The sequence below is a fragment of the Ricinus communis genome, chromosome 5 (genome assembly GCF_019578655.1).
Source record: "Ricinus communis isolate WT05 ecotype wild-type chromosome 5, ASM1957865v1, whole genome shotgun sequence".
In the NCBI taxonomy this organism is placed as follows: Eukaryota; Viridiplantae; Streptophyta; class Magnoliopsida; order Malpighiales; family Euphorbiaceae; genus Ricinus; species Ricinus communis.
The window spans coordinates 14,549,045-14,621,133 of NC_063260.1; the positions used below are offsets into that span (position 1 = coordinate 14,549,045).

General features: G+C 31.6%; 4 protein-coding genes and 1 long non-coding RNA gene across 6 annotated transcripts; 3 read left to right on the top strand and 2 right to left on the bottom strand.

The window, feature by feature from the left end:
* The first annotated feature begins 3,510 nt into the window (after nt 1-3,510).
* Nucleotides 3,511-5,737, top strand: LOC125370058. Its single transcript, XR_007215737.1, has 3 exons — nt 3,511-3,952; nt 4,184-4,400; nt 5,264-5,737. It is a non-coding gene; the product is annotated as an uncharacterized LOC125370058 (long non-coding RNA).
* A 6,194-nt stretch (nt 5,738-11,931) lies between these two features.
* Nucleotides 11,932-12,219, top strand: LOC8268676 (putative lipid-binding protein AIR1B). The gene has a single exon (XM_002532645.2). It carries the CDS (start codon nt 11,932-11,934, stop codon nt 12,217-12,219), a length of 288 nt encoding a protein of 95 aa, XP_002532691.2.
* Nucleotides 12,220-45,258: 33,039 nt separating this feature from the next.
* LOC8268677 (FHA domain-containing protein At4g14490) lies at nt 45,259-47,985 on the top strand. The gene is made up of 2 exons (XM_002532644.4): nt 45,259-46,895; nt 47,440-47,985. Exon 1 carries the CDS (start codon nt 45,502-45,504, stop codon nt 46,867-46,869), a length of 1,368 nt encoding a protein of 455 aa, XP_002532690.2. The 5' UTR covers nt 45,259-45,501; the 3' UTR covers nt 46,870-46,895; nt 47,440-47,985.
* A 412-nt stretch (nt 47,986-48,397) lies between these two features.
* On the bottom strand, nt 48,398-50,345 carry LOC8268682 (V-type proton ATPase subunit D). Of its 2 annotated transcripts, none has more exons than XM_002532643.4 (2): nt 50,133-50,345; nt 48,398-49,397 (listed from the first exon to the last, which is right to left on the bottom strand). In XM_002532643.4, the coding sequence occupies exon 2, from the start codon at nt 49,383-49,385 to the stop codon at nt 48,600-48,602; it is 786 nt and encodes a 261-aa protein (XP_002532689.1). In that variant the 5' UTR covers nt 49,386-49,397; nt 50,133-50,345; the 3' UTR covers nt 48,398-48,599. The 2 variants fall into 2 exon arrangements, with proteins under 2 accessions (XP_002532689.1, XP_015583032.1); XM_015727546.3 differs by lacking the exon at nt 50,133-50,345 and adding an exon at nt 49,858-50,029.
* Nucleotides 50,346-59,116: 8,771 nt separating this feature from the next.
* On the bottom strand, nt 59,117-66,160 carry LOC8268683 (citrate synthase, glyoxysomal). The gene is made up of 13 exons (XM_048374253.1): nt 65,798-66,160; nt 65,534-65,717; nt 64,878-64,963; nt 63,423-63,527; nt 63,029-63,091; nt 62,749-62,858; nt 62,307-62,426; nt 62,159-62,234; nt 61,906-61,979; nt 61,654-61,774; nt 60,380-60,477; nt 60,152-60,275; nt 59,117-59,512 (listed from the first exon to the last, which is right to left on the bottom strand). The coding sequence occupies exons 1-13, from the start codon at nt 66,038-66,040 to the stop codon at nt 59,381-59,383; spliced, it is 1,536 nt and encodes a 511-aa protein (XP_048230210.1). The 5' UTR covers nt 66,041-66,160; the 3' UTR covers nt 59,117-59,380.
* Between the last annotated feature and the right edge of the window lie 5,929 nt (nt 66,161-72,089).

Below are 72,089 nucleotides of genomic sequence, written 5' to 3' on the forward strand. Positions count from 1 at the left end.
TCACCACCAAAGTGTCCTCTACCTCTACTAAGATTTTGGTATCTCCTAGCTCCTCTACCCAGGCCTCTACCAACCCCACCATAGGCTGCATTATCATACTACTCAAAACTCTCATCAAAGTCATCCTCATTCACCCCAATTGGCTGCCCATGATTACCTTGCACATTCCCCCTTCATTAAGCCTATTTCCCAGACCTCGGGCAAGTGCATTAATTTGGTCCATAATGGCTTGTTGATTGGTTGCCATTTCCCTTCGTTGGGCTGCCATGTCAAGTTGCAACCTCTCCATTTGCTCATTCATATTTCTTATGCTTCATTGCACCCTCTCATTTTTATGCATTTGTGCCGCGGGTATGCCGGTAGTTGGCACATTATTACCACCACTAGAACCACTTGACATGCTGCAATAGAAGTTAGTATGCAATAAAAAAAATAAATTGAAAGAAATTAAGGACCTCACCAACAGTCCCTCACGTGTTTACTCTCAATTAATGGGGATGGTCACTCGTGTTTCGCACAATTAAGAATGATCACACAAGGCTGAAAACTCACACCACTCAGCTTGTTTTCAAGGATTCTTATGTGAATCAATAACCACACATCAAGTTATTTCACTATGCTTGCAATGCACCAAGAATAATGATCTAAAAAGCTTAGTTAAGGCAAAATGCAAAAGTCAAGAAAATTAAACAAATAGTCACGCTTTCAATAAAATTAGGACTACAAACAAGCAAAAACTTCAAACATATGTAAATGACATATGAAGAAACAATCTAGATGTAAGAAACAAGAAAGATGCAATTCAACTTGAAATAGGAAAAGAAGGAACAGTAACAAAAACAAGTGTTTAATGAATCAAGGACAATGAAAAACTCAAAAAGAAGCAATGGGCATGTAAAAGGAACGAAAATAAGGTGAAAGAAATAAGAAATTAAGTTCAAGAACCAAGCAATTAAGTTTCAATCCGAATGGAAAATTTCTAACCAAACAGCATTGGAAACAAGATTTTAAAGCTCAAGAACGAATTAAGACTTCAATTTGATGTATAAGACATGTAAGGAACAAATTTAGGAAGCAAAAATCACAAAGAAGGTTGATCAAGAAAGAAGGTCACCTCTTTATGCTTTAAATGTGTCAAATCTGCCCAAACTCAAAAGACACACAAAGAAGGGAATAAATGAAGGACAAAAACGAATTTAGAGCTGAATTAATTCAAATAAGATGGTATGTATAGGGCTCAGGTCATTGGAATTTAATGTCCCTTTGAATCTTCCCAAACAGCCACCTAATCCTTATTTGTGTAGGATTGTGAAAATCTCACTAATTTCCTCTTAATTTTAGGAAACTTTTAAGACTAGCTGTAATAGGAACCTTTTAACAACCCTAATATCTATATAATCACCCTAAGAACAATGATTTCAACACCAAACACGTTTTTCCACTAACGAAGACAATCAAACCAATCAAACCTATTCTTTTTTTTTTTTTGCTAATTCAGATCTGATTTTTTTTTTGAATCAGAATCAAAACTACAAGAACTAAACAATGTAGATTTCAAGAATACCAAGAATACTTCAAGAACAATATCAAGAACTCAAGGAAAACAAACAATAACTTAAAGAAAAGGGATAAATAACCTGATTTAAGAGCCAAAGCTCTGATACCAAATGTTAAGAACCTCCAAGGATTATAACCACGAACCCTAATGATTATGAACCCGTGAATTACTATCTTAGAAACCCAAGAACAAATTGAGTTTCAAAACCCAAGAACCGCTTAAATCAGATTGCAAGGTATGGTTGATCAAGATCAGAACCTAAAGAAAACTAAGTTCTTTAAACCCTAACCCTTAACACAAGGATAGATCAATTCCTTGATAAGTGGTTTATGCATTCAACAAGAATTCAAGAATTCAAGCAAATATGCAAAGGAAACAACTACTATAATTTAATCAAAATTCGAATCCCCTCAAAACACACCTTAAGGGGCGTTGTTATAGCCACCTAACATAAGAAACCCTAGTAAGACTATTAACCCTAGCCGCCACATAAGAAAAATAGGCAATAACATTGTTCTGAACTTAAATAAGAGATTTCAGCCCAAATATTAGCCCACATTAGTCTTCATGTATTTGGACTTGCAAAACATTAAATAAAGCCCATTCATATGTATCTTTACTTGGGCCTATCCTAGCATGACCAATTGAGCTTTCTTGACTAGCCCAATCTTGCATATAGCCAATTAAGGCTTCTTGTAGCTTCTTGGACCTTGACCTTGTAATTGGGCCTTGTAGCATGCTCAATGGATCCTTAGCTTTATCTTTGGTTTTCTTGTTGTCCTCTCCATCAAGTCCATCTTTAAGCTTGGCCATGTCCATATCAGAAAATGTTTTCATAAAACTTTATATCTCTTAAAACAAGAATTTTGTGATTTTCCAAATCATAGACCTTAAAAGCTTTTTATCCTGAATTGTAGCCAATAAAAACACACTTAAAAGCTCGTTCTTCAAACTTATCTTTTTGTGGTAAGGTGTTTGTCACATAGCATAGACATCCAAACGTTCTCAAATCATCGTAATTAGGGGGTTTCAAGAAAAGCTTTTCAAAGGGTGATTTCCAGCTCAAAATATTTGAAGGCAGTCTTGTTTATGATATATGTGGCCATTAGAATTGAACAACCCTAGAATTTCTTTCGAAGTTTGGACTAGAACTGTAATACCCGGAATTTTCCTTTAGTAATGATTATATTAATAATGATTAATAAATGAGTTTTTATTTAAATTAATTTTATTTTATTTTTATGTGGTTTAATTGGAATGAATTAAGTGAAATTTTAATATTAGACAATTAAAGGAGTTATTTTTCTATACCCAATTAGTTGGATCTTTAAGAAATTAATTAAGTAAATTATTTGAGAAATATATTATATTTTAGTTATTCAAATTTTCCCCAAATGTATATATTTATATAAACAAAATTATATATTGAAAAATTATGGAAGAATTTGTAAAAGATGTTTTTATAAAAGAATTTTTGGAGAAATGGGTATTTTAATTAGCTAGTGGTATTAAATTTTAAGTTGGAAAATAGTTAGCAAATTGATTAATTAAATAAATTGTGTGTTAGGACTAAATTAAAAATTTATTTTGGGATGAGGATTAAAAGTATAATTTTATTATTATGCGGATTTAATGAAAATTTGTATTTTTGGTATTTTTGTAAATAAATATGTCAGCAAGGGTATATATGTAATTGTGTATTTTCAATAATTCTAATTTGACCCAAATTAAATAGTTAGGGGCTTAATTGAAAAGCTAGAGAAAATTTTAGGGGTTAATTGGAAATTTTACATGGCAAAATTGTTGTAATTAAAAAAGTTGAGGGATCAAAAGGTAAGAAAGAAAACTTCAGGGACTAAATGACGATATAGAGAAGAAGAAAAGAAGAAAAGAAATCGGGAGACAGGAAAAGGGAAGAAAGGCGGATTTGCAGACGCGGGAAGGCTTGCAAGGCGTCTTCCAACGCCATTTTCCGGTGGCCTTGTCGGCTGATCTCGACGGCGATCGGCTCCCCTCGGTGAGAGCTTCCTTTTGGCAGCAGCGGCGACGCTAATGGTGGCCGAAGATGGAAGATCCGGTGGAGAGAGAAAGTAGGAGGCAGCCAATTTTTTCGGCTTTTCTGACAAGCTCCAGCGGGGGATGAATGATCGGAGGACATATCTGGACTCCCCTCAGCTCAAGCTTCGCAATGGCACCAGTTTCGTAGCGATCGGACTCCGTTTGTAAATTGACGGCCGAGATCGTCCGTAAATCTCTCCGGATGATCGGGGTCGAATTAGAGAATCGGAAGCAGGGATCGTCATCAGCGTGTCATTTCGAGTCCGATAGTATGTTCAGATCATCGATCGGACTCTGGCGGCTGGAGGCGAGTCGGCTGAGCGATCAAGCGTCTCGGTAATTTTTTTCTCTGGCTCGTTGATTTTGGAAATTCTTTGGTATAATTATGTATTTATTGAATTGTTTTGTGTATTAGAAAATATTTGTGTGTTAAAATAATTGTTTGTCGGACTGCCTGCCATAGTCGTGAATTGTACTGTGTGGGGTAGTCGGGAAAAATAGTGAAGTCTTGGGGACCCGACTCCCGTTGTATTAAATTGTTGAATATTTGAAGTGTTTTTTTGGCAGGTGCTGGACCCATTCTACGGGGGGCAAATGTTCGTATTGTGGGGGAGGTTCTGCCGAATTTTCGGTAGAATTTACCCGGGTCGAGATTCTTAGACAGTCAGTCCTAGGAATCTAGACCTAGGGTTAATTGTCAAATTGTTTTCCGTGATTAGATAATTCGTATGTTCGGCTCACTCTAACCGAGGCACCGGAGCAGAGCTAGGAGGTCGCCAAAGCTGTGAGTTAAAGTCATATATCTGTTATGCACGTGTCATGCACAATTTTAAATAGTTATCGTGATTAATTGATTGCAAGTCTAAATTATTCATTTAATTATTATTTATATATATCATGCTTTTTTATTACCATTCATATATATCATGTTCGTCATCACTGAATTTATCGATTTTGTATTGACTCGAGACGGGACGGCAGTAGAACATAGTATTTTGATGAGTGCACCAGTATAAATCCGCGAGTGATGGAAAATGGGTAAAATGGTAAATTTAAAAGGAAAGTTTAGGACTTGTCCTGGTCGAGCATCGCTCTCTAGGTTTAGTAGAGCGTAGTTGCCAGAGTAAAGGTCCCTGGTCGAGCATTGCTCTCTGGGCGCCGACTTATTTAGATACCTAAGTGACCAGACTAGAAGTAAGGTCCCTGGTTGAGCTTCGCTCCCTGGGCGCCAGTCTTATTGGAATAAGAGAGTCGAAAGGCTAAGGCTGCTAGTGAATATTAAGTGACCAGACTGGAGATAAGGACCCTGGTCGAGCTTTGCTCTCTAGGCGCTAGTTCTGTTGGAATGAGATTAGTCGAGATGTTAGAGTTGAGGTTAGTCGAGATGTTAGAGTTGAGGTTAGTCGAGATGTGAGTGTTGAGATTGATCGTGATGTTAGTGTTGGGATTAGGGTTCTACTGAAGTACTCCATCCCGTTGTATGTGAAAATTATATTATTCAAGCATGACATGACACGTTTATTTTTGCATGACTTAGTATTTATTTCAAATTAAATAAATGTATTATTGAAGTGTTTGCAACTGTTTTTAGATATATGATTTTAACTCACTCTCGAGACTGACAGTCTCAATTTTACTGTTTTTTAGATCCGTGACTGTTAGTCTTCCCGCGACTCTTATCTAGTAACCCGACTCCTTCATCATCAGGTGATGTAATTGAGTTGTTATGTTAATTTGTAAAATTTTAGATTCTCCGCAGTAGAAATAGTAGATATATATCAGTTGAAGTTTTCAGTAGTTTCGGTCTCGCCTAATTCTTCTGGCAGACCGAATTAATTATGTAAAATTTAACGGTTAAGATAAATTGTGGTATCAGTAAAAAAAAGATGAGATTAAATTGAGTTAGTGAGTGTCAGGCTTACTACGGGTTTCGGTAGCCTTACGCCTACCCATTCCCTAGTGCCGGTCACGGGCCCACAGATCGGGTAGTGACAGGAGCATGAGGGCTCTTGCTATTTGTAACAAGTTCTTGTGTTTTCTTTCCACCACACCATTTTGTTGGGGTGTGTATGGACAACTTCTTTGATGAATGATTCCTTCATTAGCAATGAGTTTCTGAAATTCTTGGTTTGTAAACTCAGTTCCATTATCACTTCTAATGGCTTTGATGTTTTTTTCATGTTGGGTTTGAGTCATTTTGATGAACTGGGTAAAAATGTTGGTTGTTTGAGTTTTATGTGTCATAAGAAAAGTCCAAGTCGCACTAGAGTAATTATCTACGATAGTGAGAATATATCTAGCCCCTCCGATAGAAACATGTTTGTAAGGACCCCATATATCTAGGTGAAGCAATTGGAAAATTTGAGTAGATGTTGTTTGAGTAATGGCAAAAGGATGTCTCTGCTGTTTAGACTTGTGACAAACATCACAGTTTATAAAATCTTTAAGACATTTTTTTAAAAAACTTTAGCATGCTTCATAACATCAATTGGACAATGTCCTAATCTATTATGCCAGAGTGAAAATTTGAAAAGAGTTTCATTTTCATTGATAGTTGCAATTTGATTACAAGATAAAACTGAATCATTAAGGATAGAAATCAAGCTTCCAGTCAGAACACTATTATATTCAAAATTCTTGAAACAAGTAGCATCCAAAATATATAACCTTCCTAAGGATTTCCTTATGGCTAGAACCTTGTCACTCTGCAGGTCCTGTAAAATGCATTTGTCAAGTGTAAAAGTAAATTTAATTTGAGAAGATTTAACAAGCTTGTAAACTGAAATCAAGTTAAATTTGAAGCTAGGAACATGCAAGGCCTCTTTCAAATGAAGTCTTTGAAACAGTTTAATGTCACCAATACTATTAACATATTTAACAGATCCATCAGGTAGGTAAATAGGTGCAGGGGTCTTTGGGTGTTTTAGGTTTTAAAATGAGACCTTTGAACCAAACATATGATTCGTGGCCCCTGTGTCCACTATCCAAGTTCCAAAATCCAAAAAATTAACAGCATTCATAACCAAATTCAAAGCAAGTTCAGATAATGAGTATTTACTAACAAAGTTAGCGGAGATGCTTTTTGGGCTTACTTTTCCTTTCATGATCCTCATGACCTCTTGCTGCATAAGACTAGCTATTTCCGCATGTCTGTCATCCTTTTCATATGTTATGTCATCAGAATTGAGATCTAGTGGTGAATCAGCCATATTAACCATAGCTTTTCCACCAGTTTTCCTTTGTTGTTCCTTCAATTCTTTGTACCAATCCGGATATCCATGCAGCTTGAAACATTCTTCCTTGGTATGCCCTTTCATGCTACAATGCTCACAAGTTTGTCTTTCCTTTTCCTTCCTCCCGAAGTTGTTTATTCCTGCGCCCTCTTTCTTGAAAGATTTAAAATTACCCTAAGTCTTTGCAAGCAATCCTGTTGCATCAGCATTTTCATTAAAATTCACATGAATTTCCTTTCGTTTTTCTACTCTGAGAAGTATAGAGTAGACTCGATTCACACTTAGCAGTGGATCCACGATTAGGATCTAGTTTTTTTGGTGTTGTCATAGCAGTCATTCAATCCCATAAGAAACTGCATCAGTTTGTTCATTGAGTAAAAATCGGCCACAATCTTTGCAGCTCCACAGGTGCAAGGTAGTAACGGCATAAGACAAGCAAACTCATCCTAAGGTTTCTTCAGTCGAGTATAATATATTGCAACTGAATCATTTCCTTGGGATATTGAAGAAATATCTCTTTGGATTTGGTACAGCAGAGGTCCATTACTTTTCCCAAATCTTTCAGCCAATTCATCCCACAATTCTTTTATTATGGTGGTATATAGAAAACCATCCATAATGTCTTTAAAAATAGAATTTAAGATCCAAGATGTTACCATGTAATTAATCCTGGTCTAGAGCTCAAACTCAGCACTGCCTTCTTTTGGCATAGTGATTCTGCCGTCAATAAAACTCAGCTTCAGTTTAGCACCTAAAGCAATCCTCATCGATCTGCTCCAAGTGAGGTAGTTGTTCCCTATTAGTGGTGCAGTCACCAACATCATCCCAAGACTTTGAAGAAAGTAAGGATCACCATTGTTGTTGTAAGCTATCTCTTTTTCTTTGTTTGCAGACGAAGCTGCTATGGTGGTTGTAGTTTCAGTCTCAACCATGGTGGCTCATAAAATCACAGGCAATAGACCTTGACCTGCTCTGATACCATGAATAAATGGTAAAAGAATTTGAGAGAATAGTAAGTAATACAGGTGAGGCTATATATATATACAATTGTTACTTGCTCCTTACTCTTATACAAGAATATTGCCAGCTCACAGTTGTACCAGCAAAAGCAACAAAATAAAATAACAGAATTTGCAGTACAAATATAGGGAGGTTGTTGTCACATAACAAACTTGCCAGAAGAGAGATGCAAGATGACAGAGAATAAAACAATAATTTTACAGCATATATATATTCCATGTATATCCTAATTCCATTCATTTAATATCCTCTTTCTACAAATTCAAAATGGATTCGACCGCGGAAACGCTCCGATGTGATTAATTTCTCATAAGGATATTGAATAGGTAAACGATAATCAGATTCTAATACAACATATTTATTTTTAATTTAAAAATGAAATAGAATGGAACTATCTGGTTTACTTGTAAGTTTTACTAGGTATGCCTTATATACTGCTTTTGGGCAACCACTCGGCCATCTCTCCTACATAATGATTATGGCCCCGAACCCGAGTGAATCGCGAGAAATAGTGAAATATAAATATTAAGTAATAATAGCATGACAGTTGGAATTCGGGTGGTTTAACAAAACATATTCCAATTACAAAAAACTGCTTTTTTTAGGTAGTTTATGATTGGTTCGAAGAACGTCTCAAGATTCAGGCGATTGCAGAGTTGGTTAGCTACCTCTCATTTTGTTCTAGGGTTCTTCCAACGCATATTGTGTTTTCTGGCTTGTAATTCTTGGCAGCTATTTGGCATTGGCTTTTTTCCTATATCTATATTCATATAGATGGAATTCGTATCATAATTCGGTGTACAATTCAGAAATAGTAACCAATTCCATAAATCTATGCTATGAAATTCACAAAATAATTAATTAATTTATTATTACTGCTTCTATTCAAAGACAAGAAATAAGTCTGAATATTTTGATGATTCAAAAGGATTTAACTCTTATAGCTTCCTTGTTCGTAGACAATGCTGATTCGGAAAAAAAAAAAGCACCTTTTATCTTTAGATTTTCTCTTTAGAAAAAAATATTTTATTATTTAAAATTAATAAATATGTTCTAATTATTTATCAGTTTGATGTATAAATAAGGATATACACCAAATATAAGTAAAAATATTTTGTTATTATTTGACATAGAAAAAAAGATTTTAAATATAATTTCTCTCAAAATCGAGGAAACAAATTACATAACTAAATACTAGGGGTGAGTTCAATATGGACAATTCAAAAATTTAAAAAATTTTAAAATCTTATCAAATGTTAAAAGTTTTAAGATTAAATTTTTAAATTTGTATTGTAACATAAAAGTCTGCGTCCCGTATTGTATTGTAACCTTATTTGCAAGAATTCTTTTATAAACATGATTAATATAATATTAGCATTATATTATTATATGTTATTAATGTTAATCTGTTTAGTATTAACAATAAATATCTTTATTATTTAAATTAAAAAATTTAAGTCCTATATTTTTTAATTATATGAATAATAATGGTGTGAACTTGAAAGTTTGCTAAAAATTGAAATAAAATTAGAGAATAAATAATATTGTAATAAAATATAAACTTAGTATTTTTATTTTAGATTTGGATCAATGAGCTTATTTTTATTGGAATATTAGAATTGTTGAATGTGTATTTGGTCAGATTTTCTATATTTAGTTTTAGGTTTAATTTTAAAATTGAATTTATTATTATAAAAATAATTATATATATATATAAAAGATATTTTTAATTGGTTCTAGTCCAGTTTTTTAATTTGGAATGATACGAAATGAATTAGTATGTTTTTTAATATGAAGAACTGATCAGATTCAGAATCGTATTAAAAAGAAAGTTTTAATATGATATTAATTTGGAAAAAATCAAATAATTAACAGATATTTTTAACTCTAAATAATATATTTTCGATTCTGATTCTAAATAATATATTTTCAATTATGATATTAGGTATGATTCAGAGTATACTGAGTCTCGTTTTCAGTGCTACTAAGTATAACCGCAAGAATAGTGTAACTTTGTTCTTTATTTTAGTAAGCATTGTATCTCTTATGATCATGATCCTCCTTTTAAGGAAAAGAATTAACATGTGGGAGTTTTCCAGAGAATTTATTATAGTTCTTTGAACCCAGTATTTAAAAATTCTAATAATTTCGTTTACTAAAATTTGCTTTGCGGTAATTACAAATTTCCTCTGAAGGTGTTTTTTTGTTCTATCCTTTTGTTATTATTAAAAAAAATATGTTCTATCATTCCTAATTTAAACTGTCTTTTATTAGACTTTGAGTGAAGTATTAAAATGACTAAAAAGAGAAATTAACTTTAATTATATACAATAAGTCCCTGAAAATTTTGTTTATGAGTCTTTAACTTTTTGTTTTTTAAATGAAATTATCTATGATATAAGCACTTTAAATAGACTAACGGAATACTGGTAAAAAGTCAATTATGATGAGCGAGACAAAAAAAAAAAAAAAGGAAAAGAATGCACATTAGAAAAGGAAGAAAAAAGAAGCAACTACTAATAGAATAAACTGTATAATTATCCCTCTACTTTTTAGAACTTACTTTTGAATAAAGCACGGTGTATTGTCTTTAATTCAATTTTAGAAATCAGTCACTTTGTTTTTTAACCAAAAAAATCAGTCGCTTGAAAAATTTAAATAAAGAGAATTAGATAAATATTAGAAAGTGTAATGCTAATTCTTATAAATTTATAATAAATTAATTAGATGATAAATCATTATTTATACTATATGTATATCGTAACAGAAAAAATTAATATATATATATATATATATATATATATATATATATATATATATTTTATATTTTTATATTAGATGGTTGATATATATTTAAAATTATTAAATATATTATATTATTTATTAATTTTATATATAAAAGAATTTACCGATAGATTAAATAATAATTAAACCTAATAGTTGTCATATTTTGACTTATTGAATGAGGTACATAAGCGGCTTCATTGACGAAACAAATATGATAGAAGATAAAGAGAATTAAGCCCCTACATTTCTTCAACTGCAAGTCAATTCATCGGATCTGAAGCCAATTTTTTAGTGAAATCGTGGGTACCAATAATATTAATATATAGCCTCACGAACTATATAGGAGACATTGGATCTGTTAAATAGTAGCATGAAGATCAATATATATCGTTGGGGAGAGATTTTTAGATATATTTAATCCATTACGTTATCTATAGACTAAATTAATTATATAATGATAAACAATTTTATTTATTGATTCTTGTATTTTCATTAGTTAGATCAATCACTGAAAATATAATAATTAATAAATGAAGTCACATGTTATCATGCAATTGATTTAGTCTATAGATGACGCAATAGACTGTAAAAATTTATTTAGTTTCAGAAGCTTAAAGTTCTCGTCATTAATAAGCTTTACTACAGCTAATAGGAGAATAACATGTATGTATAAATGTGTTACACTTTAGTATTAAAGGAAAATTCTTATTTAGCCTTAATGTATTTTTCTACTTGTACACCAAAATGATAGATGATTGACACATGTTCATTAGTTTTAAATGCTTGACACTTATATTTATGTATCACTCTTTTATTTGTTATAGTATATACACCAAATCTAGGTAATAATTTCTTTATTGACACATTTTTCATCATTTAATATTAATAAATATATGTCAATTATCTATGAATTTGGTGTACAAATAAGAAAATACACTAAGACTATCTATTATCTAGGAGTATGAAGCCCTACATCCTAGAATTATATCCAATGCTGCCATTTGTGCTTAGCTAACATTAAAGATATCATATTTAATTAAAAGAGCAACATCTTCACCGGCGCAATGGCAGGCTACGGCGGAGGTGAAGTGCATGTGGCTTAAGTTGGCGGTCTTTCAAGCTCAATCATAATCAATAGAGCAGGGCGTGAGGCTTTCTCCGTTCTATAAATAGCCCATAAACTCTCACTTCATAATTCGCATCAGCAACTAGCTTTTAGAGACATAGAACAAAGCTTTTAGTTCGGCACATATATAAAACCATATTCAAATAGAAATGGCATCCAAAGCTCAAGCAATCACTGCCTTCCTCCTCTGCTTGAACCTCGTTTTCTTTAGCATGGTGAGTGCAACTACCACTTGCTCCATTGATTACACCAAGCTAAAACTCGGAACCAGTTACTGCTCCCTTCTTGCTCCTCTTCTTGACCTTGACGCTGCCATTTGCCTTTGCGCTGCCATCAAAGCTGGTCTGTTGGGCGTTGTTGTCGACGCTGATGTTACGTTGGGCGTTCTGCTCGCTGGCTGTGGAAAGACTAGCCCATCTGGAGTTGTTTGCAAATAGATCATGAATCCATCATAATACTTCTCCTGTTTATATTTGTATGTTTATTGGGATATATATATATGCCAGTAAACATATACGTACAAAATATCAATAATCTGTCTGTGTAGCTTATTTGCATGGACTGAAGGCTAGTTAGATTCTTGCCTTCTTCTATGTCACTATGTTCTACTTAAATAATCAAGCAGGAGAAATGCATTCTACTATATGTTATGTTATTTACATTTGCTTTCATTTTTCCTTTTTAGTGCATTCTTTATCATTGCATAATTTATCAAATGACGATGAGAAGATCTTCTACAACCCTTTAATTTGCATGGAATGGATAGACTTCCGACCATTTATCTATTCTCTTGCTGTCTATACAATAAGGAAATTGAATGTTAAATTTATACTACAACTTAAACTGATTCATTTGGGCAGTGAATTTATATTCTGGGATGGAAATCATTTATATGTTTTCTCACCTCATTCGTTTTATAGTATATTGAAAAGTATATATGCATTTCGATTAGAATATATACTCTGGTTAGAAGATATATTAACGCTCCACTGTACCATGGGGTGGCAATCATTAATATGTCTTTCAATCTTATTTAAATTTAAATTAATTTGAACTTTAGTATGAAAGTTTTTTAGTTTTAGCAATGGTTGTTTTTTTATCTAAAATAATACAGAATATTAAATTAATTTTTGCATATGTTTAAGATTCCTTGGATTGCATCTAGGAATGATTGGAAGAGATTTATGATATGAACAGTTGAAATTTATTAAAGAATTAATTTATTTGAGAAAAAAATAAATATTTTAGTGTTATGAAATATATTTACTTGTTAATATGGAATTCATTAAAGAATTTTACCTTTTTTATAGGAATTTAATTTAGGTATAATCAATTTCACATAAATTTAATTATGTAAACTTTTAAATAATTTTCAGTTTATTTGAAGCATAAACTTAAAATTTACAAATAAAGTATTTCAACCAAACACAATATTAATGTCTTTTGCTATCATGACACATAAAATAGTGCTAAGGGAGGAACAGATTTACGGATAAAATCTTATAAGTTTTTTAATTAATTAGATTAATTTAGTCTTTATCATTGTAACTAAATAATAAAAATACTAATAATTCATTAAATAGAAACCTAATTTTAAAAATGTAATATTATATATATATAATATGATTTAAATATTTATACTAAATTTTTATTTAAAGTATATTAATTTGATTAAATACATAATTAGGTAAATTAGAATTAAAATAAATATATCTTGCCCAAATTGTGAATATATCAATTTATTTTTAAAAAATAAAATAAAATTTAAATAAATATCTTATACTAAAAATTATATCAATTTGTCATATACTTTTATTTTAAATTTAACAGTGCTTTATCTTTATTATATTGGAAAGGATGAGTTAAATTATTATCTGCCAAATAAATACTTGGATATCTAAACTTTGTTAATTTGATTATTTAATATTTTAACTTTTGATATAATTTAATAAACATCTCAATTTATTTTTTTATAATATTTAAATATTTTTTGATATATAGTTTTATTTTAATACGTATATGTACTTATAAATATTTAAATATTATTAAAAAATAAAATTTAAGTATTTTTTGAGTTAAATCAAAAACTAAAATTATGAAATAATTTTAAGTGTTTATATTTTTTTTATATAAAAAGTCACTTATTTAAATAAATATGAAGAATTATCACTTTATTTATTCTAAATTTATTTATTTATATTTAAAATATAATCTAAATAAAAAAATAAAAAAGTCTTTTGTAAATTAAAATTTGTTGAAAATTTTTATAAATGTTTTAGTGAAAATACGAAAATTTTATTTTTTAAAAAATATTAGAAATAAAAATGAATGAAAATTCTCTACTAATATTCCAAATAATGAAATGATCAAATCATATTTTTAGGACTAGGATAGGTACTTAGCAACAAAAAAAAGAATTTGGTAAATATAAATCAATCATCTTTAGGTTACGTGGTACTATCCTTAAGATCTAAAACCGTGAGTCTGGACTAGATTTACTTAATTGTACTCATATTTAGTCTCCACATGTCATTTTATAATAGTCTCGCTTTAAGCTCGGGTAACTTATATCTATCGTTACTTGTATTTTGTAATAAAAATGCATGAAACCTTTGATTTGTAATTAGAATGCTATCGAAATTTTTTTTTAATAACACCGATGAATTTTTCTAATAAGTTTGAAAAAAATAACATGAATGGTCACCAAACTTTATATATTATAATAGAGATATTTTTAATAAGTTAGCACACCATTTTATAATTATCTTTAAAAAAAATTGATATGGATAACCTGTAGCATATTATTGATTTGTTATATACATTCAATCGTATACATCTACTAGGTTCATACATCAAATTATAACTTATAAAAGTTTAACTATTTAATTGTCAAATTTGAACAAGTTTAAATACTATTTTTATAATTATCTCTATTAACCACTAGATAAATTATTCGGGCTGCAGGGCAAATCAAATAATATTATCACAAATATAATTAAACTTACTGTTACAAAGCATTAGTAATTGTATATTAATTTAAAAAATTTATTACAAAATATTGTTTGGGGACTCCAACAATTATTTCAAATCATATTAGATAAAGCCATAAGCAAAAGACATGAAGTACACTAGGTAATTTATTGATCGAGAAAGCTGCAATAAAAAGGAAACAACGAATACATAATTAATATACACATTATAATTAATTATAATTGTTTACAACATATTTTTTAGTACATAAATAATTAATAGGTCTAATTCAAAATTAGGCTTGAATTTTTTGAGAAAAATTCAATTAAAATAAATATCTTAATTATTTAATTAAAGTGATGGATAGCAGTTATTTTATGTAGCAGTTATTTCACATACGCGGGAAAAGAGATTCAAAACCAAAAGTTATTTTAAACTTTTTCTATTGCAGTTTTAGGATTTAGCCTCATAGTATATGTGTTAAATACAAGTTATAGTTGTTGATGAGAGTTATAGAAATACATGAAATAAAATGGAAAAGCATAAGAGAATCAGGAAAAGGACAGATAATTCAGACAATTTCAAACAAACAATTTTCTCTATATTTTTTTAGGCAATCAAGCTTTCTTTGTACTTTGAACTCTCAAGCAATATTATTCCAGTACTTTTTATTCAATTTTATAATTAATTATAACTATTTAGTAGAGCATTCAAACAAATTATGGTTGAAAGGAGTGAAAAACAACAAGACAACTACATTTTTCTTTTCCCTTCATGAGATGAGCCTAGTGCATATTTGAAAACCCACAAACGTTTAAGTAGAAGTTAGAAGTACAAAATCCAAACACGATTCGTGTACCATACACATGTGGCACTCCCCAAATCCAAATCAGAGCCAATATAATTTGGCACGCTTGGTGGGACACCTGTTCTACAATGGCCACGAGAACAAGAAATAATAATGAAAAAGAACCAATGGAGTCTCAAAACACCAGGGTTGCTGCTACTAAAGCAGAATGTGAAGCTGAAGTTTATGTTCCTCACATGGTGGAGCAGTTGGTGAAGAACATGGCGCCTCAAGGCACATCTCAGCACTCTGAGGCGCTACTAATTATTGGAAGAGCCATTGGTGGATCACCTACTATTAATGTGCTTGGAAGTTCAAGTATTGACTTAACTAATCTAGTTATTAATCCATTGTTAGGATTTTTATTACATCCATAAGAAACTCAGAGTATGCACCTTAAGATCCTATAGGAAATTAGTGAGAAATTAACTAGTAGTCACCCTAATACTCCTAAGAGTAAAAATTCAAATGTTACTTCTAAAGAGAAGAATGTCCTAGAGGGACTTGCGAGGCAATTTCCTATAGAAAAAAAAAGGGTTCATGGAAATAGTGTAGAAGTGATTGGTATGATGGAGCCTCAGGCTTTTTTGGCCGAGGAAAGGTATGTACTTCCACATAAGAGAGAGGATGCTAGAGGGAAAACTCCTAACGGCCGCGGTAGCATTGGCAGCCTTACTTACCCTATTGAATTTTTGCTAATACTAATCCTATTAATCAATCTACCATGCATGATGTGGAAGGAGGCCTCGGGGGCAATCCTCTAATAATTAATCAACATAGGAATATTGGGAATCCGCTTTCTCAACCTCACAGACAACCCCCATTAGATGTAGAGGTTATTAGGCATGTGGTACAAGAATTATATGGTCCTGGCCTTAGACAAATACTGGGTCTGATAAAACCCTGATCCAAGAATGTGGCATCTGAGGATGGTACTTCAGATGTTGAGGGAGCATCAGTTGTACACTAAGTTCTCCAAGTGCAAGTCTTGGTTAGAAAGTGTTACTTTTCTTGGACATGTCGTGTCTAGAGAATGTATTCAAGTGGACCCCAAGAAAGTGGAGGCGGTGAGTAATTGGTAGAGACCGACCATAGTGATTGAGGTGCGTAGCTGTTTTAGATTGGCAGGCTACTAACATCGATTCGTGCAATTCTTCTCGAGGATGCAGCGCCTTTAAGTAAGCTGACTCAGAAGAATTTTAGGTTTCACTGGACTGACACGTGCGAAAGAAGTTTTCAGAAGCGAAAAGACTGTTTGGCTTCAGCTCTGGTGTTGACCTTACCCTCTGGGACTAGTGGATTTAATAGTGTGCATCTTATGCATACTAATTATCATATTGTCTTGGATATTATTGAAGTATTTATGCTTAATTATGGATTTTAAATGTGATTTTTGATTTTCATGTTAGAAGGAACGCTTTGATGCAACATGAAGCTGAAAGGAAGATATTTGATGAGTTTTCATAGAGATTAATGCTTTGGAGAATTTTGGATAAAATGGAGAAAAGATGGCAGAAGATCACTTCAGTTAGAGCGTGCCCACGACATATTCCAGAAATTCGAATTTGTGAAAAGAAGCTTAAAGTGATACTATTTGCCATGTGACTTTTTAATTTATTTTTGGGAATGTTTATTTACTAAAAACCCCTCACAACTTAAGGTTATTTTAGGAATTCTTAGGGACCAAGTTTTCCTATAAAAAGAAAAAGATGAAAAAAGACAAGGAGAGTGTTTTTTTAAGGTTTTGGAGAAAAGGGGGCTGCAAACTAGTTTTCTTCCTATCATCCATTGTTTTCCTTCTTTGCTTTATTTTCTCTACAAAAATTATGTGTGGCTGAACTCTTTTCTTTCCAACTCAAGGTTAATTAAGGTTTGAATTCATATGGGTTGTGAGATTTAATTATTCTTCATTATTTTCTCAAATCTATTAATATTCATGTATCTTCTATGTCTATTAGAAATTCTTGTTGATTGTGTAAAAAGGCCTATTACTCAATTATCAAGATAGTCTATGCCAAATTAGAATATTAAATCCGTAATTGTTTAATTATTCTAATGATTAGTGGTAGAATAACATACCCATGTTATGTGGATACATGATTTAGTCTAAATGAATTCATTTTATGTATTTGTTGGCTAGGGTTGGCTTTCTCTAAATTGCATTGCTATTGGTAAATTAAATCTTGGAAGCTTTTCTAGGATTGTTTATTCAATAAGAGAATTAATCAAATGACTTCTATTGATTAACGAAAAATTAAGGAGAAATAGGTTGTTAGAGCTTCTCAACAACTATAACCAATTTATTAATGGATTTGGAAATTATATTTACATCAATGATCAATTCAATGAATTAAAACTGAGATTATACCTTGGGTTTGAGTTTTCTCATATTGACTTATCTTCTCAAATTTTATTATTGCTTCTAATTGATTTCTAGTTTAATTTGTTTTGATTCCAAATTTAAAACCCCCCTAATTTTATTTGAATTTTGTTAAAGAAATAAATCTTACCAATCTCTGTGGATTCGACCTTACTTGTCACTATTTACAAGTTGTTTTTATTTGAAGAGTAGGAACTTATTTTTATTGGATTCGACACCCACCAAATTTTGGCGCCGTTGCCGAGGATTGGTGTCACTTAATTTGATTTATTTCTTTTATGTCTCGTTCTTCTCATACAGAAAAATTTGAATTTGATCTTGAAATTGAGAAAACCGCAAGAAGAATAAGAAAGGAGACTAAAGAACATCGTAAGAATTCCAAATCTTCTTCACCTTCTACACCTCCAGAATTGGAAACAGATTTTGACTTGGTTGATTCTTTAAGTGATTCTGAATTAGAAGAAACCATGAAAAATCAAGGAAGAACTCTAAGGGAATTGGCGGCACCAAATGTAGACCAACAACCGCTTTGCATTCAATATCCTGATTTGGAAGTAGCCTTTGAGCTGAAATCAGGTTTGATACATTTATTACCCACTTTTCGCAGTCTTGAGAATGAAGATCCTCATAAGCACTTAAAAGAATTTCATGTGGTGTGTTCGAGCATGAGACCATAAGGGTATCTGAAGAACAAATCAAAATGCGTGCATTTCCATTTTCATTAACCGATAGAGCTAAGGATTGGCTATTCTATTTGCCATCTGGTTCTATCACCATATGGACGAGATGTGCAGTAATCTTTGCTCTAAAGATCTGGAGGCACTATCTCTATGGTGAGATGTGCGAGATATATACGGACCATAAAAGTTTGAAGTATATTTTTCAACAGAAAGAATTGAATCTGAGACAGAGGAGATGGTTGAAACTTCTGAAAGATTATGATTGTAATATTCTCTACCATCCAGGTAAAGCAAATGTCGTAGCAGATGCCTTGAGCAGGAAGTTAGTAAGTCTTGCTCATATCAGTGCAAAGAGACCTTTGACCAGAAAGTTGCACGAATTGTGCGACCAAGGATTGCAGATGGAGGTATTAGACTCAAGAGTATTGTTAGCACATTTTAGGGTTAAGTCCGTGCTTGTTGACAAAATCAGGTTAGCTCATAATCAGGACCCATAGCTACGAAAAATCTTGGAAGAAGTATAGCAGGGTCCAGCTAATGATTTTATTATAGATGATGATGATAGGTTGTATGTTCCCAATGTAGATAATCTCATAAAGGAGATTTTAGAAGAGGCTCACTGTACAGTTTACAGCGTGCATCCGGGCTCCACAAAGATGTATCATAATTTGAAAGGAAATTATTGGTGGAATGGAATGAAAAGGGATATGGCAAAGTTTGTCTCCGAGTATATGACGTGTCAATAGGTTAAATTGGAGCATCAGAAGTCGTCAAGGTTATTGCAATTGCTTTCCATACCATAGTGGAAATGAAAAAGGATTACTATGGATTTTGTTTCGGGTTTATCCAAGACTTCGGCTGGTTATAATTCTATTTGGGTAATTGTGGACAGATTGACTAAGTCAGCGCACTTCCTTCCGGTGAATACTAATTATTTTGTGGCTAAGTATGCACGAGTAGATCTAGAGAGAATTGTCAGTCTTCACGGTATTTCTATTTTCATAATGTCTGACAGAGGACCACAGTTCACTTTGAGATTTTAGAGAACGTACAAGAAGAGCTTGGTACCGGATTGGACTTCAGCACAACATTTCACCCCTAAATTGACGGATAGAAGGAAAGGACAATTCAGACATTAAAGGATATACTTCGGATGTGCATGATAGATTTTGGTGGTCAGTGGGATTGGTACCTACCGTTGATTGAATTCGCGTATAATAACAGCTACCATGCCAACATCGAGATGGCCCCCTTATGAGGCATTGTACTGCCGGAAGTGCAGATCTCCTGTGTGTTGAGAAGAGGTTGGCGAATGGAAGTTAGCAGGACTAGAGTTAGTTCATATCACTTTAGAAAAGATTCCTATTATCCGAGAGCAACTAAATACAGCTTTCAGTAGGCAGAAAAGTTATGCGGACCCGAAGTAGAAGTACATGGAGTTTAGTATTGGGGAGTATGTGTTCTTGAAGGTGTCCCCTATATATGGTGTGATGCGGTTTGGCAAGAAAGGCAAATTTCCCCCTCTTTATGTGGGACCCTTTGAGATTATAGATAGAATTGGAGAGGTGGTGGCATACAAGTTGGACTTGTCGCCAAATTTCTTGCATGTACATCCAGTATTTCATATATCAATGTTAAGGAATTACATTTCAGACCCTTCACATGTATTGCGGCCTCAATATGTGGAGATAAGTGAAGATTTGACTTATGAGGAACAGCCGGTTAATATCATGGATACTCAAATTCACCAATTGCGCTCTAAGGTTATACCGATGGTTAAGGTATTGTGGCAGAACCATTCATCAGAGGAGTCTACCTGAAAAACCGAGCAGAAAATGAGGAGCCTTTACCCTTATTTGTCCCAATCTTGAGGTAAGCCTCGTTTCTTTTGAAAATTCGAGGACGAATTTTTCTTAAGGGGGGTAGACTGTAATACCCAAGTATAATAAATAAATAAATAATATTAGTATTATATAAAATAAATAAAAAAGAAGTTTTTTTTTCCTTTTTCTTTCCTTTTCCCGCCCTCTTTTTCTCTTTCTTCTTCCTTTCTCTTCGTCGCCTTCCAGCTACCGTCGTCATCGTCCCCTTGCCGCATCCGTTTTCCTCCTTCTTCCCTTTCCCGTTGCTGCCGACGTCCACGATGAAGCCCATGCGCCAAGCCAACGCCGGAAACGAGCTCCTCGTCTTTGAAAACCCTCAGGCTGAGCTTCCCTATCGATTTCTGTCACTAGCAGCCTCGGTGAAGCCTCACCAGAGTAGTGCTTTTTCGGCCTCGATCCGGTGGCTTCCGGCGAGTTTTAGGCCAAAGCTTTTATGTTTTCAGACTCCCCGCAACTCAAGCTTCGCGTAGATGCTTTTGGATTCGAATTCCGGCAGTTGGCATTACCGGCTTTCGGACCCCGGTATTTTTTGGATGCGCAGAATTTTAGATTTCGGCTCGGTATAATTTTATTTGGACCTTAAAAATTATTTTATAATTTTATAAAATATTGTTGGTATTAATTATCAATTATAGATAATTTAATATAATTAGATTTAATTAAGTGGTGACTTAAATATAAATATTACAATTAATTGGTTATTGTGTTGTTTTGTGGCAGATGTGGTTCTGTTGAATTAGTTTAAATGCTAGAAAGATTTTGTGTGGGTAGGTTGTCAAAATGAATATTATGTCGAACCGTCTGTAAGATAATCATATAATCTTTTGGTGTGTTGCGGAATCAAAACAAATAATGTAGTTTTGATTGCCCGACTCCTGTTAATTAATTGCAGAATATTTGAAGTGTTTCTAGCAGGTTCTAGACCCGTTATACGGGGGGTAAACGTCTATATTTTAGAGGAAGTTCTGTCGAATTTTCAGTAGAATTTCCGAGTCTGAATTTTCTTAGGCAGTCTAATTAGGAGTTTAGGCTTAGGAAAAATTAAGAATATCTTAATAACAAAGTATTTTCGTGAATAGATAATCCGTCCATCCATCCAGCTCCACCCGAGGCATAGAAGCAGACTGCAGAGCGTTGCTCTCTGGGCATTGGCTTATTTAGGAATCAAGTGTCCTGGCTCGATTTAAGGACCCTGGTTGAGCTTCACTCTCTGGGCGCCAGACCTATTGGAATAAGAGAACCGAAAGCCTACTAGTATTGGGGTTAGGGTACTGCTGAGGCACTCGTCCCAAAAGTATTCAATTGTATTTTCTTTCTGAATTATGAAATGACACGTGTTTTAATATAATATGACATGTTATTCTGATTTAATAAATATTATATTGAGGAGATTATATTTATAGGATTATATGATTTTAACTCACTCTCGAGGCTGACAGTCCCAAATTTAATTTTTTAGGTAGCATTTAGGTTCTCCGCCATCTTGTATTTGACAGTCCAACTTCCTTTTCCATCGGGCCTATTATAATTAATTTATATTTTTATATTTTAAATAATTTAAAAATTTTACACTCTCTGCAGTAGTAAACCCGATATATTATGTTTGATTTGGTCTATAACAAATTGTGAAATGTTATTAATGTCGAGTTCGAAACTTGTGAATGACATGTTGGACTAGTTTAATAGTATGTTCATATATGCATATCTGAAATGTCGACTAGTCATGCTTACTACGGGTCTTAATGGCCTTAAACCTATCCATTTTCTAATGCCGATCACAGGCCCACAGTTCGGATCCTGAAAAATGGCCTTTAGCCAGGTTATACACATATAAGGGGGCATTTATTTATACTGTATTTTTTAGTCCATAAAAAATTAATTGGCCCAATCCAAAATGAGGTCTAAGTTTTGATAAATATTTAATTAAATAATTATCTTAATTATTTTAATTAGAATGATGAATAACAATTATTTTATGTAGCAGTTGTTTCACACACGCGGAAAAAGAGATTCAAGACTAGAAGTTGAAGTTATTTTACATTCATTCCATGGCAGTTTTCATAGTACATATGTTAAATACAAGTTACATTTCTTGATGGAAGTTATAGAAATATAAAAAATAAAAGGGAAAAGCAGAAGAGAAGTAGGAAAAAGATAGACAATTCAAATAATTTCACAGACAATTTTCTTTAAGCAATCAAGCTTTCTTTGTACTTTAAACTCTCAAACAATATTATTCAGCACTTTTTTTATTTAATTTTATACTTATTTATAGTCATTTAATAGAGCATTCAAATAAATTATGATTGAAAGATGTTTAAAAATCCATAAATATTTGATTAAAAGTTAAAAGTGCAAACTTCAAACACAGTTCGTATACCATATACACATGACACGCTCGCAAATCCAAGACAGAACCAACAATAATATTAAACTATTTTATTACCCGTGAAATTCTATATTAATTGTAATATATGCTTAATCATTGCAATATGACGTGGATGTGCCTTGCGAGAGAAAATGATATTTTAAGCAGAAATAATTAAAATACAAAAATGGATAGATTAATTAAAACTAATAAATTAATGTAAATCAATAAAGAACGAAAATGATTGTGTAATTAATTTAATATTATTGTATGTATTTGGTTTCTTACACAGTGCATCTCTTATTTTGGTTTTACGGTGTTTTGCTTCTATTTTTTTGGGATCTGCTGTGAAGTACTGTTGTAAAAGTAAAAAAATGTTAATGGCCTTGCAATATGACGCCGTTTTCATCCGGTAGTAATGGTAAAGTTTTGGGTTTATATTATTTTGTATTATTTTCTTGAAATGCCAGGTTGCACCTAATTTTGGATTGATTGAAGTGGATGTGAGGGGCATAATGGTAAAACTGGAAGACATGTGAGGAGGGACCCACATGCAGTGAAGTCATTATACCAGGGTAATGTTAAAAGACATTTCCACTCCCACCGTGCTCACCGTTTTGCTCCTTAAATTTCCATTTCCACAGTGGCAAAAGAGTCGTTTATGAGGAATTGACACGTGAATACGGTAAGCGAGTTTGGCGAAAATACCTCATTATGCGACGTCGTTTCCGAAGACTGTTTGCTGGCTAGGAAGGGAAGAGCCGGTCTTTCAATTTGATGAACTCAATTTGAAAACAGTACTCATAGTGTTTCTTTACGGTATAGATTTGTATTCAGTTATGATGCTTTTAGTGTCCATTACTTTCATGTATTAACTAACAGTGCACAAGTTTCATCTACCCAATTCGTTTTAGGTGATTGAATTAATCATAATAATTAGATTATTATTACAAATTCTATATGCAAATCAAAATAATAATAAAAAAAAACATATTCATTTACTAGGTCTAGTCCGGTCGAAAAAGTACTTTCAAAGGTAATCTTTATGTGTTAAATTTTTTTTAATATAAAAGATTATTTATAAAATAAAGTCTTAATGAAATTTTTTATTCACTTCAATATAATTAGTTTGGTTATTATAATTGAATTTAATTCTTTATTTTAATTTTAATAAATGTACAAACTTACATATCTTATTTTTAATTCTACTTTTTCTAGGGTCATAAATTGAAAAAAAAAAAACATAAATTGCAAAGGGGGTAATATAAAGCAAAATTTAAAAAATATATTAAACTTAACTAAATACTATTTATTATAGAGATGATACTGTTTAAACTAAAGAGTATTAGCAGGGCTTCAAAAAGGAAAAAACACATTACATATCTTTTTAATTAAAATCAATCTGACATATTGATTTGACTTTTTTATTTGAAGGATAATTTATATGCATAAAATGAACAATACATAAACTAATATTAATTAACACATATTAATTATGTTTATGTAAACTAATATTAAAATTATAATCGAATTACAAATTTTTAGTATTGAAAATTATCAATTAATTAGGAAAGTAAATCATTTATTAACAAAGTAATTATATACTATTTAACTAGAAAAATAATATATTAGTCAATTTATAAATTAATTATATTATTATTACTACAAATAAACATAAAAATTACTCATCAATATTATGCTTGCATATCAAAAATAAGTACACCTATCAGAAATTTCTTTTATCTCAAGTTATATCATATAAGCATAGGGAGAGGAAGAATTTTAAAACTAAAATACAGATAGAGTTAATCAGTAATGAATTTAGTTCCAATATGATCATAGCATAATTCTAATATGTAGTTATTTTAATCAAGTACAGTCCTAATTCCATTAGAATTAATTAATAATTTATCTAATTCCATCTAATTCTGTATTTTCTCTATATATATATATAGTTCAATACAAAAAGTTAAAGACAAGATATTAGAGAAAAAATATAAAATATTTTTGATTTTGTTCTGTTGATATAATAATTCATATGTTTACCATACATATTTTTTATTATAATACTTTTTTAGTATGATTACTTCAAGTAAAGTACTTTAAATTGACAATATTTTTATATTTTAGACTAATTATTACAATAAAGTATACATATATGAGGTTGAGTCGTATATGGTGCTATAACTTATTATAAATTTGATTTGTAAATTATGTGAATAAAAAGATTTAGAATATTTTAAATTCAATCAAACATAATATATTAAGAAACGAAGAAAAATATTATTTAAATTTTAATATTTATTTACTAGTTATTATTTTATATAATCTCTTATATCTTTTACTATAAAAGTTTAAAATTAATCTCATCTTGCATCCATTTTTTATCAATATTTGTTTTTTCAAAAGCAAGATTTCTATTTCTAATTAATTTTGATTAATTTACTATTATAATCATTATAAAAAATTTTAGGAAAAGATTATTCGAACTTATTTACTTCTAAATTTATTTTTTATCTAAGCTCAGTACTCAAGCCAGGTCCATTAAGAAAGCCCATTTATTTTTTATTCACATCCTAAAGCCAATAAATTCTTTGACTCATTGTGAGACTCTTTATCCAGCCAAAAATTTGTTTAATAATTTTTGAAGATTATTAACATGTGGTAAATGAGGATGTAAAGAGGTGACAAGACAATTACAAAGTTTTCTACAAGATTGCACATGTTTTTTTAAAGTGGAAAAAAAAATACAGGTAGAACAAGGAGAAAGAAATATGGATGTTGAAACATATCCTGTAAAATGAAGCACGTTTCTGTAATGTAGAAAAAAAATTAAGAAAAGTAAGGAATGAAGCATGAAAGTTACATCCTAATTTATATGTGCAAATGTGGAAGTAGTCAACACGTACACACAAAGCGTGGAGTTAATTGAGGACCAAGCCAAAGATAAATAATATATCAGAAGCATTTTTCAAGAATATTTATAAATAGGTAAGGATCTCCTTAGTGAGCAAATCCCAACTAATAAAATACAAAAATAAAACAGACTCATAATTTATAAGCTTTATCCTTAAAGTAGAATATTAAGTCCTTAGTATAACAATTCTTAGTTTTAATTTTTCAATATATTTAAGTTTTCGTTATTCCTCAGGATCAGTTATATATCTATAAGTTATTTATTTTATGCTATCAATTTATGAAACTCTCCAGTTATTGTTTCATCATTACATTTACTGTTTTCAATTTCTAAGCTCATCACATATGTAGCTATTTGCTCATGGTATTTAAAATCCCAGCTCAATCTCTTAAGCTCATTAATTGCATGTTCACATCCCATATTCAATTTCATAACTCAATTTTTAACTTATTATTTAGCTCTATATATTGATTTACTAAAATTGCACAGTTTAGCTAAGAACTCATAATAAGTCTCTTTATTACTCGCATAGTTGTCTAGATGAGAGTTGAAATATCCTACTTTCCATAGTCAAACTATATTGGTTATATTCATTTGAGATAATTTGCTTCTAACAAACTCAGTAATATACATGTGAAAGGGACATAAAAAACACAAACAAAATTGTAATATTGAACTTTGATCATATTCTTTTGTCAGTAAGAAGATTTTATTTTATATTTTAAAAATAATTCTAAATAAATAAAAAGTTATTAAACTTAAAAAGATATATGTTTCATTTTCATAAATAATATGGAATTCTATTAACAACATATAATTAGATATAAAATTTAGTGCTAGCAATGGGTCATTGAAATAAAACAAGAAGTTAAATATTTAATAAACTTAGTTAAATATTTAATAAATTTATAAAATATAATTTTTATACATATTTAAAATCAAGTTAAATTAAGTTTGTAAAGTATATAATACTACATGTACTTTTATTTTATAGAATAAAAAATATAGTTGTTAAACGTCTTTTATAAATATTATGCTATATACTAGTTTATCAAATATTTATATAATATATTTTATGTATTTCTAATTACAAGCAAAACTAGTATATATATATATATATATATATAATCAGAGAAACATAAAATGAGAGAATAGATAAAATTATGATAAATTTTTAGAAATGTAATCTTAAAAAAATAATAACATCTAGACCTCATAAAAGAAATTTAAAGAATTCATTTATAGTAAAATATTATACATATATCTCATTAATGTCCTTTAACTGTAATTTTTTTTTGTAAAAGCTTATGAAATTTGATTTCATGTTATAAAAGCTGTTTTTATTTAATTTTATTCAATATTTATTAAAAATTCATAATATGGACTTTAGGATGTAAAATAACAATATCACTTTAATTATATTGGATTTGTGATAAAATTTAGAATAATTATATATTTAGTGTTTAAATTTGTTAGAATTTGACAATTAAATATTTGTACTTTTAAAAATGATAATTAATTGTGTCAGTCTACAAAAAAAATTAATAAGTTTATTTTGAAGGTCACTAATAGGTTACTTTACATTAGTTTATGACGTAGAAAAAAGAAAACGTTTAACATGCTTAAGTAGAAGAAAGAAAACATTTAGTATGCTTAGTTGGATTTTATAAAAAAAAACTTTTGGAAAAATCATGTTAGATTTTGTGCTTTAATATCAAATCTAACTCCTTCTCTTTCAATCATCTCTTCATCTATTGATTTTTTTTGTTTAAAAACATACCTATAAAAGTAATTGAAAATGGATAGGACTAGTGATTTTTTTTGTTTAAAAACATACCTATAAAAGTAATTGAAAATGGATAGGACTAGTGATTTTTGCTCATGTGCCAAGGGATGAATTGTTAAAACTTAATGGACAAATCCAAATCCAAATAGAAAATTCATGTCATTCGATCTGGTTAAAGCAAATAGAAACTGTGATTATTTCAAATGGATTGGTCCTCCGACATTTGAAGAGCCAGGCAAATCATATCTGGATTGTTGTGGAGGATCAATAACATAAAGGTTGAACTGGAAAATAGTTAGAGAAAGAGAAAAGTGGTTACGGGCATGGCCAATTTTTCTTAGTGTTGGTGATTATCCTCAAATGGTAGTGTTGAATTTGAAAGGCTAATGCTGATGGGAATAGAGAATAAGAAGTACTTTTTGTTGTTAAACTCACTATTAATTTGTCTCTTAATTACAATATAGTGTTTATTTTTTATTTATGTTATGGCTAATTATGTGTCAATGATGGCTTAAATTTTGTATTGTTATTTGATGAATAGAATATGATGAATTTATATATTAAAATATTAAGTTGATATGATTATGTTTATTGATGATCACATGACTAAATGTGGTGTTGTGTTTACTTTGTGTTTTATAAAACGCTTGAAAGAAAGTGTCACGACCCCACCCGTGGGCCCGTGACCGGCACTAGGGAATGGGTAGGCTTAAGGCCACCGAAACCCGTAGTAAGCTTGACACTCACTGATTTAAACAAATCTCATCTCAAATTAATATTATTAAAGCCACAATTTATCTTAACAGCTACATTCTACATAAATACTTCGGTCTGCCAGAAAAACTAGGCGAGACCTGAAACTCAGAAAATTTACAACTGATACATCTACTATTACTACTGCGGAGAATCTAAGATTTACCAATTTACATACCAAATCAAATACATCACCCGATGATGAAGGAGTCGGGTTACTGAATAAGAGTCGCGAGAGGACTAATAGTCACGAATCTGAAAAACAGTAAAAATGAGACTGTCAGTCTCGAGAGTGAGTTAAAATCAAATAATCTAAGGACTATTGCAACCTTCACATGATATGTTAATTATTCAAAACAATATACCAATTTCTGAATATAATTGCAATCATAATATAAAATCATACACCATAATAATAAAATGATAAAAGGAGAGAGTGTAAATAAATAAAGACATTTTTACTTTCACGGGACGTGTGGCTAAGTAGAACCCTAACCCCAAATTCTAACAGCCATTTTGGCTCTCTTAATCCAATAAGACTGGCGCCCCGAGAGCAATGCTCGACCAGGGACCTTACCTCCAGTCTGGTTACTTAAGTATCCAAATAAGAAATCTAGTAGCCATTCGGCTCTCTTAATCCAATAAGATCACACGAGAGCAATGCTCGACCAGGGACCTTACTTCCAGTCTGGTCACTTAAGTATCCAAATAAGAAATCTAGTAGCCATTCGGCTCTCTTAATCCAATAAGACTGGCGCCCCGAGAGCAATGCTCGATCAGGGCAAACCCATAAAAATCTTATTACATGTCCATGATCATTACCGGTGCGCACGCGGTCCTGATGTAACCCATCAGGTGGCATGTTCTACGAAAGCCACGTCCCCAAATCGAAATCATCACATATAATAAATATCATTGTATAATGAAATCATTCAACCATATCAAAATAACAATTAACAATTAAGAGTAAGACATCAGGCAACTCATGTGGAAAACTGATTATATTTGGTATTATTATAACATTACTATATTATCTTCATTAATTAATAATCCAGTAAAATTACTTACATTGCGATACTAATAACCAAATTAAGCATAAACTTCCAAAATAGCATATTAAAATCAAACTTAGCAATAGTGCAATGATTAAATGACTTTAACTCACAGAATTGGGCGACCTCCTAGCTCTGCTCCGGTGCCTCAGTTGGAGCGAGCCGAACAGATAGATCATCTAATCACGGAAAACAATTTATCAAAAGGCTGAAACAATCGATCATTAATCCTAGGTCTAGACTCCTAGGACAGACTGTCTAAGAATCTCGACTCGGGAGAATTCTACCGAAAATCCGGCAGAACCTCCCCTACAACACGAACATTACCCCCCGTAAAAACGGGTCCAGGACCTGCCAGAAAAATACTCCAAATATCCAACAATTTAAACAACGGGAGTCGGGTCCCCAAACTTCACTATTTCCTAACTCCGCCACACAGCACAAAATACGAGGCATGCAAACTGACAGACAATTATTTATGACTCACAAATATCATCAAATACTCAATATAACCCAATAAACACAAATTTAAAATCAAAGGATTTCTAAGATCAACGGCCAGAGAAAATGTAACACCCGGAATTTTTATATATTTAATAATGAGTTTTTATTTAAGTTAATTTTAGCTTCATTATTATTGGGTTTAATTTGAAATGATTTAATAAAAAATTTAATATTAATCAAATAAATGAGTTATTTTCTATACCCAATTAGTTTGAAATTTTAAGAAATTATTCAAGTAAATTATTTGAGAAATGATTATATTTTGGCTATTCAAATTTTCCCAAATGCATATTTATATAAGTAAAATTATATATTGGAAAATTTTGGAAGAAATTATAAAGGATGTTTTTATAAAAGAATTTTGGAAAAATTGGTATTATAATTGATTAGTAGTATTAAATTTTAAGTTGGAAATTGATTATTTAATTTAATTGTGTGTAGGATTTAATTGGAGGATTATTTTGGAATAAGGATTAAAAGTATAATTTTATTTTTATGGGGTTTTAATGGAAATTTGTGAGCTTGGTATTTTTGTAAATAAATATGTCGGTCAGGGGTATTTTTATAATTGTGTATTTTCAATAATTCGGTTTTGGCCCAAATTAAATAGTTAAGGGCTTAATTGAAAGGCTAAAAAGAAGTTTGGGGGTCAAATTGGAATTCTGCGGGATGAAATTGTAAGTAATTAAGAAAGTTGAGGGACCAAATTGCAATAAGGAAAAGTTCGGGGGCCTAATGTCGATATTGAAAGGAATGGAAGTCGGGGAAGAAGAAGGGAGGAAGAGAGATGTCGGGGGAGAGAGAGGAGCGGAGGAAGGCGGCTACGTCGGGCCCGTCTGTCCGGGCCGAATGCAATGGGGGCAGGCTGCGTCGGACACCATGGCGGCAGGGCCTGACACGGAGGAGGAAGATGGCGAAGCTTCCTGCCGTCTTGAGCGTTCCGGCGTCGGTGGTCAGCTGATCTTAGTGCCGATCGACTCCTCTTGGCCTCGGCTTTGTTTTGGCGGCGGTGTATAATGGTGGCCGAAACGGAAGATCCGGTGGAGAGAGAAAATGGTGGCAGCCGGCGTTTTTGGGTTTCTCCGGCGAGATCCGGCGGAGGATGGACGATCGGAGGACGTATCCCGACTCTCCTCAGCTCAAGCTTCGCGATGGCACTGGTTTCGTGGCGATCGGACTTCGTTTGCAAATCGACGGTCGAGATCGTCCGTAAATTTCTCCGGATGATCGGGTGTCAGATCAAAAAATTGGAAGCGGGGATCGTCATCAGCGCGTCGTTGTGAGTCCGATGGTGTGTTCGGATCGTCGATTGGACTCCGGCGGCCGGAGGCGAGTCGACCGAGCGATCGAGCATCTCGGTAATTATCTTTGGCCCGTTAATTTTGGAATTCTTGGTTTAATTATGTCTAATGGTTTATATTGAGTATTTGATGTTATTGTGAGTCAAAAATAATTGTCATCGCGCCTTGTGTTTTGTCTTTGTGTGGCCGGAGTCGGAGATAGTGAAGTTTGGGGACCCGACTCCCGTTGTTTAAATTGTTGGATATTGGAAGTGTTCTTCTAGCAGGTCCTGGAGCTGTTTTTACGGGGGGTAATGTTCGTGTTGTAGAGGAGGTTCTGCCGGATTTTCGGTAGAATTCTCTTGAGTCGAGATTCTTAGACAGTCAGTCCTAGGAGTCTAGACCTAAGATTAAAGATCGATTGTTTCAGCGTTTTGATAAATTGTTTTCCGTGACTAGATTGTCTGTTTGTTCGGCTCGCTCCTAACGAGGCACCGGAGCAGAGCTAGGAGGTCGCCAAACCTATGAGTTAAAGTCATATATCGCTTACGCACGTGTCATGCATAAAATTTGATTTGCTACTGTGAATATTTATTTGCAATTTCAATTTTTCATTTAATTATTATTATTATCATTTGCATGATGCTTTTAATTACTATTTAAATATGTTTTTCCTTTATTACCAATTTTAATATTGCATGATGACTCAGGATGGGACGGCAGTAGAACATAGGAGTTGGATGAGTGTCCCAATATAATCTGAGAAAGATAGGGAAAAGGTAAAGAGGTAAAAATTTTAAGAAAGAAAGATTAGGACTGCCACGGTGAGCATCGCTCTCCGGGCTTAGTAGAGTGTGGTTGCCGGAGTAAGGTCCCTGGTCGAGCATTGCTCTCTGGGGGCCGGCTTATTTGGAAATTTAAGTGACCAGACTGGAGGTAAGGTCCCTGGTCGAGCTATGCTCTCTGGGCGCCAGTCTTATTGGATAAGAGAGCCCGAAAGGCTAAGGCCGAAAGTTAAGTGGCGGTCCCCGGTCGAGCTTTGCTCTGCCGATCTGTTGGAATGAGAGGTTTGAGATGATAGAGTTGAGGTTAGTTGAGACATAAGTGTTGAAATAATCGAGATTTTAGAGTTGGGATTAGAGTTCTACTGAAGTACTCCGTCCCGTTGCATGTGGAATAAATTTTATTTAAGCATGGCATGACACGTATGGTTCGCGTGATTTATTAATTATTTTAAAATTTAATAAGGTGACATTGAGATATTTGAAACTGTTATAAACATATGATTTTAACTCACTCTCGAGACTGACAGTCTTATTTTTACTGTTTTTCAGATTCGTGACTATTAGTTCTCCTGCGACTCTTATTCAGTAACCCGACTCCTTCATCATCGGGTGATGTATTTGATTTGGTATGTTAAGTTGTAAAATCTTAGATTCTCCGCAGTAATAATAGTAGATGTATCAGTTGTAAATTTTCTGTAGTTTCCGGTCTCGCATAATTGTTCCGGCAGACCGATTAAATTATGTAAAATGTAGCATTTAAGATAATTTGTGGCTTTAATAATATTAATTTGAGATGAGATTTGTTTAAATCAGTGAGTGTCAGGCTTACTACGGGTTTCGGTGGCCTTAAGCCTACCCATTCCCTAGTGCGGTCACGGCCACGGGTCGTGATGAAAATTGAGGAGCTCGGTCGACTCGCCTCCGGCCGCCGGAGTCCGATCGACGATCTGGACACACCATCGGACTCACAACAACGAGCTGATGACGATCCCTGCTTCCGATTTTTCGATCTGACAGCCGATCACGGAGAAATTTACGGACGATCACGGCCGTCGATTTACAAATGGAGCCCGATTGCCATGAAACCAGTGCCATCGCGAAGCTTGAGCTGAGGAGAGTCGGGATACGTTCTCCGATCGTCCATCCTCCGCCGAAGCTCACCGGAAAAACCAGAAAACACGGCTGCCACCACTTCACGAACTCTCTCCTCCGGCCACCAAAAGCGAGGAAGCTCTCCAAGGGAGCAGATCGCCACCAAGATTGGCCATAAAGGCCGGAACGGCCGGAATGGCGCCGGAAGCCACTTTGCGCACTGCCTGCCACCGCCTCCATCGCCACCATCGTGCTCGACGTTGGCGTCGTTCCTTAGGCGTCAGCGCCGCCGGCCTCCAGCGTCCATCCTCCATGGACGCCTACGCCCCTCTCTCTCCTCCCTTTCTTCCCTTCCTTCTTTCTTTTCTCTCTCCCCGATTTTCTTTCCTTTCAATATCGACATTAGGCCCCCGAACTTTTTCTTATTACAATTTGGTCCCTCAACTTTCTTAATTACTTACAATTCCATCCAGCAAAATTCCAATTTAACCCCTAAACTTTCCTTTAGCCTTTCAATTAAGCCCGTAACTAATTAATTTGGGCCAAAACCGAATTATTGAAAATACACAATTAAATTAAATAATCCATTTCCAACTCAAAATTTAATACTACTAATCAATTATAATACCAATTTTCCCAAAATTCTTTTATAAAAACATCCTTTATAATTTCTATCATAATTTTTCAATATATAATTTTATTTATATAAATATGCATTTGGAGAAAATTTGAATAACTAAATAAAAATATAAATTATTCCTCAAATAATTTATTTAATTAACTCCTTAAAAGTCAAACTAATTGGACATGGAAAATAACTCATTTGTTTATCTAACATGAACATTCAAAATTTGTATTTAAATCATTCTAATTAAACCGAATAAAAATAAAGCTAAAATTAACTTAAATAAAAACTCATTATTAAATATATAAAAATTCGGGGTATTACAGAAAGTATTTGTCACGATCCGATCTGTGGGACCGTGACCGGCACTATGGAATTAGTAGGCGTAAGACCACTGAATCCCGTAATAAGCCTGACTATTCACTAACTTCACCATCGAATCCCATAATAAGCCTAACCATTCACTAACTTCATCAAATTTCAACCCAATAGCACTGATCTACAATTAACCTTACCCGTCAAGTTTTACATATTTAGAGTTTGGTCTACCAGCATGAATAAGCAAAACCAGAATTTACATGAAATTATAAAATGATAAGTTTAAAATTTCTACTGCGGAAATTCTAGAATTTTAAAAGTCAAACATACCAAAAATCAATTACGCTAAACCCGAAGATGAAGGAATTGGACTGCTAGATGAAAAGAACTGCGGAAAAACTAACTACACTTGAAAAACAGTTAAATTGAGACAGTCAGTCTTGGGAATAAGTTAAAATCATATATCCAAGAATAATTACAAACACTTCAATAACACATTTATTTAATTTAACATAAGATATTAAGTCATGCAAAAATATACGTGTCATGCCATGCTTCTGTAAAATAAATTTCACATACTACGGGACGGAGTATTTCAGTAGAACCCTAAACAGTCTTAGCCTTTCGGCTCTCTCGTTCCAACAGAACTGGCACCCAGAGAGCGAAGCTCGACCAGGGTCCTTAAAATCTAGTATGGTCACTTAAATTTCTAATAAAGTCGACGCCTAGAGAGCGATGCTCGACTAGGGACCTTTACTCTAGCAAACTCACTCTACTTAGCCTAGAGAGTTAAACTCGACCAGGGCAAGTCCTGAATTAACCTTTTCAAAATTTGCCTTTTACTACTTGTCTCAGATTCATAGTGGTGTGCACGCGGTCCTAATGCAACCCATCAGGTGGCATGTTCTACTGTTGTCTCATTCCGAGTTAACATGCATTCACAATAGCATTGATGCAGAAAACGATACATATATGAATAGTAATCAAATAAATAATTAAAATATTAATCATTTAATCAGAGCTATTACATAAAATCTTAGCATGACACACGTAAACAGATATATGACTTTAACTCATAGTTTTGACGACCTCCTAGCTCTGCTCCGATGCCTCGGGTGGAGCGAGCCAAACTGACGAATTTATCTAATCATGGAAACAATTCGATCAGTAAATATAGAACCTTTGGCAATTAACCTTAGGCCTAGAGTCCAAGAATTACTGCCTAAGAATCTCGACTCAGAAGAATTCTACCGAAAATTCGGCGGCAAAACCTCCCCTAAATTACAGACATCTACCCCCCGTATAACGGGTCTAGGACCTGCCAGAAAACACTTCAAATATACAACGATTAGTTAACGGGAGTCATGCCACTAAAACTGCATTAATTTTCTCGACTCCGCAACACAACACAAAATACGATTATTGGTAGACGGTCCGACAATTAATTATTTTAACTAACAATCCCCATAATATTTTTCTAATGCTCAACACAATTAAATAAACACATGATTTTATTAACAATCTTTAAAATCTACGGTCTAGAAAATTATCGGTCGACTCGCCTCCAGCCCCTAGAGTCCGATTGACGATCCGAATGCGCCTACGGACTCGAGACAACGCGCTGATGACGACCTCCTAGCTCTGCTCCGATGCCTCAGGTGGAGCGAGCCAAACTGAAGAATTTATCTAATCATGGAAACAATTCGATCAGTAAATATAGAACCTTTGGCAATTAACCTTAGGCCTAGAGTCCAAGAATTACTGCCTAAAAATTTCGACTCGGAAGAATTCTACCGAAAATTCGGCGGCAGAACCTCCCCTAAATTACAGACATCTACCCCCCGTATAATGGGTCTAGGACCTGCCAGAAAACACTTCAAATATACAATGATTAGTTAACGGGAGTCATGCCACTAAAACCGCATTAATTTTCTCAACTCCGCAACACAACACAAAACACGATTATTGGTAGACGGTCCGAAAATTAATTATTTTAACTAACAATCCCTATAATATTTTTCTAATGCTCAACACAATTAAATAAACACATGATTTTATTAACAATCTCTAAAATCTACAGTCTAGAAAATTATCGGTCGACTCACCTCCAGCCCCTATAGTCCGATCGACGATCCAAATGCAACTACGGACTCGAGACAACGCGCTGATGATGATTCCAACTTTCGATCCGATCCCCAATCATCTTGAGACATTTACGAACAATCTCGACCGTCAATTTTCAAACGGAGTTTGATCGCCACGAAACCGGTGCCATTGGAAAGCTTGAGCTGAGGAGAGCCCAAATATGCCCTCCGATCATCCATCCCTCTCCGGAACTCACCGGAAAAGCTTGAAATTACAACTGCCCATATTATTTTCACCTCGCCGGATCTTGCAATTATGGCAGCCTCAAGGGGTGGCGATGGGCAAAAAAAAGTCCAGAAGTTGTTGATCATTTTGAGCCTAAGAACGCGGCAAATGGTCGCCAGAAACGCCAAGAACGGTGCCGGAAAGCCGGTGCCGCTTCCTCGCATTTTCTGTCGCTCCTCGCCGCCTGCAACTGCTGCCGCCACTAACGCTGCACTTGTCGATGTCCGCAGCACCTCCAACCGCCGCCACCTCGCTCGGGCGAGCCTCCTATGCTGCCGCCATCGTTGGCTGACGCTTCCTCCTCTTCTTTTTCTTCTTCTTCTTCTTCTTCTTCTCTTTCTTTTCTTTCTTTTCTTTTCTTTTCTTTCCTTCCTTATTGATATTTGGTCTCTGAACTTTTTTTCTTTACCATTTAATCCCTCAACTTTTAATTACTAACAATTTCGCCCTGCAAAATTTCTGATTAACCCTTTAACTTTTGTTTAGGCTTTCAATTAAACCCCCTAACTATTTAATTTTGGTCAAATTAGAATTATTGAAAATATGGAGTTACTTATTTATCCTTGCTTTTAAAAGTAAAATTACCAAAATTCTCTTACCGACATATTTAATTATAAAAATATTAATCATATAAATTTTCATTTAAAACCCCAATTTAAAATAATTACATTTTAATCCTTATTCCAAAATTAATTGCCAATTTAATCCTAACACTTAATTAACTTAATTAATCAATTTACTAACTATTTTCCAATTAAATCAACACCATTAGCTAATTAAAATTCATCATTCCTAAATAAATCTTTTATAAAATATTATTTACTAATTCTTTCATAACTCTCAAATATAGAATTTTAATTCATATATTTATATTGGGGGAAAATTAAGTGACCAAAAAATATAATTTAATTTTTCAAGAAATTTACTTAATTAATTTCTTGAAAATCAAACTAATTAGATATAGAAAAAATAACTCTCTTATTCTTTTTTATCTAGCATTGAAATTCTATTTTAAATCATCCCAATTAAACTAATTAAAAATAAAGTAATATTAATTTAAATAAAAACTCATTATTAATTATTATTAATATTATTATTATTATTAAAAATAAAAATTTCTGGGTATTACAATATTGACATTAAAGCAATGAGGGTGTTGTGTTCACTTAGTGTTTGACAAAATATTGAAAAGAAAATATTGTCATTAGAGCAATAGGAAAAGCTTGTATGTTCTTTTAGGCAAATAATCCAAACACTAAGTGTTGGTGATTATCCTCAAATGGTAGTGTTGAGTTGAAGGGGTAATGCTGATGGGAATAGAGAATAAGAAGTAATTTTTTGTTGTTAAACTCACTATTAATTTGTCTCTTAATTATAATGTAGTGTTTATATTTAATTTATGTTATGGCTAATTATGTGTCAATGATGGCTTAAATTTTGTATTGTTATTTGATGAATAGAATATGATGAATTTATATAGTAAAATATTAAGTTGATATGATTATGCTTATTGATGATCACATGACTAAATGTGGTGTTGTGTTTACTTTGTGTTTTATAAAACACTTGAAAAAAAAGTATTGACATTAAAGCAATGGGGATGTTATGTTCACTTAGTGTTTGACAAAATATTGAAAGGAAAATATTGCCATTAGAGCAATGGAAAAAGCTTGTATTTTCTTATACAAGGCAAATATATGCAATGAGTGATCCAAAAAGAAACAACAAAATATAAGACATGAATTAGGTAATATTACAAAAGAGAGGAGCATATGTTAATAACAAACACAATATTGACTCATCTTTGTCAATCAATACATTGCATTTCATAAATGAGTTGGACAAAATAAAATAAATATTAGCATAGAAAAGGTTAAGGTATCCCAATTTATCCACAACTAGTACTAAACTAAAAGTATATCATTTAGAACAACTTAACAAATACACACTATTATAAATTGTGCAAAAATAGATAGAAATTGGAACACAAATGGTACCACAATAAACACTAGAAATTTTCTTCAATTTGGTCGCTTAGTAATTTATTTTCTTTATATAAATCCTTAAGTGGTGAGGTATTAGAAGAAATCTCATTTAAACAGTTTTTAATTCCAAATTTGAGGAAGTGATATTTGAAACTTGTTTTTTTAAATCTTCAAAATTATTTTCAAGTTTCAAACATTTTTCTTTATAAAATTTGATTTTAGAATAATATTTTTTGGATTTTAGAGTTATGGCTTCTAACAGCTCATCATCAATCATATGCATATTATAACCACAACCATCATCACAAGTATAAGATGAAGAACATATCTCATTGAAGTCATCCTCTAAGGCCATGAAGCAAATGCTGACAACCTCTAATTCATCTTCCTCACTTGAGGAGCTATCATCCCAAGTTGCCTTAAATGCAGTTCCTTTTCTCATTCTTCTTGTTCTTACTTTTGTAGCATTCAGCCTTGAATTGCTTGCCATATCCAAAAAAATTATATCCATACTTGCACTTGAAGCATACTTTTTTAGGGATTTTTATCTCTTTTTTTATTCTTGATTATATCTATGATTGTCCTTGAAAGTATAGTCAAGTCTTCATCTTCACTTTCACATGATTCACTAGAACTTTCATTTTCTAGTTGGCTTTTTATGACACTTTTAAAAGCTAGTGTGTAGGTGGCAGTTTCTGGCGCGCACCTAAGTGTCTCTAGCGACTACAGCACTGCAAGGCTTTTTAACCTAATCGGGAACATGCTTACTAGTCAAAAAGATTAGCGCGGAGAAAGAGAGTCGCCACTTGTGTAATTCTCTAGAATACTTTTACTAATTGAGTGACGTACTAGATTTCATAAGGAAGCTTCGCTGCATCTAGAGATATATATAGAAGCCAACTTCCTTATTTATGTATCATTAGTTTCAATTTTATTATTTAATGACATAATCCCTATAAATGCAATATAATATTTCTACACATCATGCATTACATGTAAGGTCTACCTAAGTCTAGCCCATTTTAGTTTTAGTCTAATTCCCCTATTTATGGTGTTAGTCTAAATTTAATACTCAATTATGTACAAAGAGGTTCACCTAGCCCAATTACCAATTATGCTTTAGTTATCAAGTATTTATCCTAGTTTGGCTACATTTTACATGCTAATGCCCGATTCAGTTTTCTTAATATAAATTGGTTAATTCATTGATTATAATGGAAAAGGCCACCTAAGTCTGAAAGGATTTTATAGGCCAGGCCCAGCTTGCCATCTTTTTAAACCTAATAGTCTACTGGTTACATGCAAAATTTCAATTACAAGCCCTAGGTCTAGATACTTGTCCTTTAATTCTCAATCACATATGTAAGCATTTGATCATCAAATTATATAAACGTAAGTAGAAATAAAGCAAAATTGGAGAAAGTAATAAAAAAACTAAATTATTACAACCCTCCTACAACTAATTAACTTGAAAATAACTAAAAATAGGATAAAATAGCTAAAAATGGCAAAAATCCTTGAAATCAGAAAAAACATGCGATTAATTAGACGAACAACCGATTGGCTGCATCACAAAGCCGATCAACTCTACATCGACTGTTCATAGAGCCAGTCGACTGTAAAGTTCTATCTTAGGCAGATTTGATAGTTTTAATGGTCCAATTCCCAAATATGCGAGATACATGCATGAAAAACACGTAAAAATAATTAGATTACGTACAAAACATCAAATAATACATGAATAAAGCTATTTTTAAGACAAGGTAAATCAAATTGAAGAAAAAGAAAACTCATAGTAAATAAACATAACAGTTTTCTAAAAGCATGAACATTAGGCTAATCATATGAAATTAATAAAACTTAGATCTAACCATGTAAACACATGTGAATTATCATAAAAAAAACTTAACATGTTAATCTATTCATTTATAGTATAGGATTATCATATTTTAAACCTAAAAACACATAAGTCATTATGTTCAAAATCCAAGAATATAGAAGTTATTAGATTCAAAATCCAAGAACATAAAATTATCAGATTTAAAACCTAAAAAATAAAAAATTATCATATTCAAAATCCAAGAACATAGAAGTTATCAAATTAAAAATCTAAGAATAGAGAAGTTATAAATTCAAAACTCAAGGACATAAACGCTATTAGATTCCAAACCCAAGAGCACAGAAGTTATTAGATTCAAAACCTAGGAAATATGCATATCATAGAAACATGCAAATCATGCTAAAACCTAATTCTAACACATATAACATTAAAAATAACAATCATTGAAAGAAACTACAAAATCCTAGCATGTTTTTAATAATAGAAAGATAAAAATAATAATAAAGAAACTAAAAAAGAAGAGAAGAATGATGATATGGATGCTTTAAAATTCTTAGGTTGTTACCGTATTGTGCAAATCCTCGAGCCTTAAGTGATGAGGAGGAGGTTGAATTGAAAATAGAATAGAAATCTAGAGTGTTTAAAGGTTTTTTTTTTTTTTTGATTTTTAAGAGTGTATAAGTTGCTGAAAACTTACCGTTGTTCTGTTAAAAATTGCCAACCCTTAAGCTCGGGGCATCCTATTCTATTTATAGGGAAACGTTTAGAAAATCCTAAGAGTGTTTGATATATGTTCTCAACTTTTAATGAATCTCCATAATTAAAATATTTAATTTTTGGACTTATCATGAACATTTATTGATAAATATTGAATAAATTATGAAAAATTATTAAAAATTCAAATATTTATTAATAAATTCTGAAAGATGTATTTTTACTAATTTGGCATTTTAAATCGAGAAATTGTACAAAACGACGTCAAATTTCAGTTTCGAGACCAATCGGGACTGTCTAGAGCTAATCGACTCTATATAAAGTTGACCAGCTCTATGCTGAGCTGATCGGTTTTGGGTATAACCGGTGGGCTTAGGGGCTAAAAAGTTTTCAGCTTTTTTAAGTTTTAGTCCCTGAACTTTTAAAATTTGCAATTTCACTTTCGAACTTAATTTTTTTATCAATTTAGTCCATATTGATTTCAGAAAACATTTTTGGTTCAATTATTCGCAATCCTAATTGAGATTCAACCATCCTCGACCTCTTGAGACTCGAGAAAGTAACAACTTCCATCATCGAATTTTCCATAATTCTCTTAATATCTAGATCGAGAAATTAAGTGTTGATATAGTAATTTCCTCCTATCTTTTTCCTTGTCTTTCTCTAGCTCTTCTTTTCTTTCCACAACCATCTCATGAGTGAGAAGCTTTTCTATGAGCACAGATGTGGGGATCTTAAAATCTTCATTAGCTTCCTCAATACCAACCACTCTAGATCCATACTTTTTTAATGGCAAGGATCTAAGTATTTTGTTATCACCAAGTCATAGTATTTTTCAACCTTCCTTATGTTGTTGGTAATAGTAAGAAGTTTATTTTTCATTTTGGTGGTGCTCTTATATGGCTTTATTTTGAAAAGCTCATTTCTATTATGACCAATTGGACCTTCTTTGATTTGACTTATATGGTTCCTTCATGGAAATTCTTTAGAGTCTTTCAAATACTATATGCACAAGGGCTTTGTTGGATTGTACTACACTTTTCTCTTGACAAAGATCTAAGAAGGATGGCCATAGCTCTTTTATTTTTCTCATTTGTTCTTCTATGTGCCTCTGCCCACTCTTCTATTGGAAGAGGTACTTAAACACCATCCTTTTCTTTGGTTGGAGGCTTCTATTCCTTCAACACATTATCCCACACATCTATAAGGTCACTATCCAAGTAGACCTCCATTGTATGCTTCTAATATGGATAATTAAATCTATCAAAGAACGATTTTAAATGATGCATACATTCCGCATTTAAGCTTGATTTTGAGTACTAAGCTTCGGTACCACTTATTGTCTCTTGCTACACCAACAAGGGTCTTGAATTGGTGTTCAGAATGAATAATTAAGTATTTATCAAATGAGAAGATTGACATAAAGATTTGTAATGTTTCACGTATTAATCAACCTACACCCACTCTCTAATCTCTAATTGGAGATCCCATTAATAATAATCCTTTTACGAGTGCAAGATCAAACCCAAACAGTCTAAGCTCACACTTAAACTTATACACTAGTAGTTTTTCTAAGCTCATTTTCAAAAGTTAGGGTTAGGCTCATATCAAACCTTATAAGAGTTCTTTTACGTAGGCTAACTCTAAATCCTTTTAGCTAACACTCAAACCTTTACAATAGCTTTTATCTCACTAGGCTAACTCTCAAATCCGACTAAGCATTTAAACCTTACACTCAAACTGTTATAATAACCTATTATAAAGATAAATTGATTACCTTGAGGTGAGAAATAGAGATTAATTATGTGAGGTTGTTCATCAACATTAAATAGTCTTTGAAAGTGGCATTTCTGACCTTAAACTACTAAAGAACTATTATTCACATTCTCTCAATTTTCTTGTCTTCTAGCTCTAAATAGTGCATTAAATGCACTATCAAAGTTGTCACGGTTGTAACTTGAGAGTAATAGTCGCGCTTATAGAATAGTAGTCGCAATTCTTAAAGGTACGATGGCTCTTTTCCATACGGCGATCTTTCATGATCTTCATAATTATGCTTGTTGGAGGTTTCCTAATAGCTATAAATGTCGCAGTTGCGAGTATGGTATATCGGTCATGATTTTACACAATCCTAAAGAGCTTCATTATTACTAATGTTACAGTCACGATAAGGGTCGCGAATCTCTCTATAATAAAAATGAAGTCTTTTCCGATAGTGATCTCCTGGTAGTGGTCACTATTATCTCCATATCAGTGGCTATACGATTTTTTGAGTTTTGCAATCACAATTTAGATGGAAGCATTGATTTTCTAAATCTGGCAACTCTAATGAAGAGAACTTAAAATCCTATAAAATAAATATTTAGAAAGATCATTAGTATTACTCAATTTGATTGTCAAGGCAAAAAACTAGGATTTTTAAGTTCATGAAATAACTTAGGCTAACACACCTTTTAAAACACTTTTGTCTTCATTCACTTTTCTTTTCTTAAAATCATTGGATATCCGCTCAGCTATATCATTTACTTGACTTATTATTTCTGGCTCTTTTTTTTTTCTCACCTCTGTTCTACCACTAATAGACCATCTTTATTCAACTTTGGATCTCTCTGTAGAGCCACATTAGATGTTAAGTCACATATATTGTCACTATTTTGTTTATTTTCAAATATCTTCCTTTAACCGGTCCTTCATGTGCTTATGCTCAGTATATACTTCAATTTCACTAAGCTTTTTAACCATGTTAACCATGTCTACAACTGACTTGTCACAATTTTAACCCACGTGTTAAAAATTTACCATGTGTCCTAAATGTAACATTTTTTACCTTCTTGTAACCCATTAACTCATTTACAAATATTTTAAATCCTAAAAAAGGTGTCAACATCTATATTTGTTTCATACATATCATCCTCAATATAAATCTTTTGTTCATCCCTAAATCACTTAAAAAATGCCACCACAATATAATGAATAAAGTGCTAGTTACAATAAAAAATTAAAACATACAAATTAACTTTAGAAAATGACAACTGATGGGAAAAGAAAAATACAAAAAAAGTCTCTAAAAACGACTCTATTTGTATAAAACAACACTTCTGCATTCAAACACAATGAATGAGTTAATTAATTTGACCATAACCAACACTATTGTATAGTAAAATATGTGTAATCAATGAAGCATTAAGAACAAGAAAGTACCTTTACATTCTCACACATGCTTTATAATCCATTCGATTTGGTATTTATTTGGACTATCTTTTATCAAATTTTTGAATGTCAACCTTTATCTCCTAATACATAATTTTTAAAGAAAGTGATAAAAGTAAATCTCTAATTTTTTTTTCTTTTTGCATAATTTACACCATATATGTATATATTTTTAGGGGTATTATATAATTTTGCATATATTTTTTTTTACCTAAGATAATAATTTTTAATATAAACTTTCATATCAAAATTTCTAATAAGTGATATGTGATTCAAATTTACTAGTTATTTTTTACAAGTTGACATACTTAATGATTATTTTTAAAAACATGGATATAACAATTAAATTTTAAAAAATTTAAACACCAATTATATAATTATCTTATAAAATTTTATCTAAAATCAATTATAAAAATTTTTACAATACAAAAGAACTTTTAAAGATATAATGGAATTTCTGCGACTGTAGATGAAATAATAATTGTTAAATTGGTGGCAATTTACCAATTTAAATTTCCTTTCACTTAGCAAGAACCAAACCTGACACTGAGGGCAGTGCACACAAGTAATTTTCGCCATTAGGATTGATAAGAAGAAGAAAATGACGTCAAAGATGAATAATCAAAGCGTTCAAATTTGATCATTTTAGTAATTACTTTTTCTTTTTGAATATATTTTTGAAAAAATTTCGGTAAACAACCCTATAATTTAATATATTTTTATTTTAAAATTTATGATTTTTTTTATCACTTACTGTGAATATGAATGTTAGCAAATAATGGTCAAATTGCATAATATTGTTAGCAAGTGCTGATGTTGTAGTTGGAAGAACAATGGCTATTGCATATCATATTAAAATCTCTTAATAGTATTATGCAATTTGACTATTTTTTACTAATATTTATATTAATAAGGTACTAAAATAAAAATAAATAAATAATAAATTCTAAAATAAAAATAAGTTAAAGTACAAAATAGTTTAAAGAAGTATTCTTTAAATCTTTCTAGTAGCCACTTCAATACCTCTGCTTAAAGAGAAAAAAAATGTTTAAGAGAATGTTATATATTACCAATATTTTTTATTTTTATATTGTATGATTGACACATATTTAATTATTTAAAATTAAATAAATATAATGTTAATTGATTCATGCCATTAAACAAACTTTGGAAAGAATTAAAAAAAAAAAAAAAAAAAAGAGCTTTCTAATATGGAACTTAACGGTAGTTTGGGTATTTGGTTACATTTAAAAAGACACACAAAAAGTCACTTGTCTCTCACAATTTCAAATTTTCTTGCACTTTCTTTCATTTTCCCACATTTTCTCATCAGGGAAATATTAGCACCTCAATCTCTGAAATGGAACATCAATCTCTAAAACTAGAAATCCTGCAGGGCCCAAGAAAAGGCGAAATCTTTGAATTCCCTTCAAAATCCACTGTCAAAATCGGCCGAGTAGTCCGAGGCAACAATCTTACAATTAAGGACGACGGCATCTCGTCAAAACACCTAGTAATCGGACCCGAATCTCCATCTTCGGGTAAATGTATAGTCCAAGACTTGGATTCTTCAAATGGTACCACTCTCAATTCCTCAACTCTCCCTCCTTTCACATCCTTCGTCCTCCACGACGGCGACACCCTGAAACTCGGCGGGGAGACTTCGATACTGGTTCAGTTTCAAGAATCTGAGGAGCCGTCTCAGCTGAGGCGCTATCCGAAGAGAAAAGTCAAAGAATCGGTGATTAGAGCAACTGATGAGGAGACAGAGAATAAAGTTAGAAGAGGGAGGCCGAGAAAAGCTAAGGTTTCGGATGATAAAGAATTGGAGGATGTGGAGAAATTCAATGTAAGGGTTACACGAAATAGAAAAAATGAGGATAGAAAAGATTCAGAACCAATTGTGGTAATTAACATTGAAGAGGAGGAGGAGAGGGAATCCGAGCAACAGAATGTTATTATGGAGAAACAACCGAGAAGAGGTAGGCCGGTAAAAGCTAGGGTTTCAGAGGATAAGCAATTAGAAAATGTGGGCCCCAAGGGGGAGGATTTGGAGAGGAAGAAGGTAAATTCTAGGGTTACAAGAAAGAGAAAGAACAATGATTGTGCTTTGGCGAATTTGGATGGTAAAATGTTGAGTAGGGGGAGGGGAAGTAGAAAGAATATACAGGAAGTGCCAGTGGAGAATCTGGATTTAGGATTGAATTCAAGAGAAGATGTGAAAGAACAGATCAGTGAAGCCGATAATAGCGGAGATCAGGAGGAGGAGAAGAAAGAGGGGTTGGATTTGAGAGAAGAGTTGAACAAACAGGTTAGTGAAGTTAGCATTAGTGGAGATGAGGAGGAGGAAAAGAAAGAGGGGTTGGATGCAGAAATAGAGTGTGAAGGTGTTGGAATTGGGATTGTCAAAGAAAGTGTGGACTTTGGCTGGGATTTGAATGAAGTTGGTATTAGCAGAGATGAGGAAAAGGAACGTGAAAATGGGAGTAGAATCAAAGAGAGTAATGGTAAGGTACAAGTTAGTGAGAGTGAAAATTTGGGGAAAGAGAAGGTAAGAGTGGATATGAAGAGGATAACTTTAGGACAGTGGTTTGATCATATGGAGTATTCACATAAGCAGACAAGTCAGGCTATTGAGGAGATTATTCAAGGAATGAGAATGAAAGCAGTGCAAGTTAAAAAACACATAATTGAGCAGAAGAAAGCTAAGGCTATGGCTATTGGTTAGAGAAGCAATGACTTTGAAAATCTAAGGTAGTTAGATTTTGATGTTTATAATTTTCTATGATCTCACTGATATATATTGCTGTGGTGGAGTTTGATATCTTTCAGTAGAGAGAAGCTTATGTTTTCAGATAGGCTAGCTCGTACGAGACAACCAGCTCATGTGACTAAGCACTTTTGAAAAATTGAAAAAAAAAAAAAATTCCAAGCTTTACACTGGGACATTAGCGTGAAGTCAGCATTCTTAATAAGAACTTCTTATGTTCTATTTAGAGGTTCAGATAGGTTATCATGAAGTGCTGCAGTGTAGCTTGAACAGTTTCTGTTAGGATGGATTTGGTAAGTAGCTATATAACCCCTTAAGGAAACTTCAGTTTAGGAGTCTGTCATAGAACCTCAGCAGATTCCATCTATGAGCCGTTTGTAGTTTATGAATCCAGGGAAGTAGTACGCTATGTTATTTATAATCTCTTGTAAATTGAATCAGACTTTAATCTGCTCATATCGTTTGATGTGTAGTAAAATTAACAGGGTTTTGGGAGATTTATGGTGTTCAATTCTTATTCTTCTACAGGTTGTAAGGTTGCATGAAAGAGGGGTCAGCCATCATATATGAGGAGGCTATAATGTAAAGTACATAGTAGGATGACATAAAGATGAAACAGCTGTAGAAATGAGTGGTGCTGCTAAAGAACAAAGTAGAGTCGACCTGGAATCTTATACTATGTTAATAGTTGACTTCTTTATGTGCTTTTCACTATTTGATGGTTAGAGTTGCTGCAGCCGCAAGATGTATGGTGTTGTTTGGCTCCGCCTTTCTTTTAACAGGGCATTGTATCTCCTACGACTCTGCTCCTGGATGGAAATGTTGGCAAGATTCTGATTACTTGGTGAATGGAGATTCTTGTGTCTACTTATGTTTTTCCATCATCAAGTTTTCTAACTGTGTTTTTTATTTACACATCACAGTATATTCGCTCATTCTTTTATTCCTCTACATGTGAGTTTTCAGCTGCGGCTGATCAAAACAATCCGAAATTAGACCAGGATACAAGTTCTCCTCCATCTTGGATGTTTACAAGCTTTATATTGTGGTTATCTCGAGCATCATGACTTGAAAGATGGGTTCTGCTTTAAGTCTCACTTCAGACTAACTTTATACCTTGCAACCCGAGTCCATGCAGTGCATAATCATCTAGCACCAAAATGTTTTTGTTTATTTTCACTTCAATTGATAAAATGCCAGCGTATCACTCAGTGTACGTTCAAAAGATGTGAAGCTAAGAAAATGTATTTCCAGGATGAGACATAGCTTGGAGTTGTTCAGTTTCCATGTTAAATATGACGACTCTCCATGGAGTTTTACCATGTCACGGCCCCCTTATAAATCCCTTTTCATTCAATAGAGAAAAACCAAAGAAAATAGTTCTTATTTTACACACAAAAATTTGCTGCAACAGCCAAAATAGAACTGATGTGCTAGCATATGCATATATAACCAACCAAAGTCGACAACAAATACTCCCAACTCATTTGGAAAAAAAATATTCTGCACCATTAAGCTTAGAGAGTATATAAATAATACACAATAAATAGGCATATGGATGACTTATTCCTGATAAATATTCGTAAATACGGATTATCCGTCCTGTTTGGCTAAGAAATTATCCACCCCCACAAAGAAAAGCATAACAGCTAAAAACCACACATTTGAGAAACAAACCAGCATCTGCATCAGAAAATAATGTCCTCATCCTTCTCCATTGCAGCAGACAACATATTGTGAGCTGATTTTAGGGAAATTCCTTTCTGCAAAGAAATTTTCTCAGCAAACTGTTCCTCAGCAAACTGCTTGGCAGCTGCAAGCTGTCTCTCAATTTCCCTCTTCTTGTAACCTTGTATCTTCTTTAGCCTGAAGAAATCCTCCCTTTCAAGCTCATCCAGCTCCCCTTTAATGTAACTAATTGTGTTCTCCAGTCTAGGCTTCACAACATTCTCCAGAGCATTAACCCGACGATTTGTTGTCTTAATTGCCTCATCAAGTGTTAAGAATGATGTCTGAAGTGAAGCAAGCTCAACTAGAACCTCAATAGATTTTACATAAGCAGCACGACAGGCCTGAACTTGTTGGCCACCTCTGGCTAATCCAGTAAGGTCATTCTTGGTATCACTTTCAGTGAAATACTCGAACTTAGGCAACTTCACACCAGCAACATTTTCTTGCCGAGATCGAACTTTAAGGGATGCATTCTGGACATTCTCAAGGACAACATGCTTAACATTCTCACCAGCAACATACTTTGCTTCAGTTAGAGCAAACGAGGAGGCCTTCATGATCTCTCCCATGGATTCTTTAGTAGAGACAATCTTTTTAAGAATTTGACGGAACTGCACAGTTAAAGCATCACTCTTCTTCTTGAGAAGAGCATGACCTCTTGTAGCACCAATAAGGCGAGCTTTTACTACTGCAAGCATCGTCACTGTGGGAACTACATTCAAGCGTTGGCCTTGGCCTGACATCTTTCCCAAACTCTAGAACAGAAAAACAAGTATCTACATCAGATATAATGAACAAAAAAAAGAAAAAAAGAAAAAAAAAAGAAGAAGAGACGAAACAATTCTTCTTTAATAGAAGAAAATAATGATATTAAATATCAAAAACGGATTGAAGGTAGACCTAAAAAATCATCTGATCTTTTGGAATACTGAAAATCAAATCTATGATTGAGATAAAAGAACCAAGTGCAAAACTTAAGTGCCAAAACAAGTAGCTAGAACTTGGGGCGCTATTAGCATTTTGAAAAAACAAGACAATATGCTCTATTCCTCATATACACAGCATTCCTTATCCCCACCCCATTATTTCATTGTTATACACTGTTTCTTTTTCTTTTTCTTTTCTTTTTCTGGTACGCTAGAAACAAATCCGCTATTTCACATCTTCTAATCCTAAGACCTTCCTAGTTTCCTTAACACTAATCTCAATCTTCACCTGTAAGATAGAGGGGTTCTGACAGATTCGAGAGAGGTAAAAAACGTTTTGATGCACAGTTTTAGCAGCACGAAACTTGCTTTATATCATTCTTCTCAATTTTCTTTCTTTTTCCTTCTGTCTTTCTTTTTTTACAAAAAAAAGAAATAGCAAATTGAAAGAGTAGTTAATTAAATTTAAGGCCAATCTCAATCTTCACCTGTAAGAGGAAGAGGTATTATGATCCAGCTGTAGAAAGAGGAAAATATTTATGCTATATGGTATCAGAGGGATACCTGAGATGACAGTAAGTAGTGTCGCAGGACCGGATAATAGCCACCGCCACAGCCGCCGGTGAGTGGTGAGATTGATGCTGAAAATCGAGGACTTGTGTTTGTGGTAGTTAAATTCGTTTTAATTTTACTTTCAGAAGATGTATGAGAGTTGTCGATTAAGAGATCCCCAAAAATAAAATAAAAATTGATCTGAATGAAACAGTGGGCCCGTGTTTGTGTTGAAGAGCACCTTCCTTCTCCTGGACAGGGAACGGCAACGTTTCATCGTTCTTTCTTAACCTTATTTAGTTATTTTCATTAAAATTAGGGGAAAGTACAATTTTGTACTCTATGGTTTGACCTTTGACAAAAACGGTCCTATAGTTTTTTTTTGTTAACAATGTAATACCTTGTGTGTTAATCCGTTAGCAATTTGGTCCAAACCCATGACAGCTTAAGCATAATGAAATATCATATTTGAACTTTTGCCAACTTGTAATAATTAAATGACATGGATATGATAAAATATTTTAAATTCAAGATTCCTAAATTGTAATAATCTCTAAATATAAAATCTAATTTTATATTTATTCCTCTCAAATTTTTAAGGGCTTAAAGCCATTATCGTTCAAAACAAATGTTGAACTCAAAAAGTGAAACTGCATCCACAATAGTTGTTTAATGGTCCTTTAATTTTCTAATCTCTTGTTTGCAATCACAATCAACGTTGAAGTTGGCTTAAAAGAAAAGTTGTTGAGACCACTATGGTTCCCCAACAGAAAATAGAAGCCATTAATTATTGTTAAAATGTATGTACTTTCTATGAGCGCGGCTTTTTCAAGGTCTGTCCCAAGTGATTGCGGCTATATCATCGTGGCGGAGGTTGTCTCTTCCGTACTAGGCGCAATTTAAAAGTGAGTCGTTTAGAAAGAGGTCTCATGGGATCACAACACTCGTGGTGACTACAAATTATTAAAGAAGACTAGAAGTTGCCACCTTAGTGAAATAACTAGGACAAATAGAGAGGTAAAGGATGCCAGCTCGGATTTTTCATGGAGAGCCTAAATTTTCCTCTCCTGAACCATAGATTTAAGTTCAAAAAGTTAGGTACATGTAGGAAAAGGGGTTGAGCACCCTAACAGACCCGGACACAGAGTCCATCCTCCGTTAGAAAGGGTTTTAATTTTTCTAATCATATTAACCTAATATGGTTGCTACCTGCCAACACCCCTTTTCTGAATATAGATATGGAGGAAAAAATTAAAAACCATATGATGAAAGTTACTAGCTTATCGGGTCTCGGGAGGTGAAGAACAAACGAATCCAAGGCTAGGGTCGAGGTTAACCCAGCTGGAATTACCTTTTTGAATCAATTAAGAAAAAATTAAGTTTGAGGATCAAAACAGTAATTTTTACAAAATCGGGGACTAAACTACAAATTTTAAAACTTTCTCTATAGAGCCAATTGAATTTTGACATTCCAATGTCGTTGTTTCAGACAATTTTACATCTAAATACAGATTCTAGAAGGTTTTCTTGACGATAATCATTATTTTATCAATAATTATTTAAATTTTAAATAAATAAATTATATATTTATCTATATTTCCTAAAAATCTATCGCTTTCTCTAGTATGAAACCTTAATTCTATAAATAGAAAGAGGTATTTAAGGTTTCAGGGAAGGATCAAGAACTTAAAATTGGTAGTAAGTGAGATCGACATTTGAGAGATACTAAGAAAGAAAAAATAGAGAGAAAATAAAGAAAAATATTGTTGTTCTTAGTCGTCATTAAAAGATCCAAGCCACTGAAGAAAGAACCATTTTTGGAAACTTTCTTTTTTAATCTACAGAAGGTTTCTCTAAGCCAGATCCATCACTAGATTCCTACCCACTCTTTGACTCAACTGCATCCTCATCTTTTGAGACTCGCAAATCCAACATTCACAGTGACAACCTAAGGATTCCTTCAATTATACATCCACCATCATCATAAAATCAGTTCTTTTATTTCTTTTTTTATTTTCTTTTGATTATTTATTTTTAGAAACATGATTAGGATTTTGATTTATGATAAGTATGATTAAATTAGGGTTCTGATGAATATGCATGATTATTGGGTTTGATTTTGATAATAAAAACTTAGGCATTTCTATATATATGATTTTTTTCTAATTAGGGTTTATTAGGTTTAATTAGAAACATGTTATAGGATTAATATTAAAATTTATTTTTCCATTATGATTATGTAATTACATTTGCTAAATATGATTTTCTTAATTGATTTTCCATCTATTAATTTACTGCACTTAGGATTTTTATCAGTTTAGGATTTTGATCGTTCAATTAACTTATTTCTCCTTTATTTTAATATTTTTATTATATTTTCTTTTATTCTAGTTGATTTTAATGTCTTTGCATGTAAAATTCCACTTTGGGGATGCAAAAAAGTACTGAAAAATCATTAAAAGCCAGCTCAGAACCCTAGAGTCAATATGCTCAGTATAGAGCAAATTGGCTCTGCATTGAACTGATCGCTCTACACATAGAGCCGATCAGTTGTTAAAGTTAATATTTTTCTTGCTTTTTAGATGATTTTTTATGTATTTTGTCATATATATAGTTTTTAGATCTTTTTCTTTCGCAATCATAGTCGTAGGCCAGATTGTAATAATTAGGTTTTACTTTCTGTTTCATTTTGTTTATTTTATTTATTGTATGGTTAATTAAATATATGATTGATTAACTAAAATGGGCCATATAGACTTAGGCTAAAAAGCTGATCCAACATGAATGTGGTAGTTTGATAAGCTAATCAGCCTTAACTAGGCCTAAAATCTTAAAATCCAAATAGACTAACGGGCTTTGGCATGTTTAGTTAGGGTTTTGAACTTAGGGTTGAGATCACAATATAATAAGTAGTTCACTAGGTCTAAAGACTGGAATCTAAAGAGCATAACATGTAATTAGACTACACTAAGTGGGCCTTATACATAATTGGTTAGTAAAATAGATCAATAACTCAAATGTGGGCTGGGTTAATTAAAATGGGCTAGACTAAGGTGTATAGTGTGTTGTTTTGACATGCCTGTATAAATTGTAGGCATTTATAGGGAATACTTTGTTAAACAATAAAATTAAAGACTAATATACATAAATAAGGAACTTGGCTTCCGGATCCATCTCCATACTCTATGGCGTAAGCTTCCTTATGGAATCTGAAAAATACCACTTATTAGTAAAAGTGTCCTGGTGATTAACCGGGTGGCAACTCCCATCTTCGTGCTAGTCTCAGTGATTAGTTAGCATGTTCCTGATTATGTTGAAAAGCCTTACAGTGCCATTGTCACTAAAGACACTTGGGTGCGCGCCCTAAACCGCCGCCTGCAATAGGAACTCCGTTGGGGATAAGAGAAGCTGATTTTAGTGTATGTTTGTCTTTAAATTTATTATTTAATAGATTATTCTTGTATCACTACACTTTCACACATTATACATATTGGTCCTTATAGCCCCGATGGCGTCGGCTAGCAGTTCTTTGGTTCCTCAAATCCTAGAATTGTGACATTGGCTACCATCACTCACAAGTAATGAGTTGGCATGGACCCTTGAGTGAGGAGATGAGCTAAGGAAGAACACTATTTACTTATGGGACCCTTTTATCCTTACCCAAGACTCAACTCATGGTAATGACCGTAGTAATCTCCCATAGGTACCATGTTACTTGCTATATGAGATTTTCTTCCTTCTAAGTGTTTTAAGCCCTAATATTGAAAGACCTTGACCCAAATGTGGAACCAGTCCCCAGGCTCAAAATACGCAGGCTTTTATGCTTACATTGAGTAACATCACCTTGTTTGATTTAAATATGCTTTGAGAGATTATGGCCTACGTGTTAGGCCTACTATCCCCTATTGATAGAAAGCTCAAGTTAAAAATCCTAGGGAAGAAAGACTCACTAAGAACCATGTCCGAGAGTAATAAAGTTGAAAGGATGAATTGTATACTACTCTATATGTGTTAAACTTTTTTTCTTTCATCCTTTTGCATAGTATATGCATCATACTGACCTTTTCTTTTTTAGCCATATATACTCTCATATGGATTGGAAGAGGCAAGACAGTGGGAGGCTGGAAAGAGTGCCCAATTTCCCAAGAATCAGAACTGTGTTAAAGCATTTAGAAAGACTGAGGCGCCAAGAAGAGATGGCCAATGGAAGAGCTAAAAAATATTGTAGTACAAGACTTAAAGGGTGTGATTCAGGAGGAACTTTAGCAACTCCTAGTTAGGATGATTGCAAACCAACCCCCACCTACTGCTCTTGTTGCACTGGCTAACCCACCTACTGCTATTGACCTGGCTATGGTTACCGTTGAGAGTGCTGCTGCTTACTACTGCCACTACTGCCGAGGCCAATGCCAATGCTGAAGACCCAGTTAGAAGGGGAGTGTCTCGAAACTTTTAGAATTTCGATGAGGTCATACTTGACCAGGCTAAGAGGGAGACTGCCCTTGCCACCAATAAAGCTGTAAGCGGACTAAGTGCTCGGCTTGACAAGATGTAGGGTATGCTAGAAATTAAACATTTGGATCCAACCTATGATTTCGAAGAGTTGGTATTGACGGGGGAAGACAAGCTACCTGAGAAGTTTAGGATGCCTGACATGAACAAGTTCAATAAGACTGGTGACCCGAAACTTCATCTGAAGCAGTACGTGACCATCATAGGAAATACTCAGCTGAGCAGGACCCAGATTGTTAAGCTATTCGTGTTTTCACTGGAAGGACCTGCAATGAACTAGTACTATGGTCTGGAGAAATTTGCCAAAGCTGAATGCGGGATTTGTGCAACTCCTTAAATTGAAAGAATAAGATAAGGAGACTAAGAAAAAATTTTGACTAGTATTTATGGGCACTAAGACCTGAATTTCATATTATGCTTTCTATTTTGTCTTTTATTATTATTTTTTTGATTTTAATTATTGCAATAAAAGTGGTAGTAGATACTCATTATCTACTCATAATATATTTGAAATATACTAAATACTATAAAATGCATTTTCTATAGTAACTCTAGTCTTACTTTTGTGTTTGCTTGAAAACACTTAGTAAATTCTAATTGTTAGTTAAATATTTAGGCAAAAGATCTATTTTTTCTTATTTATGTAATATGATCTTGTTAGATCATGTTAATTCATGCATAGGATAGCTTTTTAAATTCATTTTAATGACTTAGTTTCAAGATTATTTATTTTTCTGGATGTACTTGGTTTCATGAATTAAAATTTGTGTAACTAAATTGTATTTATAATTAAAAAATATTTATTATTATTGGTCAAAGTTATTTATTAGAATATATATTATGCAACAAATATATTGATTTTAATAATTCAAAAATGGCAATATATACTCATTATACACTCATAATATACTTAAAGTATACTTATATATTGTTAAATGCATTTTCTGTAGTAACTCTGGTCTTACTTTTATGTATGCTTCAAAACTATTACTTAGTAAATTATAATTAATGATTAAAAATTTAAGTAAAGAGTCCAGTATCTTTTCATATTTATGTGATATTATCTTGTTAGATCATATTAATTCATGCATAGGATAGCTTTAAAATTCATTTTTATGACTTGGCTTCATAATTATTTATGTAAAATTTATGTAACTAAATAGTTTTTATAATTAGTTAGTAGCTATTATTGTTGGTCAAAATTGTTCATTATATTCTATATTTTGCAACAAACATATAAATTTTAATAATTCAAAAATAGTAGTAGATACTTATTATATAGTCAAAGTATATTATATACTGTTATATGCATTTTCTACAGTAACTTCGGTCTTACTCTTGTGTTTGCTTGAAAATATTGCTTAGTAAATTTTAATTATTGATTAAAAATTAATGCAAAAAGTATAATTTTTTATTTATGTGATATGATCTTCTTAGATCATGTTCATACATAGGATAGCCTTTAAACTCATTTTTATGACTTGGTTTCATAATTATTTATTTTCTTAGACATACTTGGTTTCATGAATTAAAATTGGTTAAATACAGATTTATGTTTCTAAATTTATATCAATTAGTCAGTTTAACACTTTAATTTTTTATTTAACTTAAAAGACAACTAAATTTTTGTTAATATTTAAATATTTTTAACTTAACAGACACCTTAACTTTATCTTTTGATAATATCTAAATAGCTTTGTGTAATACACATGGACATATTGAATTAAGATATATGTCAAAAAGTATTAAAATATTACAAAAAAGTAAATTCAAGTGTCTATTAGGTCAACTCGAAAGTTAGATTGTTAAACTGACTAAATGATCAAAGTTCAAAGGTATAAATGTGCATTTAGCCATGAAAATTTGTTTAATTAAATAGTTTTTATAATTAATTAATAGCTATATTGTGCAACAAATATATAGATTTTAATAATTCAAAAATGATAATAGATACTTATTATATATTCATAATATACTCGAAATATACTATATATTGTTAAATTTAAAATCTATTTGAATATAAACTGAATATACTCATAATATATTTTGATGATACCTTTTATATACTCAAAATAAACCTAGTATAAATCATCTATCCTAATATTCACATTTTACTTCTTCAATTTTTTCAACAATGATTTTTGTTATCTCATTTTCTTAGTTAGTATAATCCGAAATGTTTTGATTTATCACGTTGATTTGTCTCTATTGAACTTCACAAAAGTAGTTGTGGTTGAATTTATGTGGTAGTTATATATGGTATTTGATGAAATAATATTTTGTTTTCTTTAATTTTAAATTAAATAGGAGATTTGCATTGTTTTTTATTTGGAATGGATAATAATTATTTTTTAACTTGATATCAAATTCAAATTTATTATTGTGTTCAATGCGATAAAAAAAATGCATTGTGTATGTCAAAAAATATAAAAAATAATATTAAATATCTGAATAAAAAAATTTAATGAGAATCGAATATCGTATACCTAAAATAAACGCGTTATATATTTTGTATATACTGTTCATTGTATACTTTTAAAATGTTTTATATTATTTTAGAAAATAATTTTCAATTTATGCAAGTTATTGCATAAAATAATTTTTTATCATCAATTAGACAATAATATTATGTATTTGTTTTTAACTTGATCCATTACCACAAAAGAAATAGTAGTCTCAATTTGTCACCTATTTTATTTTTATATTTAATTGTTTGCTTGCCATGCTCAAATCAATGACTCAAAGAGAGAGGATAAAGACATTTTGGAAAAGCTTATGTATAATAATTGAATTGAATTGTATTTGGATTCTGAAATCAGAAAATGGGACGATTTTGAAAATTCAATCGTAATTATATTTTTTCTTTTGACATGGGACTAATTTGCGGCGACACATTTCATTAAAAAGCCCAAATAAAATAACTTTATCTCTTTTTTGTGTTTATTTATTAATTTCTCCTCATCATCTTTCTATTTATGTCACTTTCAGAGGCTAACATACATCACTACTTCCAACTGATCTGAAATTAGTTAAATCTGAAATTTTTGTCCTATTTATTTTGCAATTTGAATATATTTTAGATTTTTGAAAATTAGATGAGAAATGATAGAGGGAATAGCAATAGTGATAGTGGAAGGCCATGATATACAAGAAATATAATCACTTTCTTTCTTGCCTTCTTTGTCGGTCATGTTCTAAGAAGTAGTTTTCTCTTTCTTTCTTTTTTTCTTTTTTATTTGTAAGAAAAAGTTACAGATTGACAAAAAAAAAAAGAAAAAAAAACCAATACTAGATGCATGTTTTTTAGTTTAGGAGTATAAGAGTTAAATATATTATGTTAAAGCTATGTTTGGTTGAAATTTATAAAAAAAATTATTTTATTTGAGAAAAAAATATAAAAATAAAATAAAATATAAATAATAAAACTGAAGAGATATTTTGGTTTTATATAATATATTGACTTACTAACGTGAAATTCATTTAGAGATTTTATCTATTTTATTAGAATTTAGTTTATTATATCCAATTTCATACAAATTTCTATAGAAATACTAAAGTAACTTTCACTCCATTTAAAGTATATAAATTTTAGATACATAAATGAATTTATACAAATTACAACCAAACACTGTATAAATATAATTTTGTAAAACTTAAAACTTAGAGTCTAAGTTTTAAAAGTTAATTGAATTAATTTTTTTAAAAATTTGTGTAGAAATCTCTTGAGATAAAAATAAGGAGAAGAGAAACTTCTTATCATATCCTAACAATGGAATCAAAGATCAAAATGCTATACAAAAGGTATAAACTAAAATATTTTATTTTATTCAACTATAAACATATTAAAAATTAAAATATAAATCATCTCACTTAATTTTTATTATACAAAAGAAATAACAATGTAATTGAAGTCAAAACTCAAGTAGAAACTAATAACATGGCAATTGTCCAAATGACTCATATAATTTTATAAGATTTATTTGACAATCTAAAATTATATATCTAATTGAAATAAAAATTAAATTAACTATCTATATCAATTGAACATAATTAAATTAAATCTTAATAAATTATATAAAATTTCTAAAAATCATTCCTTTTAATTTTATTATTAATTTTTCTTTACTTTTTTTCTCTCTTCTTCCATTTCTCTATTAATTATTAGATTTATTATAACACAATAGCTTTAATAATTTTTTAGATTTATTCTAACACAATAGCTTTATTATTACATTTTTCTCTCCTCTCCCTTTCACTATCGATCTATAGATTCATGTAATTTAAAAAACAAACTTATAATTATTATTTAATACACTAAACATAAAAATTCCTTTTGCAAATAAAATGAGCTCCTGAACAGAAATAAGAGGGTTGTGATCTTTAATGTGCTGTGATATTCATTAAATATGGTGAAAGAGAATGACATTTAAAAAGAAAAAGAGAAAGAAAAAACAGAAATGGACCAAATTCCCTGCATGGTACGCTTAAATCCAGCAATTGAAACATGTAATTGCATTATCAAGCTTGGAACTACAACCATTATGATGAAGCTATTGACTATTGTTTCTGAATACAAATAGAGAGCAAAACCTTGGCAATTATGCTCTAATAGATACTAAAATTCACATGTAGAAGGCAAAGACCTTAGGCAAAGGTACATTTATTCCTCCACCAAATTTTCACATCATTTATTTCTTTTTCTCTTCAATCCCCATCACATATTAAAATTTTGGATTGATCATGCAAATTTATAACCCAGATCCAGCAAGTCGTCGCTTGGAGGCATTAGAAACGGACACTTGTCCAAGCTGATCTATGTTGCCTGCTTGCATCCTTTCCTTGATTGGCATATAGTGTCGAAGCCATTCTCCAGTATAGACCTAGACCATATAAAAGGAGTAAGAGTCGAAGAAAATATAATGCAGCATTTTACAGACTTGACAAAATGCTGAAAAGATTCTTCCTAAGCCTGTTCACATGTCCAATCCATTAACAAAAAGAAACTTCACTTTTGGAAAATGTACAGACAACATCTATTACCAATAAACCCAGAAGAGTATCATCAATAGTAGTAAAATTACATGCCAATAGAGAGACATCACATAAATCAAGTAAATGCGATCAACCCAAGGTCAGAATTGTGGACAAGATATTATGTTTTCATTGATCAGAGATGACAAGTTTCAACCTCAATTTGATAATGTTCAAGAAGAAATATTGAGCATCAGATCATAGCATTCATAACATTCACAGTGAATCAGATGCCTAAATATTGCAACCACAAAAAGCAACTTGTGGTTTATGGTCATGGCAGCTTTCATCTGAAGCACTGAAATTTTCAAGAGAGAAGTTTCACAGGACAATTGTACAGCCCAAACAAACACAACCACATTTTTCGCAAGCATGCCGCCTTGGCTGCTGGTGGTCATTTCATTGTGTTCAGGATTTCCACAAAGCATAACCATGTCAAAACTAGAGTTTCGAGTTGTTTTTGCATGAAATGAAGGTTAGGACGGAACCTGTTGTGGCCTCATTATCTTTGTATCAGGATCATCGAGCGACTCTCGCCAGTGTGCTAAGTAACCAGCCATTCGAGGAATTGCAAATAAGACAGGGAAGAACTCTGTTGGGAATCCCATTGCTCTGTTAACAAGAATTCAGAATTGTCACTATTTTACGCATTAAGAAAATCTAATAATATCAGTTGCATACTTCCAGTTACACATGCAAATGTATATTATCCCTACCTATATATTAGTCCAGAGTAGAAATCAACATTTGGATACAGCTTCCTCCTAACAAAGTACTCATCAGACAAGGCAGCCTTCTCCAAAGCAATTGCTACCTGCACAACATACAATTAAGTATAAGCTAGGAAATTGCATCTATAATCATTATAGTGTCTTATAGACTTTCAGTAGGAACATTGGTCTTAAATGTGCTACTCTTGTCTATAATCCCGTATGTTGTAATTATATCATACACAGAGACGTAATGCACAGAAACAAGAACATAAAATAACATAAAGGCGTTAAAGTAATTTGGAACAATGGGCCCATTCAGAACTTGAAGGGTGCGGTGCACTCATGAATTCCAGTGAAACATAAACACTTATTTATAAGAGTCTGCAGCACCCAGGATCATGTCAGGCAAATCCCTTCCTTTTTGTCCCACTAAAAGGTGGTTCACTTTAAACTGAACATGGTCATGAACAAACAGGACGTGAGAGGATTTTCCAGGAGTATATGATTACAGTCTTCGATGCATCTTTTTCTCTGTTTGGCTTATGTTCTGATTACTCAATTATTTATCATGTGAAACAAGATAACTTACTATTATTTCATTAAGTGCGTCAATATCTTATTGTAAGTAGTAATCAATACTAATTTCGTAAAATTGATACACCTATTTTCTTTAATATGGTTGCTTGAACTTGGTCCACTATCATCAGTTTAGAGTAGTACTGGATGGTGTTATTACATTGTTCTGCGTTCTGTTAGGATTTAGTGCTTAAAATAATTTACAAGATATCTTATCAGAACTAAGGTCGGTCATAGAGCAGTTTAGTTTTAGAACTAAAAGAAATTCAAACTCGACATTGCATTATATTATTCAAAATTAGCTATAAACAAACTGAATATTGTAATTATCACAAGTAGTTAGCTGATATAATGTATGCTCATTGTATAGATCATTTTCATCAAGAGAAGCTTTCTATCAAGTCCATGCCATATAACATCAGTCTCCCTATTTAGGTGCCTATGCATCAAAGTTAAGAGTCAAAAATCTAACAAACCAATGCCAGGAGCATTATTCCAGTAAATTGTACCAACTCATAATCCTCATCTTATAATTCAATTGAAAACGCAATGCATTATCCACCTTACCAGACTTGCCTCCATGTTACATATGCAGGATATATGACAATCTATTAACTCCAATATAGAATATAGCTGCCAACCAGTATTGTAAAAAAGAAGACATGATTAGAGGTTTTGACATAAGGATAGCTGGAAATCACCTCAATAAGAGGATCTCGGCCAACGATAGAAAATACTTCCTCTGCTAGTTTCTTAATGACTTTTGCTCTGGGGTCATAGTTTTTGTACACCCGATGCCCAAAACCTGACATTTTTCGCTTCCTGAATAAATGAGTAAGGTGCAAGAAAGGTCAGAACTTTAAATGAAACAAAGCGTCTGCGTGAAAAAGAGTTATCAGTGCCAATATATCTGAGAAATAAAATTAAATATGAATAAACAAAACACCATTCACCTGTTTTTTACACCCTCAATGAAATCTGGAATGTTGTCAACAGTTCCAATCTCATTCAGCATCTTAAGCACAGCCTAAAACGATACAGTAACAGAAACAAGCTTACTAACGGGTGGCTCCAACCAAATTACAGGAAAAGGTCAACTTACTGGTGGCACAAAGATAAATTGAGAAAGGCAGATCTGAAAGAAATGGAGGAAAGACGAATAACTGAGAACTACTCTCAAGCTTGGAAGCATCTCACTATGCTTACCTCATTTGCTCCACCATGAAGAGGACCATACAGTGCCCCAACAGCCCCAGCAAGGGCAGTGTACACATCAACACCACTGCACAAAAAGACATCCAACATGAGAAAGCTTAAGGATTGCCTCATTTTAGTTGAGAATTAAGATGCGAACCTTGATGCAAGATGTCGGGCAGCAGCAGTGGAGCAATTCATTTCATGTTCTGCATGCAGTATGAAAAGTATATCTAGAACTCGAGCAAGTCGAGGATTAGGTCTATATGATCGATTGCCTCTGCAAGTTAACAGAAGAAAAATTAGGAAAAAAGAAAAAGGAAAGATATTCTTTCAGCAATGATTATAAGTTTAAGTAGAAAGACAAGCTGCTACAGTATGTCACTCCTTAGATTTACAAATGAGACCCACCTTTCTCTCCTAAAAAGAGGATATTATATATTCAGCAATGATCACTCAGCAAGAAAATTAGATATAAAAGAAGTTCAAAAGAAACTATACCATCAGAAAGAGATAATTGTTCAAAATGAAAATCTTAAATATTCACAAAATCATATCTTTATTCCAATATCATTCAGAACAGAAGAGACCACAGAACATACAATGAATCTAGCATGTATAAGAAATTCTCAGCATAAGAAAGGTTGCTGGAGGGGAGAACTGGAGGCCTGCCTGCCAACCTCAGATAAGCAGCAGCGGCAATGGTTGGGGCCTACAAATTATTACATAATTTAGTTGACAGAGTATGAGTAAAGCTCATGTCTGAAGTAGCTGAAATACAAATTTAAATGATGTAGAACACGTGCATGTCAAAAACCATTTTTCATGAGTCAGGGATAGGGAAGATAAAAAAACAAAAAAAAAAAAAAGCAGAGAGTAGACCTTTCCAAGAATACGTGCAATTTGTTTGTCTCTGACTTGTTTGGACTTGTAGATTTCTTGCCCCTGCACCAAGAGAAAAACAGAAATGAGTGAGAACCTCAAAAAAAAACAATAAACACACACACATTTTAACCATCACCACTGTGTTAAGAAAAATGCAAAGTCCAATCATTAAACTATATCTTATGCCAAATGGCTAAAACTATGTCAACCCTAAAACTACTATTTACTTCAGGAGCCAGTCCAAAACAATGTCATTTAATCAAGCATTCTTTGTAATTTAACTATTTCATTACCAGATTGAATGTAGTATGACAAAAACAAAGTTTACCACATGCAGCATGCCCATATGTAATGCTCCTGTTGTTAAAGCTGACCTATACTACGAACTTACTCTAAGAGCTGGATTAGCATCAGGATGAAAGATGGAAAGAGCACTCATTGCACTGACTAGGACGCCCATTGGGTGTGCATCATGAGGCATCGCCTGTATAATATCCTGAAAACAAAAGTTGAAAAAGATATTCAACATTTAAGATATTTCTGTCATATAAAAGTTCAATCAACATAAGCATGAGCTAGTTCTACTTCTCAATGCCAGAGATGCACTTCAAACTCATATTATGAGAATTCTGAACTTCAGCACAAGTAATGTGGACACTTTATCTCAAATAGGGGAAGGAGATATCTAACATGAATCACCTAATCCAAGCTGCACCTATTCAAAAGTTTTAAATCTTCCATTAAATTCATAGAATTAATTATATTTTTTCCTAGAGATGAAAGAAAATTATGTTATCCAAGTTCCTCAGAATAATGAAACTCTGAATCATTAAGGTAATGTCAATCACCCAAATGCAAAAAAATTAACTAGCAGCATTCTTTAAAAAGGAAAGAGACAATCAGACAGGAAGAATTCAGATTCAATTAGGAACCTTATATCTCTGCTCAAAAGTAATTACTAGGTTTTTAACATCATAAAACGAGAAGTGCCAAACTTGAGGTCAAACGTGCAAGCACTGAGAATAGTTCATAACTCAGAATGAGTTAGAAGGGGTTAAATCCAATCTCAAATTACACTTTCAATTTATCAATAGTTCTGCACTGTACATGGCATGCATGACAGCTACCCATATGTAAGACCACCTGATTACTTTTTACAAGACTTCATTCTGATTCAATCTTTGCTAGGCACCACATACTTCAGTTGGAGACAGAAAATCTGCCACCGATTTTCTACTAGGGCAGGTGCCATACATATTGACAATGTTGGAAACAGAGTCCAGCAAAATTCTACTTCTTTTACAGAGGTACAAGTCCAGTTCAGGGCTAAAATTTTTAACATCATGTACACTACGAAAGAAGGGAAACTTGGGTTTACGTACTCTAGCCTGAAGAAAATTAGGTCTTCCCTATAAGGGCAAAAGAAAAGTGAAGTATTAGGAATGAATGTGTGTGCATCTGTTATGTTTGTGTCTTTGGGGAAAAGAGAACACATCTGTTGATAATATCTGCTCATAAGTCATGCCCCTGATCCAGCTTATCCTTTTAAGGGCTAAGGCTGCACCAAAGAGCTTGTAAAAAGTGTACTAAAACATGCTGGACATCCATTTACCAATAACGTACTAACTTTCCAGCATAAGTGAAATTGGAATCGTGATACCATGTTCTACAACATAAGCTTGCAGGAAAAATTTCCCATATTTTATATTTCGGAAGAACTAACATTGATATTTTGGTTTTTCAGATTCTGCAAAAATTAACGCAGATTAATGACAGTGCATTAGATATTGCACAAAGAAATAATAATCTTCTTTTTCTAGTATGAAACACAGAGAGAGAGTCATACCAAAATGCCCTGCGGAACAGCCGAATGCTGAGAAATAGCAAATTCCCAGTCTGCCAGCTGACTTGCAGATGGCAAATTTCCATACACTGAAAAGAAAAACAAAGCATAATAAGATAAGACAAGATAAAGCTATTTAAAAATCAATGATAGTATTTCATATTATTTTAGTTTTTGAAAAAACATTAATTTTCCTTTTCTCTTTATTTGGGAGAGGGGTTGAGACTAAGGATACATCTGGCAGTCATCTTTCAACTTGCTTCACTGGAACACTATTCCATATTAGAAAGATAAAAGAAGCCAAAAAAAAATCATTCCAAATAATATGGCCTTGTTTTAAACCATATGCAAGAATTTAATTGAGTTGATTCCTGCTAAATCATGCCAATTTGGGCATGACCATTTTTTTTTACCATAAGTTCGAAGAAGTGGATTCTAGCAATTTTTAACTTTCAAAACATGAGAATTAACTAAAATAGAATTCCACAAAACTAATGATTTGCAAACAAGTGGGTAACTCTATTCTTAGCTTATATACTCTTTCAATAGTCATAACGTTTCACATTTCAAATTCTTTCTATACTTGTAGAAAAGACAGTTAATAAATTAAAAAGTAACAGGACATAAAATATATATAAAAACAAAAAATTAAGACTCACTGATGAGATAAGCAACTTCCACGAAAGTACTACTCTCAGCTAACTCCTCAATTGGGTAGCCTCTATATCTGAGAATGCCCTCATCTCCATCAATATAAGAAATTGATGACTTAACTGGAGCTGTATTCAAATACCCTGGATCATATAGCTTCAGCCCCTTATCCTCATTCTTTCCTGTTGTTATCTGTCTCATTCATATATTATAATCATTAGATCTATTGCACCATTAAATAAAAATAACAAAGTAAAATAATTTAGTTATACCTTCTTGAAATCAGAGGATTTGACGGTGCCGTTTTCAGATACGGGAATTTTGTATTTCTTACCGCTTCTTTCATCAACGACGGTTAATGATCCCTGGAGGTTACCAGGAGGAGGCACCTGAGCTGATACGCAGTTTGCCTCTAGAGATATCGTAGCTGCGTCGAGACAAGTAGCCGCCGCTAGATGAGCTGTGAGCACGGCTAACCGCCCTCGAGCTGCTATAGATGAATCTGATTTTGACATTTTTTTTTCTAAATTTCTTTTAAAATTTGGTTGAATATGAAGAAGGAAGGTGAAGAAATGATTTTGGTTTTGTGTTAATATAAAGAAAGAAGAAAGAAAAGAGAGTTCGGTTTCTTTTTTTTGCTTGTGCGTTTAGAAGAGAAACATTTTCTACTGTCAAATTCCTCAACAATTTTCTATGGGCCCACTGCTACGTGGCGGTAAACTAATATTGATTTTTTTTATTTATGAAAAATGTGATCACCGTGTTATGAAATCAACTCTCTGGCGCTGGCAGAGAAAAATCAACTCTCTCGGACTACTATCTCTAAAAAAACGAAAATCTCCCCACTACTAAATTTATCTTATTGAAGGATTAATTTAATAGTTAATCATTATAGTTATCATTTTACAAATTATATTAATAAGATGTACGCTAAATCTAAAATTTTTTAATTTTTAATTTAATTAGAACATAAATTTTATTTTATTTTTTTAATATTTAGACATCTTTATTTTTAATTTAATTTGGATAATACATAAATATATGAATAAAAATATATGTGAAAAAATATTAAAATATTATAAAAATAAATTCAAATATTTATAAAATTAATTAAAAATTAGAACATTAAACTTACTAAATGGTTAAAATTCAAAATATAAATATAGATTTAGCCAATATATAAATTTATAACATAATTTTTTATATTAAAGTAATAAAATATATATAATTAATTTAAAATTAATTATCTAACAAATATATAAAAATTGTCTATTAAAATATAAATGAAGTACATAATTATTAGCAAATATCATATATTTATTTATTATTTATTTTTAATTTACAATTAAAATTTATTAATAAGTTAGTTTAGATTTATATTAAGGTCATTTATTTATATATTATATAGTTATCGTTATTGTTTTAATTAAAATTTCAATTATATGTCATATTCAGAAAGTTATCATATATATAAAATTTGGCAAATTTTATATTGGAAACATACAAAAGAAATTTAACAGAATATATACTTAATAATATAGCTTGTAAGATGAAAAGTTATACCAATTTAGTAATTAATAAATTATTTAAAAAGATAATTAATATATTAAATTGGAATCATTTTAAATAAGAAAGTAGTTTAATATCTTACATATTAATTTTATAATTTCCTTTAAATTAAAATTATTAATTAATTAAAAATATACATTATATTATATGTGAGTTAATATATTAAAAAAATTATATTTTGACTTCTAAATTAGTATTATATTACCCAAAAAAATTTGTGTTCAACAATTTTTAAATCTAAAGTATTTATAAATATAAAATATAATAAAAATAAATTTTATTATATTTAAGTATGAAATGTATAGTAAAAATATAAACTTTTTAGTAATTATATTAGAAGATCTATAGCAAAATCTTTTGTTGATTTATAATTTATTTTTATAGTAAAAATAATTTTTCCAACATAAGGTTTTAAAATTATTATGAAAAATATTCTTAAAATAAAATTATAATATTATAAATTATTGAAATATAATTTAAAATTTAACTAATAATCAAGGCGGAAAAATTGTTGGTGAATGAAAGTTGGTTAAAATTAGAGATGATGCATTATAGACAGTAAAAATAATACTTTTTCCATTTTTAAAATAAATTATACAATCTTGCCACCAAATAGTTATTATTTCCTAAATATCTATCAACAAATATTATTTATTTTTTATAATTAATTGTTCTTTCTAGAAGGAACAAGAAGCCCATAAATGAAACTCACATACTCCAATACGCATTATCATATAAAAACAACCAACGACGGGATACGGAAAAACGGACTTATTCTTAGCTGCCTGTCTGATTCTGCCACGTCATAAGAATCAAACAATCATGATGACGTGTCGGAATAGCATAGCGAGTGGTAATGCATGACCATTTACATGGAACTGAGGAAAAAAGAATGACTTTTCTGTGCCTGAGAACTGGATAATCCTAGGGATACTAAACGGTAAGTTAAGGAAACTGGATAATTGGATATGATAGGTGAGTAGCTATACAATGGATCTGATACTATCTCATGTTTGTGAGCTTTTACTGCTGGCCGTGTGATCACATTGTTTCAATTGGGTAAACACTATTTAAGAGTGAATTACTAAAACCCCCTTGATGTTAACACAAAGTCAATAGTTGGCCCCTTATTATTTTTTCTATACTATGTTATTACAACTTTTAAATTTTTGTTTATTTAACTAAAAAGAATTATCTCGTTAAATATTAGGAGAATATTTTGTTAGTTTCTTAACAATATTCCTAGAATTCAAAAACTTAAGAAAATGTTTCAAAAGTACCTTTAAATATGATAATATTTCTCTTTAGTTATAATATTAATATATTAAAAATTCGTTATAATTTTAAAGTGAGAATAAGATATTCTATTTCCTTTTATTAATAAATAAATGGTCAAAAGTAAATATTTATAATAAAAACCTTGATAAAATGAATTAATATGATAAATTTCTAAAATAATTAAATTTAGATTTTCTAAGGACAAGAATAATAAGATTATTACATGAAATTTAAATGATGTAGAATTTAAAGTATAAATAAAATCATAAATGAAGTTTCCAAAACTCCATATAATATTTTAAATTAATGATCAAAATACTAAAATATAAAAATTATAAGTTACACACTAGTATTGTTCGTCATTCGCATAACAAGCGTAAATTATTATTATAAAAATTATAATAAAAAATTTGATAAATTAATATTTCTTAAGAATATTTGACTATTTTGTGAATATTTTTCTTTGTTATATAGTAGGAACTTATGTATTATTATATGCTTTACAAATTTAATGAAATAAATATAAAATTATAAATTTTTTAAATTTTTTCTTTGCTTTGATCTAATGACTCGTTATTAAAATAAGCTTTATATTGTTATTTTATTTAATTTTTTTATTAAAATTATTATTTATTGAAAGTAATCAGTTCTAACAATTTTTTTAATTTTTAATTTTATAATACAATGCTTTTAATAATATTATTATAATTAAATAAAATAGAATTTATATTTTCAAAAAAAATAGCAAAAGAATATATGAAGAGATGAATTTTAAATTTTTATGATAAAATATTAAGTAGTAATTAATCATACCAATAAATTAGTATAATAATAATGAATACATAAATTAATAGTTGGACTTATTTTGTAATTTATCAAATTTTTATAGGATTAAAAAAAAATATATATATATATATATATATAAATATATAATTTTGATAGAATTAGAATTAAATTAGATTAATTACTAATTAATTTTATTAGAATTGAAAAATTAATATTAATTCTATTAGAATTAAAAAATTAAATTAATTATTAATTATTTCTCTCTTCATGCGTTGTGTTAATTTAGTCATTTTATGATACCAACCAAAAAAGGGTCTCTTTAGAGAATAGAAATATAGTAATTTATGTAGTCTAAATATATAAAAAAATAATCAAGCAAAATTTTCTTTAAGAAATCTTCTACATAAAATATTGAAGAGAGGAAGAGAGGAAGAAAAAAAAAAGTGAGTGGTGCGACCTATTTCAAAAACGTTTATTTCTGAGAGAAATATACCTTTTTATTTACAAGTCAACAATTTTAGACATATTAAAAGTGGAATTGATGCATTTATTAAAATATGATTCATTACAATATTATAGTTATAAAAAAAATTTACGAGGCTTATTTTATTACGTTATTTATAAATATAATTAATTATACATTTAGGTATGATATTATTTATTAAATATAATATTTATATATTTTATCAATTAAAGTTTTATTTATTACATTTCGAAGGCCAAGATCCAATTAGAAGTAGATTGTTGATACAATAAAATAAGTAAGGTCACAATATCGTATAATAAAACCCTAGAAGAAACAAGGAAGATTAAACCCAGGGCCCAATTTCTGAAATCTTCTTCATCTTCATTCTTTACCAATTTGCAGCATCACCCCCAAGATTCCTAATGCCATTCTCAACTTTTCAAGATCGGTATCAATTGGGTACATCAAATCCACACTTTAAAAGTAGCAGACAATAATTTTTTTGGATACAGCAATACCATAAAAAGGAGTAGAAGATAAATATTTTTTTACCGCCTCTGAATACGGGAGCAAACTTTCAACACCATTTTACTAGTAAAGACAAAATTAGATTACTTCTCTTAGGAACTTTATAGCAGGGTACTGTTTATCGTGGATCCCATCATCAAACGCTTCTCTTGTGTAAATCCCTTTAGAACTCCATAGAGCTTAACAAAAAATGAAATACAGGCAATAGAACGCCATAAGGGAAAACCAAAACACCAAAAAAGAAAAAAAAAGTATATTTAGAAGTACTACATAAAGAAAAGAAAATGAAGGCTCACCTTTTATGGTAAAGCCATGAATGAAGACCCTTAACTAGATTTTATTTTGAACTTAGAGAGAGACTCCTAGAGAGAAAATTTAGAAAGTGACGTCTTAGATTAATAAGATTAGCATTTACATTAGTTGGGTTAATGTATTATCATTAATTTATCCTTAATTAAGAAATAACCAACACAAATACTACATCTAATAAATAATAATATTATCTTAACATATAATTGATTTTATTTACGCATGACATTGTAGGAAGTTTACATAAAAATTTCTTTATAGTTTTATTAACTCGTTATACCAATTTTTTTCTTTTATTTCTTTAACGATCATTCTTGTCAAATCTTTGAGTATGAATTCTGTTGGATTCTCTAATTATAGCTAAAAGATTAAAGTTTAATGGTAATAAACATTATTAATGAAGTACTCATATTTGGTTCTGTGGAGAAGAAAAGTCTTCTAGGTCTGCTTGGAATTTTTCTTCAACTATATCTATTCTCCATATATCCAAAATATTTACTATGACTTGTTTATCTCCACAAAGACTTTTGAAATCTTCACGAAAACCAAGCCATTTACCAATATCTAAACATACATTTACTATAAATAGAAAAAATAATTAGTTAAAAGATATGATATGTTTATAGCTTAAGACATTAAAATATTTATAAATTAATATTGCTTCTTTCAGTTTCTATGAATACATACTCTAATACAACTTTATTATGATTTGTGACAACTTTTGATTATATTTTATCTAAAAATGAGGCCTTAACTTGAAAGGAAGGCCCTTGTGTTTCTTTACTCGTCTCATTCTTTTATTTACATCCTGCACTTTTGATTCTGAATCTTCAATTATTCTACATTATATACAGAATAAATAAGAAAAGATAATTAGACATATGAACATCGATAAAAGAGCTAATTAATTTTAAACAAAAAAGTAATTAACATTTAAGAGATTTGGTAATGAACATTTTATGTAAGAGAAATTAACATAGATGACAATGTTGTTGAACATTGAACAAGTTTGTTAATGAACATTTAAGTTAATGAATATTTTATGTAAAACAAATGAACATGCATGCATAACTGAGTCAAAAATCAATATCTTCAAAATTTGAGAATTCAACGAATCCCTAATTGTATAACATTCAAGAGAATCCTAATGAAATTCAATCAAGTAGAATTGGATATTGGAGAAAGTATTAATGCACATTGAAGAAAATCCTAACAAACATTTAATGAAATAGAAATAAATATGTATAACAAAGCTGATGAACGTCAAACAAAGTAGTAATGAACATTCAAGATAATCTTCATGAATATGCAAGAAAGATAAAGATTAAAGTGAATATTGATTAACATATATTAAATAGATGAAAAATATATGATTGCATAGTTGTTTTACAATCAACATATAAAACATAAAAGAAAAAAAAATTATATAAATTTATAAAAGTTATTGAGCACACTCATCAAATGTCATTTCATCTTCAACTAGATTCAGCAGTTGGTATTTTGGTTCATTATCTTCTGATTTTGGATTTTGATCAACTATTTTTATGGCTCACTTGCTGCTGATTATGGAATTGCTACAGCTGGTTTTTGGCTCTGATTCGATGCTGGTTTTGGTCTATAGAAGTTGT

Excerpts from the sequence above, each read along its gene's own strand:
- LOC8268676 (XM_002532645.2), top strand. The coding sequence starts at position 11,932 with ATGGCATCCAAAGCTCAAGCAATCACTGCCTTCCTCCTCTGCTTGAAC.
- LOC8268677 (XM_002532644.4), top strand. The coding sequence starts at position 45,502 with ATGGAACATCAATCTCTAAAACTAGAAATCCTGCAGGGCCCAAGAAAA.
- LOC8268682 (XM_002532643.4), bottom strand. The coding sequence starts at position 49,385 with ATGTCAGGCCAAGGCCAACGCTTGAATGTAGTTCCCACAGTGACGATG.
- LOC8268683 (XM_048374253.1), bottom strand. The coding sequence starts at position 66,040 with ATGTCAAAATCAGATTCATCTATAGCAGCTCGAGGGCGGTTAGCCGTG. Across the intron at positions 61,980-62,158 it reads TTCATGGTGGAGCAAATGAG|GCTGTGCTTAAGATGCTGAA; the intron begins GTAAGCATAGTG and ends GTATCGTTTTAG. Across the intron at positions 60,478-61,653 it reads GCCGAGATCCTCTTATTGAG|GTAGCAATTGCTTTGGAGAA; the intron begins GTGATTTCCAGC and ends TATGTTGTGCAG.